The sequence below is a fragment of the Sturnus vulgaris genome, chromosome 4 (genome assembly GCF_052056855.1).
Source record: "Sturnus vulgaris isolate bStuVul1 chromosome 4, bStuVul1.hap1, whole genome shotgun sequence".
NCBI classification, from domain to species: Eukaryota; Metazoa; Chordata; class Aves; order Passeriformes; family Sturnidae; genus Sturnus; species Sturnus vulgaris.
The window spans coordinates 74204013-74256670 of record NC_142246.1 but is presented as its reverse complement, the minus strand read 5'-3'; the positions used below and the strand labels follow the sequence as shown (position 1 = coordinate 74256670).

General features: G+C 45.6%; 1 protein-coding gene across 4 annotated transcripts; it reads left to right on the top strand.

The window, feature by feature from the left end:
• Window positions 1-4374: 4374 nt before the first annotated feature.
• MTHFD2L (methylenetetrahydrofolate dehydrogenase (NADP+ dependent) 2 like) lies at window positions 4375-51584 on the top strand. Of its 4 annotated transcripts, XR_015803500.1 has the most exons (11): window positions 4380-4522; window positions 6444-6628; window positions 6958-7080; window positions 11684-11836; window positions 12556-12663; window positions 16345-16437; window positions 20323-20448; window positions 36864-36984; window positions 37706-37858; window positions 38145-47078; window positions 47894-51584. XR_015803500.1 is itself a non-coding variant. In XM_088164355.1 (10 exons), exons 1-10 carry the CDS (start codon window positions 4383-4385, stop codon window positions 38197-38199), a joined length of 1254 nt encoding a protein of 417 aa, XP_088020481.1. In that variant the 5' UTR covers window positions 4380-4382; the 3' UTR covers window positions 38200-51584. The 4 variants fall into 4 exon arrangements, 3 of the variants coding, with proteins under 3 accessions (XP_088020482.1, XP_088020481.1, XP_088020480.1); XM_088164355.1 differs by having other exon boundaries at window positions 36867-36984; window positions 38145-51584; XM_088164354.1 differs by having other exon boundaries at window positions 38145-51584.
• Window positions 51585-52658: the final 1074 nt, after the last annotated feature.

Here is a 52658-nt window from a genome sequence, read left to right as displayed (position 1 = left end):
TCTGGCACTTCTAAAAGCCAAGAATCCCCTTGTTTGGGTTCCTCAGCGCACATTTCTGGGGCAAACAATCTCTTCCATCACTAGTGACAGACAAATCAACTGCTGCTTGCACGTGAAACCCAACAAAACCTTCTCCAAAGGCACAGCCATGACCTGGCCTTGCTGACAGGGGTGAGTCATGAGTGCTCCCCTGTGACACCTGAGGAGAGCCGGCTCATTCCTAGAACACGGGACAGACAGATGAAAGCATATGGAAATCTCTCCTTTGCACACCCATAGGTAGAGAGCATGAAATGTTCTTCCGTTTCCCTGTCACCATTTTAGTCCCCGGAATTTAAAGGTGACCTGAAATTGTTGCTCCCTCTTCAGAGCCTTGAGAAAGTCCTGCCTGCACTGGCCAACTCTCAGCAAACCCCAGAGTGTCTGCACACATAATGTCTTTCCCCCTGGGAATGGTGTCTGTCTGAATGACCACACTGCCCTCTTACACCATGTCTGTCTCTGGAGCAGTGTGGATTCCAGGGAGAGCTACACCCAGCTTTACTTCATCAGAGCTGCAGATATTTGCAAAATCCCAAGGCAGATTTTTTTACTTTCTCTGCCTACTACACACCAAAGAGTGTGACTAAAACACTGACAATAACCAGATTCTTTCAAAAGCTGAAAAGTATAATTTACCTGCAGGAATAGCTGCCTATTTTATATGCTATTTTTGAAAACCATTGCTCAGTAAAAACATCTGCAGTTCTTCCCTTCTGCTCTATGTCATATGTTTTTTTTCAGATACAAGTTAATCTACTAAAGTAGCAATGGAAATATCTTGTGCAACTCTGGATTTTTGCCTCCCACCCAGTTTTCAGCAGGAAAGTACATTGTCCAAGAAAAAATGCTAGTAAAACAGGACACATCAAAACCCTCTCAGGTTTTTAAAGTCCCCATGGGGCTCAGGAATTATTATAATCTGTTCTTCAAAATTCTCCAGATATTAAGCACAAATAAAGTTAATTTTCCCTGCACCCTAGGAGATTCACATATGAGCCTGTAGATAAGTCAAATGTACAAAGACACACTAAGCCTATCATTGCAACCTAAAAGTACATTTAACACTTGAAATTGTTTTAGGTTTTTTCTGTTTGTTTGTTTTCGGTTTTTTCCCCCCCATGGAACAGGAAAAAGAGTGTGATTTCCATAGAAACTTCTACCTTTGAGCAAATAGCATATTTTGTGCTATATTGTAATGAACTTGAGGAACTGAAAACATTTATAAACTATTTGGAGGCATGACTAGGAAATTGCTCAGTTCTACATAGCTGCAGACTATGGAAGCAAAACGCTTTCATAGAGGAAATAAGCACGCTTGCTCTGCAGGTGTACTCAAAAATTACGACTGTCACCATCTGAATAACATGTCAGTCGTTTCTAAAGACCTCTCTAGAAAGGCAGGAAAAGTCCTTGAAAAATGCATTCCATTTAACATTAAAAATAGAGGAAACCCTGCTTCTGCAGAAACCCAGCCAAACGCCTTGCTCCATGGGTCTGAGCTCCCTATCCTGTTCCACACAGAAAGAGTACGCTCAGAAGCTGTCACTCGCCAAGACACCAACAATTATTACAGAGTTTGGGGGTTTTCGCCGCTACTTTTTGATCAAAATACCTGAACACATTGCAAGTGAAGGAGCTACACTAAAAGGGGTTTCCACAGTCAGGATAAATAAAAAGCAGATTCTTATGCCTTCTGCAGAAACGGCTTGGCACAAAAAAAAAAAAAATAGCATACAGGTTTTCCTGAACAGGGTTCCCTACCGACTGCTGAGATTTAACTTAAGGACGAGCTTCGAGCTTGTCCAGCCCTCAACTCTGCCCGCCCTCAGCTCCTCCCGCCCCGCTGCCACCCGGATCTCGCTGCTTTTCCCGGCTCTTCCCCTCATCCCTTGGTGGCGGCTCCGCTCTCACCTGTGGGGTCCGACCGACATGGCTGCGCCCACCACGGGGCTGCTCTTCTCCTCCTTCTGCTCCGCGCTGCTGCTCCCGGGCCGGGCGCCGCGGAGGCCATGGCGAACCTTCACCTTCACCTTCACCTTCACCTTCACCTTCACCTTCACCTTCACCTTCACCTTCACCTTCACCTTCACCTTCACCTCCACCTCCACCTCCACCTTCACTTTGCTGCCGGCGCCCCGGCAGCGCCGCCAGGAGTTTTCCTCATCGCTCCTTCCTCCTGGTCCCCCTCATCCTCCTGGTCCCCCTCATCCTCCTCGCCCCCTCATCCTCCTCGTCCCCCTCATCCTCCTCGTCCCCTCATCCTCCTCGCCCCCTCATCCTCCTCGTCCCCTCATCCTCCTCGTCCCCTCATCCTCCTCGTCCCCCTCATCCTCCTCGCCCCCTCATCCTCCTCGTCCCCTCATCCTCCTCGTCCCCCTCACGCTGTGGCGGGAAGCGCGCGGGGGCGAAAAGGGCGCGAAACGCCTGAGGGGGCGGCGAGGAACATTTCATCAGTACTTGGTAAAGGTTCTGGTAGTACTTTTAGAAAGGAAATAAAGTAAGTATCAGTAAAAAGAGTGATAAACATTTATAATGCCGTTCACAAATATTACTGGATCATTTAAGTGCATGTTTTCATGAAGAAACAAGGAAATAATTTAGATCTGATTTACCTGAAATAGCAGTTTCCCTACTACAAAATAAGTGATAGACAATAACTATTGCTACTAGAAGGCTGACTTTTGGGTTATTCTAAAAGAATCATTAAGAACTGCAGGTCTTGCCAAGAATTCTAGTGTGTAGTCTAACCACGCATTACAAATTCTGTGTGATAAGGGGATCCTCCTGTGAATCTTACATTAAAGCTTATTCTATTAAATGAAAAAAAATTACAAATTATAATTCTTTCTTTTTTTCTGATAACAAATCATCAAAAGAAACCCAGCATTTTATCTTGCTTTTACTTGGGTACGCAGATAAAATTAGCACTGCTACTTAAGTCAATAAAAGATGTCTTTATGAATTTAAAACGAATCAAATCCACACTGAAGTTGCCAGCAGTCCTCATACCTGTTATGTCCATCCTCTCGTCACTTCCCAAACGGGACAACACTCATTTATAGACAATCCCAGAAAGTAACATCACTCGGCGTTTTTTCTGTCAGGCATGGACCGACGGCCGAGCCCGCCGCCCCCTCAGGCGTTTCGCGCCCTTTTCGCCCCCGCGCGCTTCCCGCCACAGCGTGAGGGGGACGAGGAGGATGAGGGGGACGAGGAGGATGAGGGGGACGAGGAGGAAGGAGCCATGAGGAAAACTCCTGGCGGCGCTGCGAGGGGCGCTGCTGGCGCTGCAGCCAGCCCGGGGCGCCGGCAGGAAAGTGAAGGTGAAGGTGAAGGTGAAGGTGAAGGTGAAGGTGAAGGTGAAGGTGAAGGTGAAGGTGAAGGTGAAGGTGAAGGTGAAGGTGAAGGTTCGCCATGGCCTCGGCGGTTCCCGGCCCGGGAGCAGCAGCGCGGAGCAGAAGGAGGAGAAGAGCAGCCGTGTGGTGGGCACAGCCATGTCGGTCGCACCCCACAGGTGAGAGCGGAGCCGCCACCAAGGGATGAGGGGAAGAGCCGGGAAAAGCAGCGAGATCCGGGTGGCAGCGGGGCGGGAGGAGCTGAGGGCGGACGGCGCTGAGGGACGGGAGGACCCCATCCCCATAAAATGGGGTGTTTTTATCTAGGCTATAATTTGGTAAGAATAATATTTTGGAAAGGACAAGCCCTAAAACCTAGCATGCACACTGTCTGTGGAAGCACCTGGGCCACATTCCTTTTGGAAACACTTAACTCATAGAAAACTTTGCCAGGACCATAGCAGAACATGAAGCCTCACAAAGCTGACACATCTTTCCAAAGTTATTCCCAACTTTATATTACTATTTTGGCATGCTTTTTACATGCTATTTCAGATCTTGGTTTGTTTTCTTGTTCCCTTCTGCACAGGCGACTTTTTACTATAAAATCTGCCATTGAACGTGGCAGAGGACACCAATATGCAGGTTGCAAGCCATTCCATGAGGCTTCCCCCTCAGAAAACACGAGGGTGCAGGGAATAATTGCTTGTCCGTGGAGCCCCGTGTCTGCTCCATATTGTGCAGCCCACGGGAACCAAAGGCTGCAGCCGGAGCCCGTCTTTGGGGGCATCGTTTGCGCTGCTCCAGCTGCACCCCGAGGCTCCACGTCGCTGTCACGTCGACGCGGGCTCAGCATCTCCCCTCCCTCAGGCCCGCCCTTCCCTCAGCTCCACCCGGCCCCGAGCTCCTCCCGCAGCTGCCGCCATCCCGGTGCCGGCCGCGGTCCCGCCTCCTCCCCTCGTCGCTTGGTTGCGGCGTCGCTTCCTTCCGCGGGGACCGGCCGACATGGCGGCGGCCACCGCAGCCTTCTCCTTCTCCTTCTCCTCCTCCTCCTCCGCCGCGCTGCTGCGCCCGGGCTGGGCGAGCCTGAGGCGGTGGCGAGGCCTCGCTCGCAGCACCAGCAGCTCCCCTCGCAGCGCCGCCAGGTACCTTGCGCCGATCGGATCTTTTTCCTTTTCATTCTCCTCCTTCCTCCTCCTCATCCTCCTCCTCATCCTCGCCCCCCTCATGGCGCGGCGGGTCCCAAGGGCGCGAGAGGCGTGAGGGATCACCGGGCTCGGGTCCCCCGCCATCTCCCTTCGGGGTGGATGCCCTCGGATCCCCACTGGATTCCGCGGTTCTCCCTGGGGAAACGGGGAAGAACCAGCGGGAGAGCGGGAGGAGAAGCGGGCCGTGGCCCTGGCCTTGGTGATCCAGCGGGGGTTTAACCGGTGCCCTTGAAATTGAAGTAGCCCTTCCAGCCCCCTCCCAGAAGGGAATCTGTGAGTACACGTTTGCTTGCTCCTTAAAGAGCCTGTCAGTGGATTTATTCAGAATTACTGTATACATTTATCATTCGATGGCAAACAGGGCATGCTTTGGTGCAGTGGAGATCAGTGTCCTGACAGTAATCACCCCGTGTTTAATTTATTGCCCTCTCTGCAAAGGGATTCCGGTGTTGATTTTGCAGCACTGCAGTTCTGAGCTCTTGCTTGGGTGTGCATGGGAGGGTCTCTCTGAGCTCCTGCTTGTGAGCCCTTTTTAATTTATATGTAATTGTCTTAAGACCTGGCTGAAAGTTGACTAAAGAGATTCAGCAGGTCCCAGGTGCTAATGCTGAAAGCACTATCTTTGTGATTTCAAGAATGAAAAGATGAGTGAGCTGAACACCCATTGAAATAAGCATCTGACCCCTTGGATGTTCTGTGTATTGAGAATTGATTCTGCCAGTTTTGGGAGAAACAGCTGTATTTCAGGACCAGTGCACATCCTACTTCTGTTCTGGGCTGCTAGTAACTGTTTTTTCCAGTTCTGCAAAACATAGATAGTCCTGCACTAATAATTTTCCAGAGGTTTTCCTGGGGTGTGGGACGTATTCTGTTGCGATGCTCTATATGGTCTCAGGCTTTTAGAGAACAAATTGATTTAAAATAGCAGTGCAGATCATTGTTTCTGTCATGTCCTACAAGTCACTGGATTCATAAACCAGAAGAATTTTCTGTTGTAAATCCATGCTGGGTTCAGAGTAAGAGCATCCAAGGGTGGATGGGATAACAGTGGAACAGGACAGTGTAGTAACACATATTAAGTCTGTCATTTAACGTGGTCGTGAAATCTGCCACAGCTCTATCATTAAACCTGTCCTTGTTCAACACCTGGTCAATTTTTCAATGTTTTAATGTGTATAAAATTTACAATAATAACAATTAATGACTTAGTTTCGATGTCTTAAATAGCCTGCTGCAGTGTAAGCTTTCTGTACAGGCGATGCTTTATTTGTTCATGCAGTTCTTGTATGATATTTCCATCAAAGGACTTAAACTATTTAGATTCTAAACCTAAGAAGCATCAACATATTTCAGTATTTGCTATTTTTATATTTTACAGATATGAGAAATGCTATTTACTGACTCCCTTCCCAGCAGCTATGAAATATGAGAAATGTATCATTGAGGCCTGGACAAAAAATAGTGTAAATAATCCTATGTCAAATCCATTTCTAAGGAAATTTGAGATGGGAAATGGGTAACTTTCCTTAAAACATTCTCATGTTTTATTCCAAAATGCAGGATTTCATCTAAGTTTACATGGCTGGCTGTGTGTGTTGGGAAGGTGAGTTGTGGCTGGTGAGCTCCTCTTCCATGTGCACTGATGGCACATCCATGCTCTTCAGAGAAGAGAGTGGGGAAACTCTTCTTTTCCCATGTGAATTTGTAGTGTCTTAATGTTTTTCAAATAATATTTGAGATGCTAGCGCGTGAATCAAAACGTTTGGCAGTGTTTAAAATGGTAGATCACACACTTGAAGGTGTCTTCTTCCTGGTGGAATTTGGGACCTAAATATTGTGCATCTTTTTATCTTCATAGTGACGAAGCAACCGTTATCTCAGGCACCAAGCTTGCTCACCAGGTGTTGAAAGAAGTTCGAAGGGACGTGGAATCCTGGATATCTGCTGGGAACCAGAGGCCTCACCTCACTGTCATCTTGGTGGGAGACAACCCAGCCAGTCACATCTATGTCAGGAACAAGATAAAAGCAGCTGCAGCTGTGGGTATGTCATAGAAGTATTCCTTTGGTAAGCACAAGATATTCTTACTTAAAAGGACAGAAATAAAGCAGGGGCAATCCCCTCAGTGTCTTAATTAAATTTTGCACCAATTTCTTCCGTGTTTTCTCTGATGGACCTAAGGAATTCCATGGATGTATGAAGAAAGTAGCTTTAATGTGGTTTGAATGGGAACCCTACGTTTCATTTTGCTTATTAAAATGGTGTTTGGAAGCAGGTGTTAAGAATCAGGCAGATTTTTGTACTAAATGACTAAGCTGCACATCACTCAATTTCCTTATTCTGACATGTTTTCTGGTTTTTGTTTTTATCAGGCATTTCTAGTGAGGTCATAGTGAGGCCTAAAGACATTTCGCAGGAAGAGCTCCTGGATATGACAGTAAAACTCAACAAGGATTCAAGAGTTAGTGGTTTACTAGTTCAGCTACCTCTCCCAGGTATGTGACATCTTTGTCCCACTCCTCGTATGCAGTCTATGTAAGAGTAAAAGTTCAGTAGTTCTGGGCTGCAAGTGTACTTGAGGGACAAAAGAAACTATTGAAAGATAACATGCATAATAAAAGGTTAGCTGATATGTTAATTATTATTTTTTTTGAATGTGCAGTTCATTTTAAAGAAAAAAATCTTGACTAAATTTTTGGGCTTTTTATTTACCTTCTCCTAATTCATAATAAAATCTCACTGAAATATCGCCAGGGAGTAGCTGGCAATGTGGTATCTTTGCAGTGACAAAACTTGCAAATTAAAAAGAAACTAAACTAAAACTGTTTTTATCTATAAAACAGGAAAACTGGGGCAGGCGCTGAGAGTTATGGAGGAAAAAATGCTTTGGTTGTATTTATGATAAACAGCAGTGTTCGGGATAAGATGGGAAATGGGTGACAAGGGTTTGCCCTTGGTGTCACATGAAAGCTGCCTGGAATGGGCCGTGTACTGAAATAAATTTGCCACAAGGTGGAAGTATAACCCAAGTAAGGAGCCACATCCTTACGGATCCAAACACCTCTCCCACTAACAGAGATTAGCAGCAGCAGACGATTAACAGAGTTTCATTGCAGCCATGAGAACTGCAAAAGATGGAGCGCTGTCAGCCTGGGGAGGGAAATCGTCCTGCCTGAAGCCTGTAGCAAAGGAAGCAGGCTTGTGTTCCCCAGAAATGGGAGGTGTGATTTACTGGTGCCTTACTGGTGAGGGTACTCAGGGAAATGGTTAGGTACCACTTGTAGAAATGCATTTATGAGGAGGATATCAGGTTGCCACACTCTGCTCTTGAGCTGTCTGCTTTACTCAGTGCACAGTTCAGAACTTCTTTTAGTCTTGAAATGTAGTGAGTTTAAACCTGATCAGCACGAGAAAAGGAAAAAAGCCTGAAGATAATTCCAGCTGTGTCAGTTGAAATGTTTGATGCTTTTACACTGAAATGCTGAAGTCCTTCGATAAAGGTTTGTCCTAAAATTGGTTGAAGGTTCCTCTCAAGAACTGTGACACATATACCACAATACCTACATGAAGACTAACTAGCCTCCATCCAACCTATCAGGCAGGCATGGCTGTTGCTTGCATTAGGAAAAGCCTTAGAACAGTTTAGTCAATAGCAGAACTTTGTCAGTATTGCAGTGTCTGTATACTAAAGTTAAATGTTCAATTTGCCATGAACTGGAAATGTTCAGTAAGTTCTTTCCATAACAGATGTCAAATATTACTAAGATAACTGAATTACTTTTTTTTCCTCAAAGGAACTATATAGATTAAAAGGGTCAAAAGCCAGGTTAGGTCATTTTCCAAATTTTTTTAAAATTTGCTTTGTAATGGAAGGACACGAAGCCTAGAAGTTGTGAAACCTTTATCAGCGGAGGCTGCTTATTCCAGAACTGTGGTTCTTGTGTGGGGTTTGGGGCTTTTTTGCAGTAAGCCACACAAGGTATGGCTTTGGATCAACATCGGGTTAAACATGGGATCAGAAATAGCTTTGTTGCACTATTGTGAGCAGCTTTGCTTTGAGCATTGTCATCTTTGCCTGAGGAGAACTTGTTTCCTGTTCACCGTTTGAGTGCATTGTGATAGTTTTCAGGAGACTTTCTTGTATCTTAGTTCGAGTTGCCTGGGAGATGGCCGCTGTGGGAGGAGCTTTGTGAGAATAGTGCTGAAGGCAATCTCCCGCAGTGAATTGCAGCTGTGCTGATTACCCAGGAGCGGGAGCAGCCTTGCCTGCCCTGCCAGGGTGGGTGTTATAAAAGGGCGGGCTGCAGGGCTTGTGCAGGGGACAGACCTGGTGTGGTGCTGTGTGAGGGACAGGATGGAGTTAGGTGGTCATGCAGGAAGAAGAAGGAATCTCGCAGAGGGAACAAAGCAGTCTGTGCTGTGTGGAACTCCCCGTGGGAAGCTCATGCAGAGAAGGAGTTTTTAAGATAGGAAGAGACTGACACTGGTGTCAGTTGTACCTCTGCTGGCAGGCCACAAAATGTTCATCTATTTGAGACAGAAGGTTAAAAATCCATCCAGTATTTTTTCAAACCCCTTTTGTGTTATGCTGTTATTTTCATTAGTCTTCCTTTTTGAAAGCCGGTCTTTATTTTCTGTGTGCCAGCACCACAGGCGGTTGTTGTGTAAATAGTTTCTCTGTGTGCAAATGCTTGGCAGGAGATGCCCAGTGTAGTCCTGCAAGTTTAGCTGACAGGTGAGAGGAGAAGGGCAGAGAGGATCTTGTCCTGGAGAGTGGCTTGGGTTGACAGCAAAGGAATTTGTATAGTTATCAGTTGATGTTTTATGAGCCTGACAATAAGATAATTAAGAAATTGTTTTGTTTTTCTGGAACTAAAGAAGGCATGTGGGAGCAAACCAGGAAAAGGCATTTCTTGGGGCTAACAGAATCTGCTAATTAAATAATGTAGTGACTGTCTCTGCAGTTTGAGTTGGGTTGAGTGGTTTGTTGTTTGTGGCCTGCCCAGGACAGTGTTTTGGAAGCATCCCTGAAGGAGAAGCAAAGTGTCCACATCCTCTTCTCAGGCCCACAGCTCACTTGTCCCCGACGGTGCAGCTGCATTTCTTCCTAGTACTGTAAACCCTGTTGTGAAGTTCTGCAAATCAGTTTTGAGTGGGGAAAACATCCATGTAATCCATCCATGATCTTTCTTTTTTTTCCTTTAAAGTGTTTATATCTATTATCTGTCTGTTTCTGGGAAGCTCAAGACAGTGTGGAGGAGGTGTTTTTCAGAGCAGTGTTCCACTCATCCTAGGCACAGGGAAAAGCATGGCTGCCAAGTTTGTGTTGGATGAACAACTGACTTGCCTAAGGGTAACAAGTTCTCTTTTGCAAAAGCCATTTAATAGGTTACTCCAATTTTTTTGTTGTTTTTTAATCATCAAGTTGATATAAAAACAAGGTTATGGTTGCTTTCAGTCTCTGTGAGGCAAGTTTCAGTTCTAAGAGACTCTTTCATCAATGTACTTAATATCTTAATTTCTGCTGTCTTTTCTCATTAGCATTCAGAAGGCAACTTCCTCTCGTAAAAATAATGGAGAATGAAATTGTATATCATAGCAGCCTGGTTTAATTTTAGGGGTTTTTTAATTGGAAATGTCTAACAGGAGATTACCATGGTTAATGTCTACAACATGCTTATCTTTTAATTATCTAGCTCCTTTTAATAGAAAACCACAAAAACCTACTAAATTAAAACATCCTGTTTATGTCTCTAAAATATTTTCCTGGCAACATCAGAGTTTCCTTATTGATGCTCGTTTTCCTTTGTTTGGTTTTTTAAAACCTGTTGTAGTGCTCTCTGATTTAGACATTGGGGTGTCTTGGCACACAGTTGCAGAATACAGTTCAGGTTGTGGCTGGAGTGGGTGATGTAAGAGATGCAAAAAACCACTTTTGCTTTGAGTTGAAATTTGTCAAGCCCCAGCCCTCTTGTCAGGTTTTTAGGGGAAGGTACTTTGATTCACTCTTATTTGTACTTGGGAGAAACAACCCAGTTCTCAGGAGTTCATTAACAAACTGGTCTTTAACCCACGGAGGGTCAGTGGCTTTCTCCCCATTTACCCGCTCTGGGGGTCAGCTTGACTTTCTCCTGGAAAAAACCTTCCAACAGGTCTGGGTTACTGCCGGCCATGGCTCAGTCACTGCCCTTTTGGATAAGGCCGTGGGTCAGTGGCCGCCATTTTGTGGCTCAGGGCAGGCCATGGGTCAGTCATCGAACACAGTTTGCGATTTGGGTCAGTATGGGATGTTTTGTGGAGCCGTCCCTCTGTGGTGTTCGATGTTCCAGGTTTATGCTTGAGTTTGTAACTCTGCAGAGAGAGGTTGGCAAACATTTTCTCATAGTCAGTTCTAATGTTAATGTAGTGTAAGCTTTAAGCAGTTGCAGAGCTGTCCTATATCATTAGTGCATATGGAAAATATTCATTATGAATACGAAGTTATGTGCAGACAGTGTAATTCGAGCCACAGTGTTTTGCAATCACCAATATCAGTTTTGTGTATTTTCAGTTTTCTAATGAAGTAGGATGGTTTGGTCCTACTGATTAAGAGTTGACTAAAAAGAATAATTTTTTTGGAAAAGGACAGCTAGACCTGCAAAATTATTTCAGTTTGAGATTTCTGTGAGTTTGTTAAAAAATTAGCTCATGTATCCTCTGTGGGCTTAGAAATCAGAAAAACACATATAACTGTTTCCCTGTGCTTTGTTGGGGTTTTTGAGCCACTTCATATTTAAGACTTGCAGATTGCAGAAGTGAGTTGCTTAAACATTTCTTCTGTAGTTACTGTCCTCGTTTTCAGCTGAGTGCTGACTGGACTGCCATATTTTGACAGAATTTGTTGTATTAACAGTATGACAAATGCCTTACCCTAATTTTCAGCAAACTACCTGAAAAGATGCGATTGCCTTTAGGGGGAGTGTAGTTTGTTCAGTCGAGAGCCATAATGAATTACCCTGGCTGGGTCTGGGCTGCGTGTTTGTTTGTGCAGTGACTCTGGTGTTGTTGGTGGCACCTGGCAAGTGGAGGAGCTGTGGGTGAGAGCTGTGTGCCTCCTAGATCACATGGATGAGCGCACAGTGTGCAACGCCATCGCCCCCGAGAAGGATGTGGATGGATTCCACATCGAGAACATTGGACGCCTGTGTCTGGATCAGCCTTCCGTCATCCCTGCCACTGCTGCTGCCGTCTGGGAAATCATTAAACGGACAGGTAAGAGACTCACCTGTCCTGAAACTCTTTTTATCCTGGGAGATGAACTAAGGCTTAACTCGGGTGTCAGCTAGAAGGTCTAGGTTATCTAAATGAATTGAGGTGATTGAAGAACAAATGTTTAGAGCATTAGTCTGTATAATAATGAGTTGCCAAGTAGATGGGTTCTTGTGCCATTGGCACAACTATTAATGAAGTGTAGACAGTAGTATTTGGTGGAACACTTGAGTAACTTTCTGAATTTTATAGGTTCACAGGAAAATTTCTGTGCTGTTCTATTGGTAGATATAAGATTTGAATGTGTAATTTCTTGTGGAGAAGGGGAAAAAAAACAAGAACAAGAAATGGGAGCACTTAATTCAGTACCAGAAGGGGAAAAATACCGATGTGTTCCATAGTTGTAATTTTTTTATTTAGAGTGTACATGCTCTTACTGGTAGAGTTAAGTGCTTCCCTTTGTGGCTGGAGCAAGGAAATGAAGTCTTTGCTAGGGGTGATTCAGATAACCTGAATAAGTTACCAGTTTTCTTTCTCCAAGGTCAAAGCTGAAAGTTGTTTTGTGAATTAATCCCTCGAATTCAGCCTTGTGGATTTTCAGGTCGTGTTTATGTCTGCAACCCACAGCAACAAATAATTCTGTCATGGGAGTTGAGAAGAAGGGTTTAGATGTCTCAAAGTAGTGGAATAAAATTTTTTATTTCTTTTTTTTTTCCTACAAGGAATACAAACATTTGGAAAAAATGTTCTTGTAGCTGGAAGATCTAAAAATGTTGGAATGCCTATTGCAATGCTTTTACATACTGATGGAGAGCACGAAAGGCCTGGAGGTAAGTCCAGCAATGTTGTCCCAATGTTTCCGTTTGTGAAGTCTTGAAAATCAAGCTGACTAGAGGACTCAGATTTAAAGAGAAAACTTTCCATTCATGTCAGTACTTGCAAGCAGACCAAGCAAATAAACATTTCCTGACTTATTCTCAGGAGAGCAATTTCTGGACTTGACTTTTTCTGGTGTTAAGTCATCACTTCCTCCTCCATTTGAAACAGCTACTATTTCAACTGGTCCTTGAGGGTACTGATGGCAGTGAGGCCCCGAAGAGCTGCGGAGACTCCTGTGATATTTATACAATGTAGCTGTTTATCCTCATGCTTGTTCAATATTGATTTCATTTTTCATACACACGTGAGCACACACATACACGTGTGTGTACATACACCTTTATGTGTGAACAAAAAAAGGTGTGGCATGACCCTGGTGTTGTGCTAGGTCAGTGAGCTGTTGCTTATGAAAATACCAAATGACCAAGCAAGGAACTTTGCAGCGTGAGCTCTATGATGACTTGTTGGCCTGGGGGATTTTTCTGCAGTGCAGTTTATATCCCCCTGGAAATTGGGTGTTGTGGTGGAAATATTTTTGCAACTCTAATTACAGAAGCCTACATGTGCTGCTGTAATTGTGCTGTAGAAATTAAAACAAATATAATTTAGATAGAATGCTGCCCTTTTGCAACTTCATTTTGATGTTAGAAACTGCCATGGCAGTGTGCACAAATGAGGTAAACACGGACATTTAATCCCAGGCCTGTTTAACTGGAACAGAGTGAAATCTGTTATTATAGTAAAACACTAAAAGCTTTACACTAATCATAGAGTTGGTTTTTCCATTCAGCCTCTGTGGGAAAGTTATTTGTAACTTCTCTCAGTGCTTGAATTGTAATTACCATCGGTGCATAGGTCTGCTCTCATCCTCATTCCCACAAAAATTAGTAGCATTTTTGCCATTTATTGCAAATACTGGTGACATTTGTTACTGGCAGTGCAGCTGATGTTTTAAGTAGGCTTGGTACAACAAAAAGTCATGTTATAAGCTACTTACACGTTTCCCACCTGGCAATGAGGAGACCTATTGACCTGTGATGCTTTCAGCAGCCTGTTGCAAAACTCTCAGCAGCTGCCTGGGCAGTTTTTAGCTGTAACTAAATACCGTTTGTAGCTTCCAGCTTTTGGGTGCATTTGGATCCACAGCTCAGTTTTGTTGTCTTGTATCTTGGGTTTCTAGTTCGTGTTTGACTGTCTGGTAGTGCAGCTTGTTTTAAGGGCCCAGTCTGTGAGTTTTTTGTGGTGCTTCACGGTCTTCTGCCAGTGTTCTGTTCAGGTGACTTCCCTGGCAACCCTGCTTGCTGGCATTGTCAGTGGTTCTAAGTATGTCACGTATTTGGTGTAGGGACAGAACAACGTTCCCTTAGTGCCACTGGAGCCTAGATACAGAGTTAACTTGGCAAATTTATCTTGGCCTAATCTAAAGAAACTGATTTATTTCTCAGGTAGTTTTTTAGTTTTCCAGTCTGCTGAGTGTTGGCACACAGTATAAAGCAGCTGGCAATGAGAAAACAAAGGAACACGAACTTCTCTGATAGTGAGCTGGCATTAAGTGTGTATGTGTATGCTGTGTACAAGATGATAAATACTTCTGTATTTGGGGTGCTTAGGTGGAGTTTTCCTCCCTGACTCACAGGTGGGGCTCTCCGTGAAGGTCTGGTTCATCTTCTGCACTGGGGTTTAATTTCTGCTTCTGCTGTGAGCAGCAAGAGATGAGCCTAGATGGCGTGTGGAAAGGAAGGCAGGCTAGACCATGGTGTCAGTGTTTTCTTTTTCTTTTTTCCTTTTTTTTTTATTTTTTAAACTCAGTAGGATAGGGACCAGAGAAGACCTACATTGAAATGCTGAAAAGAACTTTTGCAGATTCAGTCAAGAAAGAGTTTTTCAACATCTGGACTGATTTGATTAAATATTTTTATTGAAAAATGATGCAAGGGGTGTGTGTGTATGGTGCTATTTTTTTTATTTCTTATTTTGTTGTAGGCTTTGGTTGGTTTTCTTTAGAGATTATGAACGAAAATTAAAAGTTGAGGACTGTCTTAATTTGTGATGTTTCATATGGAGATACACTCATGTCCTGCAGGTGGCAATATCTGATCAGGTGGAAAAGCTCTGTGAACGCCTTCCAAAATAAATCATGTTCTGTGTAGGCAGGTCAAGAGACTATATCTGTTTTATAAGCTAGGGAATTGACTTGGGATTATCATGTGGAATCTTAATCGTTAAATATATTCCTCTTCTTTCAGCAGAAGTAGCAGTGTAAAAATAGTTGTTTATTTTCTGTTTGGGCATGATCACAAATAAATGGAAAACCTCCCCTTTCTGATGTGTCTGTAAGCTTCTGGACTGCTATTCTCAAGGTAGGGGCTTTTTTTTTTCCCCCCCCTTTTTTTCTCCTTTCCTTTTTGGTAGTGAAAACAATTACTTGGTTTCAGGAGCTGACTACAGACACATTGCTTACTAAAATCTTAGAGGCAAATTAGCACCAATTTTATTCCTCAGAGATAACATTGTACCTTTGGGTTTTATCCATTGGTTTTTGTCAACCTTCCTGCCGAGTAATGATTGTGATTTTGGGCAAGACATACTTCTTTTGCTTAAAGCAGGTATCAGAAGATGCCTCTGTTTTTTCCAAGCCTGTACTTTTCTGTTTTCGTTATCTGCAAATGTCTTGATCTGGTTGTCCATGGGGGGATGATGTGCACTGTAGAGCCTGAAGAAGAGGGAGAAAAGGTGAGGGTAAAGCGTAGAGAAGCCAGAACACAGAGAAGGTTGAAGATGAGATGCCTGAGCGAGTTAATAAAGTGAGAGGCACGGATGAGATCAGTCAGACACATTCCAAAGGAAGCAGAAGTGATGGTCATGTCTGAGAAGGCAAAAGGTTTTAGTTTAGTTGCAAGTAACATGGCCTAGGTGTCTGTGAGGAGTGGAAGGCAGAGATGGGGTATCTAACACCTGAACCCCGTGCAGTACAAATAACTGCAGAGAGGGCAGGGAGGAGGCTTCTTTGGGAGCTGTTCTCTTTGCTGCTTGCTTGGGCAGTCCTCAAGGGAGTACCACACCTGCTGTGGGATGCAGTGGAGACTGCAGACCCTCTCCCTGTGACTGTTCATGTTGTGGTCTCTCCTTAGCATCTCCATCAAACAGAGCAAGGATTTTTCCTGTCTTACTGGGAGCTCTTGCTATTCCTAGCTCCTGCCAAGAAATGTGGGTCCACAGGAGCAGAAGGATATGTGCTTCTCGTGCTTCTACTGGTGGTCTTGTATTGACGCTTTTGTGTGTGGCAAATAGCTGAGTCTTGCAGCACCGTGTGCAAACTGGGCTTGATAAAGCAGACGCTGGATTCTGTGCTGGCTTTGCTTTGTGGAGTTCCACTGAACGCAGCAAAGCTATGGAAGGGCATTCAGTTCACAAAACATAAATGGGAGAGTTTTTAAGAAGAAATGTTTTTTCATATGGGTGAGCAGCAAGTGAGTGTTCTGCCTCTGCTGATTTAAGTCAAATCCCAAGACAAATCTGATCATCTGTACTGTTGTCAATGTTCCAAATTAAGTAATTTGCATCTGAAAGTAAATGCTGTACTTTATATAGCATTTTACATCTGAATTAATTGCTTTTCTCTTCCATTTCAGGTGATGCTACAGTGACCATTACTCACAGATATACCCCAAAAGAGCAGCTCAAGATCCATACGCAGCTTGCTGACATAGTAATAGTTGCTGCAGGTAATACTGTTTGTTGTTAATACCCCAATTGCAGCGTTTCAGACCTAAAAAGAGGACTTTGTGTCTGTGGCACTGGCTGTTTCACGTTCTACTGAATAATGGGTGCTCGTGGGGGGTGTTGCAGTGGGTAGGATTTCTCACTGTAGGAAGGGCAAGCGATTTGGCTCTTTGTTCTTGCCCTTCACATTTGCAGACTCATAAACTGTTTCTCGTCACATGCGACACCTTTCCCTTAGGGAGACTTCAGAGTGAACTCAAGATTGGGAACCAGTCAGTGCATAGTTTATACAGGTATAATTATGTAAATTAAAACGTTCTCTGTGCCATGGAAAAATCATGAGTCATTTAAATTTTGACAGGAGGGTTTCTTTAAGTCAGCTGGAGGCTGCATTCATAAAACCGTAGTATCATTCCCCTGGTGTTGGAATTAAGGCCAACCTTGCTAAATTAACTGGAGATTTGGGTAACCTATGTTATTAATGGCTGGGTTTTTTCTCTTTTACAGTTATCATGTCAAGAGAAAGGGAATGGTAATTTCCTAGAGGAAAGGGACTGAAAGATCAGTGTCTATACTCTGAAAGCAATATAAACTGAAATACTTAAAGTTTACCTCTTCTGTCCCAAAGAAACAAGGCAGAAATCTGCTTCTTTGTTATTTGTTTACAGGTATTACATGTAGAAATAAAAAAACCAAACAACCCAGCTTAGTATGACCTTGGTAAAATTCTGGGTCCCTTTGCAGCTCAGAGATAGCATCCTTCTCTTGTACTGTCTTTAGCTGTCTTGGGTGGTGTCTTTCCTCTTTTCCTTTTCCCCTTCTTCTTCATCCTCAGGACCCAAGACTTCCTTACGTGTTTTCTAGGTGAAGACAGTCAGGTCCTTGTCTAAATCTTGTCCCTTCCTGTTGAAGTGAGATGCCCTTTCCTTCAGGGTTTCACTTCATTGCCTCTTATCTAAGGTGGGCCAGCAGCAAGACACAACTTATGTCTCCCACATCTAATTGTTCAACTGTGGGCCTGACCAGAATTCACCACTGCAAATAAAAGACAGCAATGGTGTGCTAACCAGGAATAAACCAGTAACTCTTCATCCAAATTCACTGCTTGCAGTTTAGTCATCATTTCGGATTTTTGTGCTGAACGTGGTTTGTCATTGTTTATGCTTGGAGTTAAATGGTCACTAGCAATTCAGCCGTGTTTACCTTTCACATTATTTTCCTTGTGTCATTTCTAACAGAAGCATGATACAGCACTCCTTACACAACTTGAGATATACTTGGAATGATGAAAAAACCTAGGGCTAGGTTGTGCAAACAGCACACGGCCCTGCCCCAGTGGGTGCTCTGGGGAAGGCTGTGCTTTACAAAGGTGGAATCACTCCAAGCTTCCTTTTGTTACATGAGAACTGTGCATGTTGTACCTCGTGCATCACACACTCCCCGGAAATGGGTGACCTGTTCAGTGAGTGTTGCAAAAAAGGTAACTTGTACCCTGCCAGGTTGGAACAGCTGCAGAAGATGTGCATATGGAAAAGAGATGTTTTTGCATGTGCCTGCACCGAAGACCAGGATTCCTTTTCCTATGTAGAACTTTGACAAGAGCCATCTGCATCCTGGCTCCTGATTGGTGACTGGTTGCAGTGAGTCTGTTCTGGTCTGGTGCTCCACCTCTGAGTGCTTTTCTGTTCACTTGCTTTCGTGGTTTTGGTAATACTTTGAATCAGGTGCTTCTTTGCTCTGTTACTTCTTAGTATGAGAAGATGCATCTCTGTGTCCTGTCTCTCGTTTATGTGCCCCCAGGCTTGGGGCACCAGTTTTCCTGCTTACTTGGATTCTAACTATCCATGCGGTTTATTCCTTCTTTCTTATTCCTCCCCAACTGCTTGCATCTTAAGTTCTGACAGCGCTGCTCTGGTCCAGCCTACCCCTCCCTAAAATCTCTTTCAGTGCCGCACAGCTTTTGGATTTTTATCCAAAGCATGGCGTTTCCTGTTAAGCACACGTGTCACTTGGTATCCCACCACAGCGTTTCCCATCTGGGCCTGCTGTCCCTGCCTGCAGAGACATCCCATGGGGTGTGTTCTTTGTGCCATGGGCCCGGCCCTGTGGCACGAGTGTGAGTCCAGCTTTACCCTCCTCGAGCCTCTGCAGGACTCTTGAACCAGTCACTTGCTGCTCCTGCTCTCCGGGCTTTCCAGTCTGGTGAGGCAAACGGGATTTGTCTGGCTGCTGCATTTGGAGAGGGGGTCAAGATAAAAGGTATCGACTGTGCCAAATGCCCGATCAATTCTGCTTGGAGTACTTGTGCTGTCCCTCGGGCCATGATCTGTGGTCCTCTTGCATAGAAAGTGCTGGTTAATCAGACCTTTTATTCTGGTTAGCTTTCTTAGAAATGGGCTGTTTGACAGTACTTGCGCCTAAACTCAGATTAGGCCTTGTTTTTCCTTCGTTTAAGATGTGATTCATCATTTTTAACAAAAAATTATCAATGAAGGGTTTTCCTATATTCTTCAGTCAGTGCATTTTAGGAAAAGCTGCTATAATGTTTATCCCTTCCTACTCGGTATGTAAAGTAGGTTTAAGTAAATAGATATGCTCATTTGGTTTGGGGGTTAGTTCATTTGTTGCTATTAAATATTTGGCATATTATCAAACCGTTCTACAAAGGGTGTAACTGTGCAGCTTCCACTAATATGCTTCCAGCCCTATCACACACAGATCATTTACCCCCATAAGGCTGAGGCATTATCCAATTACCAGCCAGGTTGCCATGGATTACATCAGAGGGGGATGAAGGAGATGCAGTCAGATGTTATCAAATGGGCTAGGAAGGAGTTTGAGATCTTGGCTTGCTCAACATGAGAAGCAGAGTTTCAAGCGGGTGTCTTATGGGGGAGTGAGAAACGGAGAGCCAAGAGTGTTCTGGTATTGCCTGTATCCAAATGGCTGAGTGGCTGTGCTCCAGCAGTGCACATGGAGCCAAAGCCCTGTACTCCTGTGCTTTCCTCCAATAAAACTGCAGTTTCAAACCGGATGGTTTTGGTTTCTTTTCCTTTTTGCTTTTTCCCCAACTGAGAGAAAGCTGCTTTGATGGAGGGAGGGGAGTTCAGACTTGCTTTTGTGAGATACTGTAATATTTCTCTCAGAACAAAAAACATGGAATTGCTCAAGAAGCAAGGTGAATTGTCATTTTTAGTTTGGAAGTTCCCATCACTGGAAGTTGGAGGTTGCATGGTAGGGAAGAAATTCCTGACAGGAGTCATGTGGCCATGGATCCATTTCATTATCTAGACTTAGAAGTGACCATTTAGGTTTTCTGGGTCCTATCTGAAGCACATATGATGAATATCAAGGTTCTTCACTTTGAGATGCAGAAGAAATATGGTGTGTATGAAAAAGCTGAGGTGGCTGTTCTAGCTGGAATTCCTTAATAGCAAAAATCTCCTAGCCCAGGACACCACGGAGATGCAGCCCACAAGGTCTGCAGTGCCTGGGTTGGGTGTCGAGTGCAGAGGTCTCTCAAGTTGCTGATAATAGTAAGAAATGGTGGTTTGTCCTCTGTGCAAGGTCAGTGTTGTGTTCTGGGATGACCATAACAGTTAAAATTGCGTATTGGTTGAGCGTCTTTCATGAAACAAAACCAATCCTATGGCACAGCTTCTGGTGGGATGTTTTTTGGCTTTTTTTTCTTATTTTCTGTAGTAGCAGTAGTTACAAACCATGTGCAATTGAGGAAAAGCTGTTTTCAGTGTGGGGTGTATCAAGAAATATTCAACTAAAAGATTTCTTTTGTGCATGTATAGCTGTGCATGCACACCCCTTATCATTCAAGACTGGTAACCTCAGACTACCTGGCTGGGTAATTAAATATGTGTTGATGATTCCAGGTATCCCCAAGTTGATTACAAGTGATATGGTCAAAGAAGGTGCAGCTGTGATTGACGTAGGCATCAACCATATCCATGATCCTGTTACAGGAAAAACCAAACTAATTGGGGATGTGGACTTTGAAGGTCAGTGAAACACTGTTTGTGCACATCTGTTGGATAAATGTATTGAAGTTTGTAGGATTTTACTTAGGGAAATTTTTGGAGTAGACTGTGTCTCAAATAAGACAATGTTTTCATTTTTTAAAAATAAATTTTTTACTTAAATAAGAGCACACATCTCCCTGCTGTTAGGAAATGGTATGTTAGGAGACGAAGTGTTACTTTTAATGGCAGGTACCAGCGGCCTGTAAGAGATGCAGAAGAGTTCTTCTGGCAGTGGTGCAGAAGGGGCTTGTGTCCAGTTTCTTTAGTACTTTGAGTTTGTGAGAGGTTTCAAAAGTAATCAATGCTCTTTTCTCAAGCATAGAGTCTCCTGCTGTTCATAGCAATTATTATTAAACTGCAGCTTCTCAAAGCCTCCTTTTGCACTCTTCCTCTACACTTGCCTGTGAAAATGTTAACTTGGCTTTAGAGATACCCTTTACACTAAAGTTTAATGTGGGTTCATCTAAAAGTGCTTAACATGTTGGTCCAGGCAAGCCTAACAGATAAAATTTGTTGTTACATATTGAACTTTTTATGTTTAACTTGTTGCAGAGCAAGTTCACAATGTAACTTGATTAAATAATTCTGCTCTGGAGGAGCTCCAGACTGGAATAGCAGGATTGCTGCACTTGTTGGCAGGGTTGAGTGTGGGAAGCTTAGACAGCATTTACCCACATATTAATGGCTCTCAACAGTTCCTTATTTTGATAAGTATGAAAATCACCCACAGGTTTTTTTCACAGTTATTAACATCTTGGCTGGCATAATGTCTCAAAACTTAAATATATTCAGAATGGTTTTAGCCAGCTGTGTTTGTAATTACATCACTCCCTTAGTTCCCTGCTGCTTTTACTCGTCATGCATGTTACCTGTCTGTTCAAGTCTGTGAAATTACCTGCATGGGTGTAGCTGAGCGACTGTCTTGGAATGTGTTTGGAAATGTCTAACTGGATGTGTGCAATAGAGCTCCAGGAAAATAAAGCTTTTGGAGAAGAACTTGAAAATTTTGTTTTCTTATCCTGCCTGTGGTATCACAAATAAAAGGGTCTGTTTTCAGAGCTGAACTAAAGTACAGAGTTTTCAGGTGTTTGGTTTGCTTTAGCAGGTGTGGGAGTACAAAAGCTAGGAACTTTGAGAGAAGTGAACCCACATCCTTCTTGTTTGTTTGGCTTCACACACGGGACCTTGTGCCTGCAATAGAGGTGTAGATTCAGTGGCAAGGCTGTGATTCAGAGTTTCAGCAATGCGCTGTATTTGTCTCGTCATGTCTGCTGTGGGTTGTTCTCGAGATTTTACCTGGGGGGAGGGAAGATCCAAAAAAGAGGCAGGAACTCCAGCTTGGATTATGCCACTGCAGTTATAAGTAGCATTTCACTGTGCATTGCCAAAGGGAAGTTGTTGTTGGTTCATTGGTATCGGTGAAAGTTTCATTAAATCTTTAACAACAACAAAAAACATCCCAGTGTATACAGTCCTGAACACTAGCAAGTGAACCACCCTTGGCAAGTATTTCATCTGGCAGTTAGGAAATGGAGCAAGCCAGCAAGCTTGTGTAGCAAATAATTTTAGTCTTTTCACCTGTTTGATCACTTGGCTGAATCTCTTTTTTTAAGCCTAAGTGCAAACGGTTTATGCAGATTAAGGCCAGGCCCATGAATGGCTGGTGTGATGTGTGGCACCTGTGTAACCCACCAGTATTTATTGTCTCCGTTTGTTGAGGAGAAAAATGTGGTTGTGGGGAGAGCAGAGGTTTAAGTGGGCAGAGTTGAAATTTCATGTACCAAAATAGATGGAAATGGCTTCCTTCACTAGGTCATCTGGCTGAAGACTTCTTGTAGTGGAAATTAATTTTATTAGAGGGGTGGAAGGTGTTTTGATTCAGTTGCTTATCTTGGCAATACTTGGGTCCCATCTTGTAATATCTGCGGGGTAGGTGAGAGAGTGAAGGTTATTTTTGTCTCTTTAACAACAAAGGGATGCGTTTAAGTTGTTCTTTCTCGTGTCTTTCGTTGTTAAATTCAGTGTACTCGTTTGTGAAAATAATGTAATGCCTTTAAACGGTATTTGTGATTTCCCACATCCCCACTTGTCCTCTTAATTTTGATGCTCCAAACAGCATCCACGTAAAAAACCAGTAGTTTGTTCGTCCAGGGTAGTTTACTGCCTAGTTCCAAGGTGACTAAAAGAGCAAGGAGAACTGTGTGTGTGGAGGTCAGCTGCAAAGCTCTGAGGTACCCAGCCCGATACTGCAGGCATGGATTAAACTGCACGTGCAGCTCTCCATGTAAAACCATCATGGCACATGTAGAGTGCCTGTTTATGTCTAGAGTTGGCTGAAATCTGTGGTCCAGGGATTGGCTGTCCTGGCTTCTGGGAGCCTCAAGAAGAAGAGTGAAGTGACAGGGAGGAGGAGGAGAGGCGGTGGCATCCCTATGTGATCCCCAGCGCCATTTTAGCTGCTTTTGGGCAGCAAGTTTCAGTGGCAGAAAGGGAGATATGTTTCTATGAACAGTGTAGTGCATGTGTGGGTGTACTTGGCCCTGTTTTATAGGCTTTTGTTGCCACAGCTATAATGCCAAGGGAGGAGGAGGGCTGCAAGGACCAGGAACATGAAATAAAGCAACAACTTACCCAGAACATTTAGCTGGAACAGCTCTTTTGGGTGGAGCATCATTTCCAAGAGGAACTGGTAGGGCAGGGTAGTAACACGCTACTGTAGTACCTCACCTTTGAAAGTGGAATTGGAAATACAAGCAACTTTGGTTTCATCGGTATTTTTTTACAATTTCTTCCATATTTTTACAAACAGTGGTGCTTATTGTTGGCCCTTCATTAGATGCCTATGTAGAAAAGTTGTTTATGTAAGATTGTCGTTAGGTGATGTACTTGTGATAGCAATGGAGGGCTTTGCACATGAGAACTGTTCCTTCTGACTTGACAGCGTGAAGGAGAGTCTGGAAAACTGGTGCCACCCTGAGCAGGGAGGGATTCCCAGTGCTGAACAGCACAAGAGAGAGCCCTAACAAGTAATTGATGTGGTCAAAGGTGATGGGCCTATTTTATGCATTTTCTCTGAATGAGATTGACCACCACGATGTTCAAATCCAGTTAATTAGTGGAAGTGGTGCTCCTTCAGCTGCTCCTTGGCAGCAGTGTGCATGAAGCCTGGGCTCTGTGACAGCAGCTGTGTCTGTGTTAGCTGCCTCTCCACGTTCACTTCAACACCTGCCTGGTTATGGGCTGCCCCTCACTTATTGAATCCTTTCCAAATTAGCTCCCTGTGCAGCTTTCCCAAGCCGTGGACACGAAAACAGGATGTGGATGTTCCAGGTGCTTTTGCTGTAGCTTTAGTTAGGTCGTTTCTCAGTTGATTTCATTTTGCCACGAAGCACAGCCTAGTTGGTGTAAGCGTGTCCCCATATTGCTGCCCTGCAGACATTAGGGGAACCATTGCCTGTTGTGCTCCATGAGTGTGAGGAGTGAATCAGAAGGTTGGCATTAGGCTGTGACAGGAGCCAGAAGGCCAGGCTGGCTGCTGGCTAGCTGGGGTCAGTGAGCTGCTGCTGGGCCAGTCAAAAGGGTGTTGTTCAGGGCCCTTGCTGATACATACGCCCTGTTTGAATTGCACCACTGGGCTGTAATTCCTTGGCTTTCCTTTATATTGCAGTTAAAATAGCTGCAGTAAGAGAAACAAGGGTAAGAAAAAGCAGCTCTGAGAAATGGGTAGATGCTTGCTGGTTGGTATCCCACAGTGTGTAGTGAGAAGAATCCCAGAGTGTGTGGAGCAGAACATGGGCCATCTAGTGTGACTGCTGAGCACATGGTTTCACACTTGGGCAGTGCTGCAGGGATGCAGGGATCTGGTATAGCTTTACAGGGACTCGTAAAGCTGTGTGGAAACAGTGCTTAGGCAGGAATTGCTCTGCATCACTTAATGCAGATGCACAAGACCCAGAACTGCCTTCAGGTTGAGACTTGCCATTGGTTTGTGTGATTAACCCTATTAGGTGTCTGATGTCCTCAGCTTTAAAGGAACCTAGGAATGAAGGGCTGTTTCCAAAGCAGTGGATCCTGTTTTTCAAGGAAACAATCTACATTTCATTTCTTCTGAAGAATCAAAGGAAGATTTCATGGTTCTACAGAAGCTGCAAAATAGCAGCTCCTCCCCCATAGGCATCTAACTTGGATTTTCCTGATTGTCAGGGGAAGGGCTGCGAGACCAGCACCTATGTGGAGAAAGCAGGGATAAAGCTGCGGACCAAGTTAGTTTATTCCTGAGAAGCAGGAGCTGATGGAACTGACAGCACAGCACCTCACCTGCCTACATGAGATCAGTCCCACATTGATGTGCTGCCTGAGAACTGTGCTTTGGCCTATTTCACTTGACCCAGAAAGGGAGAAGTCTTTTGACGTTTTTGAGGCCAGGCTATCTTCCCCCTTTGGTCACTGGCATTCATCTTGAAAAATTGTGCTCTCTATATCTGTATTTACACTTGCCAATGGAAACTTCTTAGATGGTAGTTTCCTCAGCTCAGGCACCTGTTGTGTGTTCAGAAATCTGGATCAGCTTTGTGCATATGCTATCTGGGTGTTTTGATGCTAACTGACATAAAATTTGGCTTCTGCCACACCTGTTCTCAGGGATTTCTGTAATAGTGGAATATGGGCAGAGGAATTTCCCAGCAACTTGGGAAAACAGTGTGCTGTGTGTTTCCTGCTGGGTAGGGTTACTAACACCACAGGCAATCCGTGCTGTACCTGACAGTCTTTGCAAAGATTTCTTGAGGAAATGCATGGTCTGGTTGTGGGTTGTCCTCTTTGTAGGTAAGGTAGGAGCAGTTTGAATAACACCACAACAAGAGGTAGGTAACATTGCCGTGGAAACAAACGTATTTCAGTTTAAAGTGCCTACAGGATTTTCTGTGTTAATGGCTGTGTTTTCTTCAGATGTGGATACATTTCAATAAGTATGACATTAATCTCAGAGTTCATAGTAACTGTATTAACTGTAAGCACCCATCTAAAATGGTAGGTACTTCAAATAGTACCTCAAAAAGGTTAATTATTTGTGTTTGAGTGTATTAAGACTGTCATGACATCTTAATTTGTAGTATTTTACATCTAAAGAGAAACCACATTGTAACTTGATTTTCTTTCCATGTATTTTAAAAGTATATCTGGTGGTGCTAGTCAGCAGAGTAGTTAAAACCCTCCTGGTTGTATTTACCATCTCTCCTCAGTGAAGGTTGATCTGCTCTTCAGTTCAGTGAGGTACTTGCTGTTAACTTGGCAAATACTCTCATGAGGTTCCTGCCATGGGGAGTTCAGACAGCATTTCATTAATTTCATTTACCCTTGCTCTTCAAATCTAATAAATATGATTTTTTGAAATCTTCAATATCCAATTCTTCAAATTCTTTTATAATATTTCTGGTTTTGAGTCCTCCTTATTCCTGACAGTTAAGCATCACATAGATTCAAGAGATTAAAGATGAAGATACTTAAAGCAGTAGCAAGTGATCTTGTTTGTTCCAAAGCCAGATGCCTAGTTTTCCATCTCTTAACCTCTTCTCATAACTAGGCAGAGTCTGCTCTGTAGGAACTTCAGTGGAATTCCATGTGTTTGTGTCAGTTATGCTTGCTCAGTTGTCTCCTGTGTGTGTGCCTTTGAAAAAGCAATGCTTCTCCAAGTGGGATATGATTTACTGAGAAGTTATTAGTAAGCAAGCCAACAAAGATCCCAGACTAACATCAAGACCTCCCATGGTGGCACCCTAAAAAACCCCCAGCTCTCAGTATTAACAAGGTTAGTAAAATGACAATTGGTCAGACCATTATTAGCAAATAGCTCGCTAGTTTGTCCTGCAGTGAGTTCCTACACAGTTGAACAGAATTCCTTTGCAAACAACCTGTAATGGCAATCGATGGCATTTTGCACAGTAGAAAAGAACATCAAGTCAGGATTTATTGCTACATTATGTGAGTTCCTCATACAAACAGGTTAACTTAAATGCACTCAAGGTGTACACTGAATTTGAATAGTCTAACATGGCTCATGGTTGGAGCTCATTAATCAGTATGATTTTCCTTTGTGATGCTTTGGAAAGACCTGTCCCTTTGTATCCTGGTTTTATCTAGGCACCCTAGTAACACTGATAGGAAGAAAAAACAAAAGCAAGTCCTCTCTGGAGGAAGTGAGTGTTTATGGCTGAAATTGCTGTGGGAATTTTGCCACTAGAAGTGTATTTTTCCTTGAAGATGGCTCTTGTCTTTGTCTATAGTGTCAAGCAGAAAACCAAATCAAACACAAGATTATACTGTCTTCCTCTCCAGTTTTAAGTTTCCTTCTGTGATCCCAGGGTGTCTTTTTAGGATGTGGGGGACAGAGTAGGGGGACAGAGGCTGACTAGATGACGTTGCTACTGCTCTGCTGTCGATGGCAGTAGCTCCAGCAGCCTCCTGCTCTGCATGCTGCTCCTCAGGAACACAGAGTTGGGGCATCACCTCCTTACCTACGGAATGGCATCCCCAGCTTGCATAGCTCTGCAGATGCAGTGTCCCAGCTGGCACATAGGCATGATGCACATCCATGCTGCTCTCCTGGGCTCACCCCTAGCTCGTGTCACCCAGATGTTCCTGGGACAGCTGGTCAGCCAGGTCACGTGGGCAAAAATTGCCCCTTTGCAAAAGAATTTGTTGGGATTAAGCTTGGACGTGTCTGAGCACAGGCTGCACTGGAGCAGGTTGTGAAAGCCTGGCCCAGAGCTAGCCCTGGGTAGTGCATTCAGGTGAGGAGAAGACCCTCACAGCCCCAGTCCTGCCCCCGTTCCATCCCTGCCATGGCTGCAGGAACGCTTCTGCTGTGGCTTGTCCCTTCCCTGCAGCACCTGCCAGTCACAGCCCTCCGTGCATACGTGGGCTGTGGAGGGGACAAGGGTTTGGAAACCTTCTTAGTCAATGCCTTTTTCTCTTTTCTCTTAGAAGTGAAGAAGAAGGCTGCCTTTATCACTCCAGTGCCGGGAGGGGTAGGACCTATGACTGTTGCAATGCTTCTGAAGAACACACTCCTGGTCACTAAAAAGCTCATTTACTAGAGCAAACGGGCTACCTCGGAAGAAGAATTGAGTTGTTCTATTTATTGATACACAAAACATTTATTTTTTATTACGAATATATTTATTTCTACATTGTATTTATTTTTTCATGTCAAGTGTGTTAAATCTGGTAGCTTATGAAATGTTCAAATACTTTGTGTTACCTCACACTGGTTTATTGGCAGCAAAATGCACTTGGCGAATGCAGCCTGCTCAGGTGTCTTGGGTGGTGGTGGTCAATCACGTGTTTGAGAATGAAGAATAAATTACAACTGTACCTATGTATTGGGGTAGTTTTCAAGATCTTGTAAGCACTTGGGACCTGTTCAAACAATCTGTAAACTAAGACATGCAAGATATCTTTTAAATGCATGGTTTGGGTTCTGAGGTCACTAAGCACTCTGGATCTACTTCGGAGTCCTTAAATTATTTTATGACCGCTTAGAGCCAGCAGTGGCCAGGCAGTAATGTTGACATGAGTGCAAATGCTCAGTAAATGTTTTAAAATAGTCAGTTAAGCTTGGATGCTGGTGAAATTCTGACTTTAAGCATCTGCAAGAGATAAGCATGAATAAGTAGCTAGAATTGAGGCTGGAATTATGTTTTATTTCCATGTCTGGACAAATTGTTTTGGTGCAAAATACCCCTGTCTCACAAAAACCCCTCAAACCTGAGCAGTCGATTGAAATTGAATGGAATAGAATTAAATGGAATGGAATTGAGTGAAATGTAGTCAAAATTGCTCTAGATGTACAACATATGTAATGCCGCAGATGAAGAGGAGGAGAAAAGCAAAACTTTATCCCTGATTCAATATTTGTGTTGGAATTCATTTTGTGAAACTGCATGAAGAGGGCTTTTTTTACTAAGTGTGGTGGGCCAATGACCACAGTATTTGGCTGTTTAGAGAAGAGCATGTGGGATAAGATCAGTATGTTTCTATTCCCAAAAGTTGGTTCCTGGATGTATCTAGAACAGTCCCATGCAGTGTAGAAGTAGTAGTGGAGTTACTGCTGAGATTCCCGTTCAGCTGAGTGTGTGCACTAGTGACTTTTCCACTGAAGGCACTGGCAGACAGTTGGAGGATTTCCATGTTTTAATCTTGGCTGGGATTACTGGTTTACTTTCATCGGGAGCCTTAGGTGTTTGCTAGTGGGCTATAGGAGACTTGGAAGGGGAAGGAAAAAGACTGTGGCTAAGTTGTATTACCATTAAAGGGAAAAATGCACTCACTATGATTAAGAAGTGAAGGTGAAGCATAATTTCCATGCTTTGTGATGGGCTTTGAGAGTTTTAGCACAGTGTTTGCAGAAGTTTGACAGGATGGTTACTCAATATATAATGCCAATGATGCAGACACTTGCTTCTCTTTTTAAATGGAAGTGGTAATAAAAATTTGTGGTACTGTGTGGTCGGAGGATCAAGGCATCTATGGAGACTGTACTTGGACTGATCAACCCGTGACTGAAAGATGGAATAAAATTTGTTCGCTGTTACCTTGTTCTTGCTGGAGGGTGTTGATGTGGTTTGAGGCATGGTTGTGTTCTTCCTTTGTTTACTGCGTGTTTGAAGCACAGAGAATGGGGAGGCCCTGCAGGTTCAGTCATTGCTGTGTCCATCTATTTGCACTGCCGTTTGTTTCCTTTGATTTAACTGGGATCATCTCTGTGCTTTTTGGCAGAATAACCATTTTTGGCACTGTGCTTTTGTCCCTTGGGCGAGCCTGCCCGTGTCATGCCCTACAAGCAGGTCATTATACATTGCAAGCCTTTTCCCTTTATCCTGTGTAGCTGTGTTAGAGTTAGAGCACAGCCAGTGAGGCCCTGGCTTGGCTCCACAGCGTGCTGTCTGCCGATCTGCTAGAGGCACCTGTGACAGTGCTCTCTGCTGCGAGAGCATCCGGAAGGAGCATCCAGAAGGAAGGCACATTAGAGAAGCCAAAAAGCACGCTGGTGTGCCCGACCTGGTCAAGGTTTGTCCAAGGACAAACGCCCTGCGGCAGACAGAGCTCGGCCTTGCCCGCTGCAGCCTTGTCCTAGGCCTGCCACACCCATCGTGTTGCCTCATGACAAAGCCTCCTCTGGGATTCAGGGCAGATTAAACTGCCATTGTGCAGCTGAGTGTTGAAAGCAAGGCTCACGAACCTCATCCCTGCTTGGGACTGATAGCAAAGGTTCTCCAGGTAGGCATAAACACTCCTGTCCGTCCAGGGAGTGTGCAAGTTGCATTCAATCAGTGTGCAGGCATGCAGTATTTCAGGATAGCAAAGGAAGGGAAAAGCCTCCTGGAATGCAGTCCATGAGCAGTAAAACGCATAATTAAAATATGCATAACTAGCTTGTGTTTTTCCCTTAACACGTGAAGGGGTTAGATGTAATCCTGCAGATCACTGAGAAGAATGCAGTGGAGAGGGAAAACTTGAGCCAACCAGAGTTACTAGGGCACTTATTAGAAGACTTCTGGTTTTAAATTATAAAAATGGTGAAATGTTTTTGTTGCTTGGAGCTCGCAGTTGAGGAAGTGAGAGTTGTTGCTGAGGTGAAGTATGTAGGTCTCCCTTGGTCAGTCAGGTTGTTGATGTCTCCGTGTGTTACTGAACTGGGCTTTTCCAATTAGCTGCTCTAGTCTGGGCACATCAGTACCCTTCAGAGAGACCAGTCCTACTGGTTCCGAGCTGCCTGTGACCGAGGAAGCTGGACAGTGGTTGGAGCTGTGGAGAGTGGTTTAGTACAAGAAGCGTGTTTGACAGGTCTGTGCTAGAGACCCTGCAAACACTTCATGTGAAAAGTATGATTGTTCTCATTACGCGTAGTCACTTGTTGAGGAGGCAGAGATGAGCTTTTCTGGCAGAAATGAAGCGATCTATTGCTATAGGAGCCAACAGCTTACCTGCTCTTTCAGTCTGTGTTGGCTCAGTGCTTGTGCCTGGCCAGCTCTGGACTTGTACCCCGCAGCTCCGGCCAGCAATCCCAGGCCTCGAAGCGGCCAGTGGGCTGCCTTGCTTCCAGGGCTGTGCCCAGCCGGGCTGAATGGAGAGCGATTAGCACAGCCCTCAGGCTTGCAGGGCCTGGGATCAAAGGCCTCCTGCTGGCAGTCGCTGATGAAGAGCATCATCCATTATCTTTGTGTCTGATCGCTTCCTAATCGCGGCACTAGCTGTTCCCGAAGTTCCTCTTGTGGATGGCAGGGGCTGAGGGACAGGGAGGACCAAGGGAGGAGCCTTAGCAGAGCAGGGACATGTCTCTGCACTCTGAACTGCAGTGCAGCATCTTGAGGGTGAAGATCATCCTGCAAGTCATGTAAGACCTACATTGTGAAGGGAAGGAAACACCACACTTTCACATCGTCTTTTGTTTTGCTCACCTTTGGTTTGCTGTTTTTTTGCTCTTCTGCTCTGTCAGATTCCCGGTCTCGCTCTAGAACTGTACCTTTGCCTGCACAATTATGCCCACAGGTAATAGGAAACCAGGGTTTCAAAAGAAAACCTGATGCCATTGCTAGATAATAGCAGTTTCCTAAATAAATGTGTGGTTGCCCCGGGGGTTAGGTTGTTACCAGATGCACCTTTTCTTGATTGGTGAGAACAGGAGATGACGCTTCCTGGCGTATAAGTGCAAGAGAAAACACGGGAGCACAGATAAGCAGAGCAAGCAAGCCACCTGGAAAGAAGACCTGAGAAGGTGTTAAAACAGCTGCCTGCCATGGCATTTGGAATGCTAATCTATATTTTGCTGAAAGGTAGGTTTGGAAGAGGCTTTTCTGTGCTGAGGTCCAAGGCTTTTTAAACAGCATTTCACTCCTTCAGGAATAGGTGGTGGGGTGGGAGGCGTGCAGAGACATTGGGAAGCAGAACTACTTCAGCTGTTTGAAACCTGGATGAAATTTTAACTGATAGGGTATAATTTAGACTCCTTGAAAATAAACTACTTAAACTGGTAAATAGGTGTAAGGTTGTAGTATGTTACACGTATCTGTGTTGTCAATTGTGCAAGATAATAGAATGGAAAGCAGGATGGATTTGGATTTGGGAAATTTGCAAGCCATCGTTTGTTGTCCCACAATCATAATTACGCTGTGTCAAAAGGGAGTCTGAGGCAAGAGTGTTTTAAATGAATTGTTATTATATTGCTGCCTTCTCTGGGGTTTGTTTGAAGTGCATCTTGTATGAAGTGCTTTCTGGGTGAAATGAACCTTGAATAGATATACTGAGCTTTTCTGTTCCAGTAAGCATCTATTTGCATTACACAGCAATGGGGGCACTGAGTGAAGAGTCAGCTATTACTGCTTCATCCCTCAGCACTGACTTATGGAATAATTGGACAAAAAACAACACTGAAGGTATTGCTTTTTTTGTTCTGTTTGTCTCTGTTAATCTGTCAATTAGGAAAAAAAACCCAACCAACAAACCAAAATCTGTGATGTTAGCTGCTCTGATGCTCCATCCCTTGGACACTTGGATTTGTGAGTTTAATTTGTGGGATGAGCTGATTTCTTCATGGAGCCTTTGAAGCCTCTGTAGAATAAGAGGTGTCACCCAGCTGGGGTAGGCTCAGCAATGAGCAGCTGAAGGATCATTTAACTCAAGTTGAGTCATAATTTGAAGAAGACGTTTTAAGGCTAACGATCTGAGTTTCTGATGGAAATTTCTTTTACTTTTACCTGGTGCTTGGTTTGTGCGTGTCCTCACCTTAACACGCAGAAGTGAGAATGAACAGGCACAACTTGGAGCGATGCCTCTCACGAGTTGTTAGTCTGTAGTTTCTGTCTTTGCAGTTTTGCTTTTGGCTGTCTGGGCTTTCACAGCCCTCCTCAGAGTTCTGGCTCTCTCCCTTCTTCCTTTCTCTTTTCTGAATGAAATGTGAACTCGGGCTCTTCTGCCTGCCAACATCTGAGAGCAGAGCTGTGTTTATCCTGCCAGCTGCATTCTTGATGTTACCTGAGATGCTGGTGATGTCATTGCTTTGGGAGAGCTGTGCGATCTGGGAATGAGGTTTTGGCAGGTTAGTAAAGGAGGAGAGGAATCTAACTGCAATACTTCTTAATGTGTCTATGCTTTACAAGGCATATAAACAGGCATACAAATCATCTTCTGTTAATTCTGAGTCATCACAGGATGTCTTCCAAGCTTTTTTTAATAGATCCATGAGCTTTTTTTTTTTCTTATAACAAGTCCAGCTATTTTCTTTTAATTTCTGATCTCTCATAGTGGTACAGTGTTATATATACATTCATCCATACACATACTATGTGTGGGTTCCTTATATATATAGATGTATGCACACATAAAATATGTATACACACTCATGTGACACGGGTAAGGTGTTGATTCTTGACCGCAGTACTTGGGTTTATCAGTGCAGCACTGTGGTCTGGTTTAGTCTCTCTGTGACACGGTTCTTGCAGAGCTGCATACAGCAAACAGGAGGATAATGAAGTGGAAATACCTTGTGGCTCATTAAGTGTCCTGTTTGTGTTGTTTCTAGAAAGCAGGAGCGATGGGTCATGTTTCAACAAAGAGGAGGCTGATTGACAGGGTCACAGCCATGTCTGCTGTAGTGTGTGAACCTGTGTGGCAGCTGGAGCTGTGGTAGTGAACTGGACACGAACATTTTCCTTTGAGAGAATTCCACTCAAAGGTAGAATCAAATTCATAAGTATTTGAGCACACATTTACACAGGGAGTTAAAAGTGTATTTTGGTGGACCTCTTAGAAAGCCAGTGCAAAGTTAATGAACAGCCTTTTCAGAAGGAAGATGGAAAAGAAATGCTTAAAAAGACACCAGAGAAGCTTACTGAATCTCTCCAGTTTCCTGGTAGTTTCTATTCCTGTGCGCTGTGGGTTCATAATAAGATTCACTGCCGGGGTTCAATAATACTGGGTTCTAAGAACACGAATTTCTGCTAGTTCCCTGTGGGATTCAAATCGGTTAGGGACTGAGGTGCTGTTGGTGGAAAACCCATCAATTTCTGCTCCATCTCTTTGTCTGCTATTTACAAGATCTAGCCCTATTTCCTTCATTTATGTCAAGGCTTTACCTGTCACCAGTGCTGGGGCCGGGGAGTTTGGGGCTGAGAGATGAGCAGAGAGGGGGGGAAAGGTCATGGGGAGGAGCTGGGAGCTGGCACAGCCTGGACAAAGAACTTTTGGTGGTGTTGGGGCTGACGGAGAGCCTTGGTAGCAAAATGGGCAGCCCGCAGTAGGACAAGTCTTGGTTGCACTGAGAAAAAAAAATGGAATCTCTTAATTGCTGGTTCCATGCAGCCTCTAAAGGAGGCCCTGGACCTGGGACTGAGCCCGTCCCTGCCTCCCCTTTCCCACCGCCTTTCCTCCCTGATGCACCATACTTGAGGACTGAGCTGTCATGGTCTCACTGGCTGACTCCTTTTGTTGCCAGTCTGTTAGTTTTGGCAAGCCCGGGCTTCCAAGTACCTGTAGCCTTGATTTCATGTCAGATCTTGCCAGGTGTATCTGTTTGAATGACTCAGTTGCAGGCAGCTGTCAAGTGCTTACACGGCATGTTTCTCTTTCCTCACGTGACATGAAAGGGCACATGGACCTGTTTATTCAACAGCTTGTTTAGTATCTAGGCGGACAGTATGATAGGAATTAACATAATGCTCTGGGGCAGACTAGGAAACCATCCTTTTTGTTTTCGAGACTCATTATTTCAGAGGTAGTTTGTACTTTGCAATGTCAAAATAATTAGCACATATAATTTTTGCGTGTAGACTTAATAGGTGATGTTAGCCACAATGGACCAAGCTGTTCCTCCTGACAGCGATGGAGGAATGTATTGGTTTGTCTCAAGTGCTTTCTAGGCAGGCTGCTCCAGGCTCACCTGGGTTTCTAATGACAGCAGCACTCAGGGAAGAGGTTCCTGTACCTGCACAAAGCCAGGTTTCCTGTAGATGTGGGTAGGTGGAAGTCTGCCACCTCTCGGCAGCGCTGGTTTGAGTGAGGAGGGATTTTGGGATGTGGAAATCCATTTGGTGGAAGTTGGGGTAGAAGTGGCTGGGGATTTTGTGCCTCTAGGGTGTGAATTTGTACCTTCCTCATTTTTTTTCTTCCCTGCGTGGAAGAGATGCAAGTGAAAAACTAAACCTGTGCAGTAGACACCTTCTCAGGGCCTAGCAGAAGAGTGGTACTTTGGGCAGTGGGAAATGCTGGCTAGAGGCTCCCATTAAAGGGGTTTTTTTTTTAGTGATTTTCTAGTGCACTTTGTGCTGAAATGGTGGTTCAAAGCACTTGGTGCCCGAGTGTTTGAGGAGGCTCCTGGGAAAAGTGCCAATGTGCCATTGTCCATTTTCTGAAACTCTTCCCTGCAGAGCTTAGGTAGCTGTTCTGCAGGTACTTTAGACCTAACCAGAATGGGCTTTTGCAAGTCCCTGCCATCCTGGATCTCCTTAGGATGCTGAGCCCTGCAGCTCTGTGCTGACCACGTGCTTTCTCCTGTGCTTTCCTCATCAGGGAACAGTATACAGTGCTTCTGTGCAGCCAGTAGGGTCATCCATCTCCAGTCCCAAAAATCTACTTTTCTTCATGAAAACTGCCCTTTCTTCACTTGGTCCTGAAGTCTGTCCTTCTGAGGCTTGGTCCTTTGACTGTGCTCTTAGCCAACCATCCTGTCTCCAGACGTTGTGAGCAGCATTCCCAGCGCCAGCCAGAAAGGAGCCAGAGCTGGATACTAGAGCTCCTATTTAGCCAGCACCAACTTCCTCCTTGGCATTGTGTTTCTAGGCCCCACAGTGTGAAGAGAAACTTGAGGGCAACTTTTTATCCACAGAAGGATGGATAAGATGCCCTGTTCTCATGCTTCTCCCACCTTTGTAGCTTTTCCTGAGGAAGTGCAGTAAGCCCACGTGTCATTTTTCAGGCAGACCCGAGTTGTCACTTGTTCTCTCTAAGTCTCTGGCAGTCTGAGAGTCTCATTACTCTGTCAGGTTTGAGAGGCACTGTTCTGAAAGGAATTATGTTTGATCTGAGTGTCAGTGATAGCATCATGCCTTTTGGGTGTCCAAACCACATCATTCACAGCTGAAGCTGAGAGTTGCTCTAGCGAGAGCAGCTGTTTGCCATTGCTTGTCATCTCTGATAAAGCTGCAGAGATGAGGAAGAGAAAAACAACCCAAAACGGCTTGGAAGAGCACACAAAAGAGGTTCCTGCCATTAAATGGCTCAGACTGGAATTTGTTTGGGAATTTAGGGAGCTGGTGCTGTTCATCCTGAAAAGTGTGTGCTGAGATCCCAAGTTGCCCTCGGGGGGGCTTGGGGCTTCTGTCCGTGGCAATGATTCCAGGAGTGTACTATCTCCAGACCTTGATTCAGCACTTAGTCAGAAAGGAAGGGTTCTGCTTACTGTACCTTTGTTGAGTCACCTTTGTTGAGCAGACCTTGTCACCTTGCTGCAAGATGTTATTTTTCTTGTGGTCATAACTGAAAGCTGGTGTTGACATGCACTCGGTTGGGCAATCACCTTCAGCTGTCACTGAGGCAGTCCCCTGAAATGGTAAGTCATTGCTTGGACACCCCACCCCACCAGTGATTCCTGTAACTGGGTAGAGAGACCAGTTGGAACAGATGCTTGCAGTGATGGTGAAGCTTTGGAGTTTTCTCCTCGCTTGCTGCACCCCTGTTCCCACGATTGCTTTATTCCCATTGGAGCCACCGTGAATAAGGGAACAAGGTAGCATTTTCTGGGCAAGAGGTGTGCTGTGTAGAATTTAACACAAGCTCAGAGCCTTGGTAGCCATGGACCGTGCTTCTGCACAGCAAAACTGTCCAGGCAGTCTTGGCAGCTTGCAACTGTCATGGGACGCTCAGCTAACAGTAAACCATGGAGAAGGGAGACTCATGGCTGCCGACCTGGCAGGCAGGAGCACTAGGAATGCAATAGTTTGTCTTGGGGTAAGGAAAATAAAAAATTAATTCACTATTAATTGAATTCAGACTGAGAATGATACTCTCCCTGTGTCCTAAACCCCTGCTATTCCTGGGATAGTTTATCTGATTGGATTGCAGGTTAGGTAGTGCTGATGTTAGGCTGTGTGAATCTCCCGTAGTCATTTCTGTCCATGTTCCTCAAGAGCAAGTGATTTATTTACAGCTTGTGCTTTCTCAAAGCTGTGCTGTCTCAGAAGCTTGCCCTGTTCAGTGCTGACTGAATCAGCTCACGAGACAGCACACAGTAAATTGACAAACTGAGCATTTGCTGCACACAGTGTCTGTTCTGCTCCAAGTGTGAAAATAGATTCAAGTGATGTTTTGTCCTAAGCATAACATGACTTTATTCTGTTTCACAGTAGATTATACAGAGCAGCCAAAGCTCTTGAAGCTGATGCAGACCTGCCTTGAAGAACACCACAGCTATTGTATCAATGGGCTCTGTGCCTTCCACAGCGAGCTGAGGAAACCCATATGCAAGTAAGGAACGCTGCCTATTAGATGGTTCTTCAAAAATGACGCTGGCATTGATTCTTCATGTGCTGCATGTGCAGCTTCACAGTGTCACTCAGGTATTTGCAGGATTAAAGTTGGGCAGAGACCTGAGTGCTGTGGTGCCTCAGGACTGCTAACAAGGCTGTAGTGCTGTGCTAGTGTCAAACTAAGGAAGGGAGAGGGGGAATTCACAGCCTTGTAGGTCACTGCCATGGTGCCGTCTCAAATCACTGCTGGTGCTGGAGTAAGTAGCAGAGGCGTCAATAGATGTTCACTGTGACTGCTAAGAAGGCAACGAGATCTTCCAATGTATCAGCTACAACTCCCTTATTCCACAACCACGCAGGAATCAGGACTTTGGTGCCCTTAAAATTCTCTAGGGTGCACAGTGGGCAGCCTTGGCCTTTGGAGACATTGCAGCAGCTAAGGATGAGCAGAGCACAGTGCTCTTGGTCCACATCCTGCACAACGAGGGGATGTTGAGACTACAGTTGCTGCTGTGACTGCAGTACTTGAGCTAGCTTTAAACTAGATAAACTGGGACAACTGGTAGTCTTGGTGGAGGGAAGAGGTTCTGAGCGAGCACCAGGTTCAGCCCCTCCTTGTTTAGACTGCTTATGATTTGTTTAAAACTCATGAAAACTAACGAAATAGAAAGCAAAACAAGGTCTGAATAACTTTTACATGATGTGTGTTTATTTTGTAGGTGCCTTGCAGGTTATAATGGAGAGAGATGTGAACATTTAACCCTAAATTCATATGCACATAATTCTTACGAGCGCTACATTGCTGTGGGAATTGGTGTAGGAATACTGACCAGCGGAATACTCGCCATCATCTACTGCTATGTAAGAAAGAGGTATGGGATATCTGAAACCTTCTGATTACGTTGATCTGAATTTCAGTGGGCAGAGTTCTGAGGGCATTGGGATTGTGTGTTTGCCTGCTACTAATCTGTGATGTGATCTCAAAGGAACTAACACCCCCTACCTCTGATTTACCGGTGAGGCTGGTGGCGCGGTTGTCTGAAACGTGGGGTTCCTCTGGGCTGCCCAAGTGAGTTAGGGGAGTAGATTTCGGTTCTGTGCAGGCTGCTGCAGTTGGAGGTTTGGCTGATGTAAATCCCGTGGTGGTGTCCATTTTAGATGCAGGAAACTGAAATCCCCCTACAAGGTGTGCGTGGGCGAGACGGCGCTGTGAAGCCCTGGCCTGGACGCTCAGCAGTTTGCCTGCCCAAGAGGAAGGGCCCGCGCCATCGGACACGTGCCCCGGCCTCGCTGAGGAGATGGACTCCAGGGAACGCCAGAGGAGTGCGCCAGGGGAGCTCCTCAGCACTGACAGGCTCTGTGTCATGGTGGAGAGACTCCCTCTCTTGGGTGAGGGTGGCTCATGCTCAGGTCCCAGCAGCTGAGGACACTGGCAGGCCTCTGGGCACTGTGCTGTGCCCGGTGTTTGCCGTGGGAGGACTGGTTGGTTTGAGCTGTTTTCAGTCATTTCAAGTGCTCGTACAGTGTTCTGCTTTGGTCTTCTGTGTATTTTGTTTGGTTTTGTTCTTTTTTGCTCCTCTGGAGGATAAGCATCACCTCCCTCACAGTGGAGCTGTATTCTGGACATCATGCACTGGCCACAAACCATTTGGGTTCTGATTTGGGTGTCTGCTGGCTGTGTGTTTGGATAAACAGCCCTCTCCCGACCCAACAGTTGCCTTTGGTCTGCTGGGTCAAGTATGGGCTTCTGGTGCCATAAAGGACAAAAAATGCTTTGGACTGAGGAAAATGTCTGGTTCTTGAAACAATCCTTAAATTAGAATAGAGAGAGTAGGCAATTCCTGGAAAATTAGACCATGACACCTCTGGGCATGGAGTGGTCTTATTGTTTTCATAAGCAAAGCAACCAGACGCCTTTCTCAAAATGGATTATGGAGCGTGCTTGTGACAAAGAACTCTCCTCTTCCCAAACATCCTATAGCAGCTCCTCAGTTCCATGGAATTTCAGGCAGAACATTGCCTTGCTGCACCCTGATTTCTGCACAAGACTTGAATCGCTAGAGAAGCTGAAATTTTGTTATGAAACTTCACTGCAGCTTGTCCCAGGAAACAGACTTGCTCTATTCCATTTGCACATGGGCACAATGTGACCACTCAAATAAGAAAGACACTGTTTTAGGCATTCAGTTCCACCCTGGGCTAACAGATTGCATATCGGATGCTTGGTTCTATTCATCTTATCTACAAAGAATTGGGAAGGTATGAAGATTTGGTTAAAGGAAAAGGGAAGAAAATGGCTTCTGAGGATGGTGGCACTAACTGGGACTTGTCACTGACAGCTGGAATGTTTGCCGGTGCTGCTGTGACCAGAGATGACTCTCAGAGGTTTTCATTTCAGCTGTTGCACATTGTAGACTCATCTGCTGTGCTCAGCCATCTACCTAAGAAAGGCGGTTGGTACTTGGAGATCTTGTGGGGTAATATCAGCTCCTACATTCAAGTGCCCTGCTGAAAGCTCAGTTTTTTTGTTATGAGAGTTAATTTTCACAACAAGGATGCATGTTGTTTGTTGAAAAAACTGCATTTGTGAGACTATGGTGACAATGCTGAAATGTGTATGAAAGGTGGGGTTTAAAGGTGCATGTGGCCCTTGAATGGCCTGAATTTCCGGAGACTTGTCCTGTGGGGATCTGGTCAGTAGCTGAGCCATCTTGGCTCTGTGATTCCAGTAAGGAGAACAGCACATCACACACTGCTTGGAATCCCGTGTAGCAGAGGGAGCAAGCAGTGTATGCACACACAACGAGGACTGCTGCTGAGAAGTGGATGGACACCAGCCCTCTCTTCTGCACATTGACGCCAGCCTTTTCCAGCTCTCAGCCTTTTTATCTTTTTCATCTCTAGTCAAATCTTCAAATCTTGGCACTGTTTACTCCTTTCCATTCTTATGACCTTTTCTTAGGTTCCACTGCCAGATAAATTGTGCTTTTCACAGTCTTCAAGTCAGGTTTCGGTATTGGCCCTAACATTTTCTGTCACACGTGTGTGGTGAGAGGGCAATTAGGGGTAAAATGCAGTCTGCACATCCTCGTGAACAAAAGACACCCTTCATCCATCTCACATGGAAATTGAAAATGTGCATGTTATTAGGAAAACACAGGTGAGAGATCTTTCTCACTGATCTCTGGAGAAAGTTGTAGAGCTGAATATCCAAAGGATGAAAAGCCTTTGAGTTTTTTTCACGTGAGTGCCTCTCCCTCTCCCAGTGACTTGTCTCTTCCTGCACTGACACTGCCAGTGTTGGATTCACTTCCCAAGGACCAGCCCTTCTCCACTGCAGGGGCTGTGTCTTGGAGCAGACACACACCCTACACACCTGGCTCAGGGGCCAGGGCGCTTGTCACAGAAGTTCTACGGGCATGAGTTGGAACAACTGGACTTTACCTTGCCCGAAGAAAACTGTTGGAGAGGGATGCATCTTGTTGTTCATGTCCTCTTTCTGATGTTTGTTGTACCATTTGTGTACCAGAGACCAAGCAGGTGCCCTGCAGGGTATGCAAGTGCCTCTTCAGTGGTATTTACTCATTGCACTGAGCCATTTTGTGCCTACAGCAACATGCACTAACTTCATCTTTTCAATGTTTGGTTACGTGTAAGTGAAAAGGAAGGTCTACTTAAGAGCCACAGTGTACCAGAAGACTACATTGTGAAATAAGTTTTTCTAGTTGGCTTTCAGGTCCAAGGCAGCTTTGGAAGTGAGAGTTTGATATTTTTCTGCTAGTGGAAGAAAAACGGGAGAGTGAAACACCAGATGAGCCTGCAAAATGCCATGTTGTGTCAGGGCAGAATGAAAATAAAATGAAAAGATAGAGACGGGAAGGAAGGAAAAAATGCTTGCTTTATTTTAGTTTCCTTTTTCCAAGTGGTATCATGGGTTCCTCCCCACCTGGGTGCTGTGTGCCCGTCCTGCAGCAGCACAGGCTCAGAGCCAGCCCCAGCTGTGTGCAAGGCAGTGCTGTGGGGCTGACTCACGGTGCACTTGAACTGAGGGAATCTGCATGGCCTCAGATCCCTTCCTGCAGTCAGCCCTGCTGAGCCCTGCCTTGATCAGTGACAGATGCTGCCAGCCTGGAATGGTGTCTTGCTGCTTACGGTGCTGAATTTCCTGCAGAACTGGCCTGTCAGAGGATCAGGATCATCTTTCCTGGCTCATTTATCAGGCTCAGACTTTCTGTAGTGGCATAATTAAGAGAGTTGTAAGCTTCTCCTTCCCATTACAGCTGCATGTGCCAAAACCTCTCATTTTGAGAGGAGCCCCTGTGTTTGTGTGACTTTCAGGCAGGACTGCCTCAGCTGTGAGGGGCAGCAGCTCAGCAGGGCCAAGCCAGAGACATCAAAGAGTGGGGTCTTCCTTTCTGAAGGCCAGAGCCCTTGCCCTGTGAATGATCCAGACTGTGGAACCACACTGGCCTTTCCTGCAGCACATCTCGAGCTAAGTTGCCCTTAAGCCACCCAGCCCTGAACCTGCTTCTCTGGCATCTGTAGCCACTGTGCAGGTGTGTGCTGGGCTGCCCCTGGAACATCTTCCCTGAATTCAACTCTGCTGTTCTGCTCAGGTGTTTGGGTGGCCTGCAGTTTCCCTGATCCCAGCAAGGTCTGTTTGAAACAGTGAGATGCAAGCCTGGGAAAAAGATGGTTTTCAAGACACTGTGTTTGTTTTTGGAAGCAAGTGTAAGGAGCTGGATTGATGGTTTGAGTGTGCTTGTCTGCTTGTCTGCCAGGGCACACTGGTAGCTGGCAGGCAGGTAGGAGAGTTTTTCCTTGGAAATTTTTTCTTATTTGTAGTAACCCACAGGATATTCGGATAATGACACACAAGGGTTTCGTCTCCATCCCACTTACAGTACAGTACAAGTCTGATTTGTGCTGCTGCAGCAGTGCTTTGTGTTTGTGTGCTAAGAACGAGATGTGAAACTGGTTACTTCCTAGCTCATGCAAAAAAAAAAAAGGAAATGAAAAAAAAAACCACACCCCAAAACCAACAATCAAGCCCAAAAAATCATATTCCTCTCAGCAAAATTTTAGAGGTTTGTAATTCTTTACACCCGTTATGTTTTCTTTCATTTCTGGTCCACGTTGTAGGTGGCAAAGCATCCTACAGGTAGAAGGCTAATTTGGCAACATAATTGATTTCATAGTTAGGTTCAGAATATCTCCTGTCACCCTTGAAAGTTGCAGATCTTAGTGGATTGCCTCTAGATCATCCCTAGGAAGCAAGGCTTTAAGAATGATGTTCTGTGGAGAGCTCAAACAAGGAGGGATTAAAGTCACGTGTTGGAGAGACATCAAGCATCAAACCTTTTTAAAAAGTAGATCACTCTTCAGTGAGTTCTTTTAAGAAATGGTGCTTGAGTAGATCAATAACAGAGTAAGTCTTGAGAGAGTGGAAAGATGGGTCAGATTTGGTAAAATGCAAGTTCCATGACAAGAGGCAAGAGTTTTTGGAATATTCCTTTTAGTTCTCTCTCTTTTGTGTGATATGAATGCAGATTTTCTGTTTGTGTTTTAACTTTTAGAGCTATTCTGAAAAATATCATGGCCAAGTGTAAGTGTTTGACAATTTGCTCGATGCAGATAAATAATCTGAAGGCTGCATTTAGTCAGCTCAAGCCTTATTATAGACAGCTCTGCTGATTTCAGTGAATGCCGGCACGGAACCCAGTGCTGGCTGCTCCGTGGTCTGTGTGTCACGGAGCTCTGGTGTGGCCGCCCTTACCTGTCCCGACCCTTGCTCGGAGCAGGAAAACGCCTGTAGAGGTCCCTATTGTACTGCAAATCCAGGAAACCACTTGGGACTCCTCCTTTATGACCCAGTTAAGAGGCAAACAAAAAAACGTGCAGGCACTCATTAAAATCTCACTGTAAGTAGCCATTAATTATCATGACAGCAATAAAATCTTGTACTATGACTAGACTTGGGGCTGCTCCTACTCTCGCTGAACCGAGTGGAAGCAAGAGCAGGATCTGTGAGCAGCAGGAGGTGTGCTCCAGAGGGAACTGTTCCCGGGGCTGCTTTGGGAGCACTGGTACCCCGGGCCCTTTTGGCTCTTGGCTGCACAGGTGGGAAGGGCTCACTCGGGCTCGGGAGCTGGGGCACAGGCTGGGCTTGGCTGAGAGCAGGGTTTGCCTTGGTATGAAGCCTGTGGCCTGTGGGCGAGCAAACCTCTAAATGGGAGGTTGCTCGAGTCAAATTAAAATTCTAATTCCATTTTTCATAAGTGTAAACATAAAAATAGCCTATGAGACACAGTTTCACAGACAAATTAGGGTTAAAACTGCTTTAAATGCATAGCCATCCTGGGAGAGTTTTCCTTTTGATGGTTTGGGGGGGGTTGCCTTGTTGTGGAATTAGGGCCGTCTGTGAATGGTCCCCGGCCTTAGCTCTGGGCTCAGTTTTCTAATTCATAAAAAAGTTCATGGTGTCCAAAGGTGAGGTTTTGATTCCATGTCTAAGACTGAGTCACTTAAATGCTAATTTTTAATCAAAACTTCTTGTTGAATTTATCTGGTGAATATTGACAAGGAAGTTTGCTTGTCCAGATCCCCTAGTGGAGGTATTTTTTCCTTTAATAAGCAAAAATGCAGTTTACTGCCTTTTGAATACCTGATATTCAAATGCCAGGTGCGTTTCCTTTGCCCTTGGTAATCCAAATCTGTTATGCCCTTTGACTTCTTTTTAAAATTGTTATTCAGGTGTTTTTGTTTGGAGGGGCACAGGGAATGCAAGAACCCTTCCTTTCTCCTCCTTGCCCAAGGCTGCTGTGCAGAGAGGCCTCTCCACAGCTCCCTCTGGCAAACAGCACGGCCAGGCTTGAGACAGGAGAGGACAGGGCTGAGCTTTGCAAGAATGCCTGAGTAACTCGGGCAAAGCTAATTCGTTTGACATCATTTCAGTACGTAAGGCTCAGCCTGTTTGTGTGCCGTTGTTGTGGCAAATCCCACGATGGATGAGCGGCATTTTATTGACTTGTGGCGTTTGACAGAGCCCAGCAGCGCATTTGGCCGTGAGCGCTGTTGCGGGAAGCTGCCTTCATAGATGCCGACGCCGAATGCAAAGGCTGTGGGGCAGCAGCCGGGCCTCGCAGGGAGCTGTGGCAGCTTCACCACAGGGAGGAGCCGAGCGCTTCCCTTGAGTGCATCCCTGAGCTCCGGCCGGGCAGCCCAGCAGCCACCTCTGGGCGGGGGAAGCAGGGCGGGATGAGTCGGTGACACGGGCTGGGATGGGGACCTTGAGTTACGGGCCCTGCCACAACATGCGAGATTTGGCTGAGCACGTTGTGCTTTTCCCCTTCTTTACAAGGCTATGGCACTGCATGTTCATGGGCGTTTCTTGAAGGGAAGCTCTTCAGGAAGGGAAACTCAAGGAGGGCCTCCAAGTGGCCTTGTCCGTGTTTGTGATTTTTGGGAACTCAGCATTTCAGGTGCTGAATTTTTGGTCTAAGTCTTTGTGGTTCTGACACGATACTTCGGTTGCTTAGCCCACCTTATGTCTCAGGGTGGATGACTCCAGCAGTGCCAGCTGCTGCTGTCGAAGCAGTGCCCTTTCAGCCCGTCTGGGTTTGCTGGAGCAAATCCATGTTCTGGAACACAGGTAGGACTCCCAAGGAGCTGAAAGAAAGGAAATTCTCTTGCCCTTTCTCCTTGCCCTGTTAATGCTTCTCTTGACTTCTTTGGTGGCATGTTCACGATGTGTCTTGTGCAAATAGATATGAAAGTTCTCCCTCAGGCACTTCTCAGCCGTCTCCTGAATTCCTTTCTCCATCGCTAACGACATTTTCCATCAAGATTACAGCAGGAAAAAAATGTTCTCTATGGGCCAGGTGCTCCCCTGTGCGTGAAAAGTGTGTGCAGGAGCCAAGAAACACCGGCGGTTTCTTCCTGATTGTTCCCAAGAAGAATGGAGAGTGACACAGGGGAAGGGCACGACCTTACACCAACACACACACACACTCCAGGCCCTGCAGAGAAGTGTCCGTGACCTCAGCATGACAGTGAGGAATTTGGAGTGGTCTGACCCACTTGGGTGTCCCCTTTGCTCTCCTCCCTGACCTTTTCCTTCTGGCCCATCAGAGGTCCTTTCAGCCTCATCCTTCCTGGCCTACCCAAGAGAGGTGTCGCCTGCCAGGAGCAGGTGCCCTCGAGTAATTCAGGTGCCGCATTCCAACTGCAGCCTGAAAGGACTTTAAAAGATGATTCCGAGTCAAGGTTAGTTTGATTGCTTTTTAAACCATTAAGGGTTTGTGAAATGTACTAGTGGAGTCCCTCTACTGAAGGCTTTTCAAGACAATCATAAAGAATGGCTCTGATTTTCCCAGTCAGCCCTGGCCTAACTCCGAGCCCTGCTGCAGGCTGTAGTACAGCATTTATTGTCTTCAGTGGATGCAGGCTCAGGCTACTTGCACTGCCTTCAGTCCACCGGTATTTAGGTGTTTGTGGCTTTTGTGTGCTGTGGCATTTTTAAAAAATTCCTGTTTATTTGCGGTGGCTTCTTGAGTGAGAAGTACCATGATACCTAAGAAGAGGAAGATGGGAGATGGAAGCCAACGTGTACAACACTCACTGACAGCAACTCAGAGATCTAAGTGTGCTTTGAATGCTACCTGAAGGTTAAAAACCATGGGTGGAGGAGGAAATTCAGGGGCACTTGGCCCTGTTTGTGTGTATAGGCACAATCTGCTAAAGCCTGCTGAAGTCCTGGGCTGCCACAGCGTTCCTGGGGACTGTGCTTGTCCATAATTTCAGTGATTTGAACTGAGACTGCTTCTCTCCCTCAATACTAATCGTTATATGTATCTTCATTCGAAGAAAACACGACACAGATGGGAGACGAATTCCCTTTGTCTTCCAAACATTGGAATGCACTTAAGACTGTGTATTGCTTCATTATTTGCACATCCTTCCTTCAGCACTTAAGCTGTGTGCTGAATTCCTGTTATGCCAAATGATATTTTCTGTGATCAGTGTCCAGGTGACATGGAGAAATATGGTCAAATATTGACAGAGGTGCCCAGTGTGTGTGTCTGATAAAAAAATCTCTGACTTTAATGTGCATACCATACCTTGTGCTGATGAAGAGCTGAGGCTCTGCCCTAGATATCAGGTGGTTTGGTAATGTTGAACAGCAAGTTTGTCTTTATTTTCTCATAAAAATAATCTTTGTTGACCCGGAGTTTGGGTTCATGCAGATCAGTACATGTGCAGAAAGCCCTGCAGAAAACGTTCCATTGTCCTTCAAAGAACCCAGGGAAACCCAAACCCCGCCAACCTGGGGGAGAGTTGGACCCCCCGTGCCCCCTGCCGTGTCCCTCCTGCAGCCTGCGGAGGGTTTGGAGTGGAAGGGGCTCTGCCCTGGCACAGGGGCAGGCCTGTGTGCAAAAGGTGCAGATCAGGGCTTGCACAATCTTCTCATTCTGCACCAGAGCTTTAGTCCAGTCCTTTCCATAGGCAAATTCCCCCAGGGTCTATGGTCTGTGCAGAATGCAGAAATGATAATTGATAGAAATTGCAATTAATATAAATAAGACATAAGTACAGTTCCATATGATTTAATGCAAGTCACTGCCAAAGAAGCCAAAGCAGAGGTTTCTGCATATCATGGACAGTGGGATGGTACAAAACCAGCCTGATCTGCTTCAGGTGTCCTGTTAGTTCAGAGGCTTGAGCTTGACCAAAGCTCCTGACTGTTTTGTAAGGTAACAAGCTAGGTGGGTGCCAGGCAGGAGCTAAAGGTTTATTTAGCCTGTGCTGTGGGTGAGCAAGCAGCAAAGGGAATAGCATGGACTGTTGGGCTAAGCCTGCCATGCACAGGATCTGATGTGTCTCAGGGCAAGCAGGCCCTAGGGACAGAGTGGTCATGGCATGGGAAAAGAATGGCCTGATGGTTTTCCACTCTTAAATTTCCCTTCTCCCACAGTATAGATCAGGATTGCAGCATCAGGAACAGGAGCCTGGGAGGCAGCAGTGCTGCTCTGGCTCAGCATCCACAGAGGAAGTGATCCATGAGAAGGGCAGGAGTGGAACACAGGCACAAAGGTAGGAGTCCCTGCCTCTGCACATGTTTGCTAAGTTGCAGACCCTGTGCTTGCCTCCTCGCTGCCATCAGACCAATAGCCCAATAGCTACAAGGATGCCACGGGGATCAAAGTGTTACACTCTTGGAAGGTAGTTCAGAGATGCTGGGGTATGGTAAACCAGCACTTAGTCCGTATGTAACACTTTGCATCTGTAGATGGAAAACCAGTTTTGCTCCCAGTATGAACACTGGGGGAACTGGGCAACGTTTCAGCAGCCAGCTGAAAATTATCCAGCTGAAATTATCTGGACTCTCTTGGCCTGTCACGCTGCAGAGAAAGTGGAGCCTTGTCTGCCTCTGCTTTTGGCTTTTGCTCCTTGCCTGCTCTTCCTCCTGCCCTGCCACCCATAAACAACTGGGGGGAGTTTCGGGTGTTACTAATTTTAATAAAGTGGTTTTAGGAATGTTTTGCCTCTCCAGAGCTTTCATAACATATAGTAATAGAGGCTTTTGGCAGGAGCAGTAAAGCAAATTGCTCCCACCCTCCCTTAGCATGCGGTGAGCTGTGTGTGTCCCAGCAGCCACGTGACTGAAAGTCTCAACACAGTGCAGCACCTGGGAAGCTGGGAATGCCCGTGTGAAACACACAGACTCCATGTCCTGCACAGAGGCATCAGCCTCTGCTCTCCCACGCTCACTGGGCCCACGATCTCTGCCAACTCATGCAGTTCTCTGGAACTGCTTCGTTTGGAGACAATGGGGCATGTTCTGTCACTGGGGATGCACGTCCTTGCACCATGGTTTACTCTAAGCCGTAATTTTCTTGGCTTTTTAGGGCTTGCACCACACTGTCAGGCACTATTGAACAGAGACATTTGTGTTTATCTGCCTACCTGGTAAGGGAAAGGTAAGCAATTTTTATGCTTCAAATGCCTCTCATATCTCCCCAGGGGCATTTGGTTATCTCGTTCCTTGGCTGTAGGTACAGCTGTAGTGGGTGTAAGTTACAGCTTCCTCCTTTGCTCTATCTGCAAAGCAATCTGCATCCCAGCTGAGTTCATAGTGCAGTATGCACTTAGAACAAGTAGGGTCAGGACTTCACACTGCTGCCTTTCCCCCCTTGTTTCAAATTAAACAAGTTCCTGATGATTTCCTTTACAGCGAGCATCGATTTCAGATGTGGCTGTCGCTGCTCCAGCGGTGCTAATGTTGGGCTGGAGGGGTGTAACACAGGCCTGACATTTCCAGGTGACAGTAGGGATGACACCAGAGCAGTCTGTGCCACTCACAAGAGCAGAGGAGAAGCAGCATCCTGTCTAGGAAGGTTTTGGGAGCACCACTGAGGTTATGCTGGGAATCAGACTGACATGAGACTTGCTCTAGTGTTTTCTTGCTTGTGACCTAGCATATGAGTCTTGTCCTTTTGGCCACAGTCTGGGGGAAGTAGCTGAATGCTTTGCTGGCATCTGACCTGATGCTACCACGACTGTAGCCTGGAGTTACAGTTGTTCAAGGCACCTGCTTTTGGAGCTAAGGATGCCCTGTCAGACTGCTCGGCATCAGCACGCTCCCTGTAGCAGCTTGTGGATGAGCAGTGACACAACTCAGTGCTTGTACTTCTGCACTAACAGTTCTTCGTGTTGTTCTCCTGTTTGCTTCCAAGCTGGAGCTTCCCTCTGCATGAAAGCAATTCCTCCATCCCTTAGAGCTGGCTACCTAGTTAGTCAAATATGAGCCAACCAGGATAGGCCTTGCTTTTAATAAAGTATTTAGCTGACGGGGAATTTTGGGTTTCTCTCTAGCTCTGCTAGGAGGTTCTGTCCTGAGATGCACTGCCAAACCATAAGTGTTTGGTGTTATGACTTCTTTTTGAAAGGTATCTTTAGATTTACTGCAGAAAACGTGCAAATTACAGACAGTTACCTCATTATTGACCATCAAAAAACCCTGTTTTGCGACACTGAAGAAACTCACAAGAAAATTGAGATCTTTCTCCGTGTGTCACTGTCTTTATTCAGCTGGAATGGATTGTTTATATGAAAGAAAAAATTCCCTACCTCTAGGGATTACCTCTCTAGGTAAGATGTAGCAACAAGCATTCGTATCAGTGTAACTCCCTTGCCTTCTCTCTACCTGAGTGAGAACTACATAGCGTGAGCCTCTGGGAAACAGTGCCAACAGTCATGTATCATTCCTTTGATTTAAAATTCCCCAGCAAATGCTCCCCAAATGCACCAACTCTACAAACAATTGCAGAAGCCATGAAGTAGAAGTCTTGGTATGTACCGTGAGAGGCAATGCGTGGTCAGGACGGCTTGTGCAACACTACCAGTGAAGCCGCAGGAGAGACAGACGGACTTGCTGCAGGCGGGCATGTATCAATCTGGTCAAGTGCAGCTGAGGGGCTTCTGACAGCATATTTACAAATTGGCGATATCCTGTTTATGGGAGCCATGTAAACAATCGAAGGCCGTTGCCCAAAGGCTGTGCTGTTACTCAGATGTGCGTAAAAGGCAGCTGTGGCAGGAGCAGTGCAGTGGGCAGCTCTGATGATGTGACACGGCAGTCAGAGCTGCTCCGCTCTCATTGGACACACGCAGTGATGAGCAGCGCCTTGCATAAGGTGCAGCATGAGACACTGGGAAAGGCTCGCACAGAGACCTCTGGTTTAGTTTAGTTAACCTGTGTGCGCCCTTTAGAGTGGCTGGTTTGGAAAGATGGGTAATGAGCTTTGTGTACTGTAGCTCTTCCTGGAAATCTCTCTCCTGGTTCACAAAGAGGAATGTTACTGGAACAGAACAGGGGGAAAGGTTGAGGAGGCAGGATGGAGACATGAGAGCAGAGCTGTCTTCTGCACAGGCTCTCAGGTCTGGCACGTTTCACCTCAGACAGGTTGTCTCCTGTGCTGGCTTAATGGGGCTTCAGGCTGATGTCAGGCTGCTCGTGTGTTGGGTTTGGGCAGGGTAGCTTAATCCAGGTGTGGAGCTGGAAAGTGAGTCTGTGGTGCTTGAGGGGGTGATCTCGGCTGCAGGCATGCTGCAACGGGGCCAAAAATGTCTCATCCTGAGCATCCGATGTGCAGCCTCACAAAAAAGGGGTTCTCAGGGATATGTGTTGAAAATCCTACAGAGGAACTATTGTTGTTCAGAAGTTTAGTGAAATTCAGAGACCAAATTTGTGGTTGGCTAATTCGTCCTTGTTCCCTAGCCTTTAATTTCCTATATGAAGGACAAAGACCCTGACTGCAGGAGGATTGATCAAAAACAGCCAGCCATAGCTTAGTGCTGTTGTTAATTTAATAGCACCTCTGATTTAATTGAACCCAGCCCTGGCTTTTGTCCTGTCCCACTTGATTTACACGCATGCGCTCCCAGTGTCATAATGGAAATCTGCCTCTCTTAAATAACTTTAAGCTGCAGGAACGAGGACGAGGGGGTGGATGTGTAGATACCACATGGAGGAGTTAGGCGGGAAGTGGCACAGTCAGCACAACTGGCTGCTGCCACCTCCCCCCCGGGACATCCACTTGCAGATTCCTGTCTTGTCCCACCTCCGACTTGCACCTCTAACAGCACCCTCTGTACCCACGGATGGAGAGACGGGACAAGTTCCCCGGGGCCTGGGCCTTCTCCTCCCCTTGGCCCTTGGGCAAACCCACAGCTCCTTGCTGAGGGAGCAGAGAAATATGCAAGCACCTTTTATTTTGCTTTTTAGTGTGAGAGGAATCCAGGCTGCACGCTTGAGATAGGTTGGGGGACAGCCAGCTCCGAGCAGAGAACTGGGGTCTGTCTCCTTTGCTCGTAGCTGACAGCAGCCTGACCTGCATCAATGGCAGGAAAAATCAGCATTGTAGGCAGATGGTTTCTACCTGTGCAGTAGCTCTCCCTGTCCTTCTCAGCCCCACAGAGGCCTACAGTCCTTCCCTGTGGCTTCCAGTCAGCACCCAGTCAGTGGATAAGTTGGCTAATCCATTTCTTCCGTGTGTGACCTAGGAACGGTGTCCAGGGAGACTTGGATACCTGAGATGATGTTCAGACCATTGATGGGAGGAGAAGAAGGTGACTAGAAGATGATTTCACATAGTCTTGGCCATTCCCAAACCAAACCCTAGAGGTTTCCACATACCATGTGACTCATGGGCTCTCGAGAGTTGGTGGTACTGAATTCACTGGAGATCAAAGAATATGGAGTTTCACAGCAGGTTGGGCCCAGTCAGGGAAAACACCGAATGGAAATGTGTTGTTGGGTGTTGCAATGCCAAAGTATTCCTGATCAGCTTCTTTCCCATCTACCTGCAGGCAGAGAGCATGATATCCAGCCTGGCTCCCAGCTGATGTGAGCTGGAGGGAGTGCCATGGATTATTTTTGCTGGAGCTGTAGGAGAGCTTCACTGGGGACCACAGTGTCCTAGTTTGAAATATGACTGCAGCGAGGAATTGGGCACCTGTGTTTATAGGCTCCCTGGGGCAAACTGTCTCATCACCTCTGCATGACAACAGCCAGCACAATAAAGGCCTGATGCCTGATCCTCTTCACAGCCTCTTTTTTTTTTTTTTTTTTTTGTCACTTCAGTAATAGTAATGATTAACAGTAATTATCAGAACAGTAGTGGGAGTGTCCCTTAATGTTAGTGGATGGGGGAATTCCACTAAGTGGATCTGCTACAATGCTTAGTGCTGGTTACCAGGCCAAACAAATACACTGGGAGACCTGTGGCTCTTTCCTAGATTTGGTTTCTGGAACATGTGCTGGCTAAGCTGGTTTCAGGTGGATTGCTGTTTACTCCATCATCCCTAATGACACATTGCTCCTGTCCAGGGTGCCCCAGCTCCCCATGTGCCTGGCTGGCGTGCAGGTGACAGTCACTGCTGTGTTGCAGCCAAAACGTGGAGTCTGCAGACAGCTGAAGTCCCAGTGGTGGAGCAGGACCTGGGGCATGAGGTGAGTCACAGCTCAGGGCTGCTTTGGATTCAGCAGGCCAAGCATCGACAGGGAAACGGCCTGCTAGTGAGCCCTTCCTCTGCTCATGTATGCTTGAGATGTAAGAGCAAAATATTTATCAAGGGCCAAAATAAACTTGCCAAAGGGATTGAAGCCAATGCAGCTGAGGCCTGGGACGGCCAAGATTCCCAGATGGAGCAGTGAAGAGTCGGAGGCTCTACTGATGGTGTGTGTGCAGCGCATGTTGCTCAGGCTTTAGTGCAGGCCTTAGGGGCTGGTGCCAGGCTTTAGCAGGTCTGTGCTTCTCCCTGACAGTGTCTTCCTCTTGTCTGCCCCATGCTGGCACCAGCCGTCCCGATGGGAGTTACGGGAGAGGCAAGGCAGGCCAAGATGGAGAGCCCAGAGCCAGGAGGGACTGCTGTGCAGAAAGCCTGAGAGCAGCTGCTGAGTCACAACGGTCCCCATCGCAGTGGGTTTGCTGTCATTTCACTGCCCTGAGGTGGATGTCACACTCTGGGCAGAGCCGTGGAGTGAGTGGGCCATGGAGTCACCCACCAGGAACATTCTGCCATGTAGAAATTTCAGTTCTCCTGGCCACCAGTCAGGGGCGTAAATGATGCACCCGTGTGTGTACATGGTGACTTGGCAGAGAAGGCAAT

Bases quoted from the DNA above. Each gene is read 5' to 3' on its own strand.
- MTHFD2L (XM_088164354.1), top strand. From the start codon at position 4,383: ATGGCGGCGGCCACCGCAGCCTTCTCCTTCTCCTTCTCCTCCTCCTCC. The intron at 11,837-12,555 runs GTAAGAGACTCA...TTTTCCTACAAG, and splicing joins GGAAATCATTAAACGGACAG to GAATACAAACATTTGGAAAA. The intron at 36,985-37,705 runs GTAAGGAACGCT...TTTATTTTGTAG, and splicing joins CTGAGGAAACCCATATGCAA to GTGCCTTGCAGGTTATAATG.